The sequence below is a fragment of the Impatiens glandulifera genome, chromosome 6, assembly GCF_907164915.1.
Source record: "Impatiens glandulifera chromosome 6, dImpGla2.1, whole genome shotgun sequence".
In the NCBI taxonomy this organism is placed as follows: Eukaryota; Viridiplantae; Streptophyta; class Magnoliopsida; order Ericales; family Balsaminaceae; genus Impatiens; species Impatiens glandulifera.
The window spans coordinates 33,416,015-33,488,103 of NC_061867.1; the positions used below are offsets into that span (position 1 = coordinate 33,416,015).

General features: G+C 31.1%; 2 protein-coding genes across 2 annotated transcripts; both read right to left on the reverse strand.

Moving 5' to 3' along the window:
• Positions 1-2,609: 2,609 nt before the first annotated feature.
• Positions 2,610-3,578, reverse strand: LOC124942574 (UDP-N-acetylglucosamine transferase subunit ALG13 homolog). Its single transcript, XM_047483104.1, has 3 exons — positions 3,406-3,578; positions 3,205-3,304; positions 2,610-3,099 (listed from the first exon to the last, which is right to left on the reverse strand). The coding sequence occupies exons 1-3, from the start codon at positions 3,571-3,573 to the stop codon at positions 2,843-2,845; spliced, it is 525 nt and encodes a 174-aa protein (XP_047339060.1). The 5' UTR covers positions 3,574-3,578; the 3' UTR covers positions 2,610-2,842.
• Positions 3,579-33,626: 30,048 nt separating this feature from the next.
• On the reverse strand, positions 33,627-34,867 carry LOC124943532. The gene is made up of 2 exons (XM_047484030.1): positions 34,021-34,867; positions 33,627-33,634 (listed from the first exon to the last, which is right to left on the reverse strand). Exons 1-2 carry the CDS (start codon positions 34,865-34,867, stop codon positions 33,627-33,629), a joined length of 855 nt encoding a protein of 284 aa, XP_047339986.1.
• Positions 34,868-72,089: the final 37,222 nt, after the last annotated feature.

Below are 72,089 nucleotides of genomic sequence, written 5' to 3' on the forward strand. Positions count from 1 at the left end.
CAATAGAGGCTGACTATATGGCAGCAAAGGAAGCTTGCAAAGAACTATTGTGGTTGAAAAGATTTCTTTAGGAGCTTAGCTTCAAGCAACAGCTCTACGTGATTCTTTGTGATAATCAAATTGCAATACACCTTGCTAAGAATTCCATGTTTCATAAGAGAACGAAACATATTGATGTGTGATATCATTGGATTAGAGAATCTCTTGAAGATGGGTTGTCTGAATTTGATAAAGTTCACACTGATGATAATGGTTCCGAGATGTTGACAAAGGCATTGGCAAGGGAAAAGTTGAAAGTGTGTTGTACGATCGCCAGGATGGCGAACTCTTCCTCATAGTCAGGAAAAGGGGGAGATTTGTTGGGTTTTTGTTTCCTTAGTCCATGAGGAAAAGCCCAGCAAATAGGCCCATCTTGGGCCCCCACTTAATTCACTTATTTGGGAGCAAAATAAAAAGGGGAGAAAGCTTCTTTTGCAAGAAATAAGAGCAAGAGAATGAGAGAGAAAAATCAAGAAAGAAAAGAGGGAAAAACTTCAAGTTCCAGCAGTCTTAGTGTTTCTATGATCGCTGGAGTTTGCACCGTTGGATCGTCCTAATTTTTGGACAGCAGCTTCACAACTTCTGGGCCAACATTCTGGAAGGTGGAGATCAAATTCTGAGGTATGGAGGTCGGGGCTTTGTTGCCGGAATAGTAGTAGTTATTTTTGGTGATATTCTTCTTTTCTTGATCTTTGATTGTTTCTATATCCTTGATGTGCATGTTTCCAAGGGTATTACGAATTTTTATGCCTCTAGTATTGTCTAGAGAAGATTTTTTATATTGCTCTCTTGCTGGTGATAGTGGATTTTAAGCAGCACTAGGTGTCCCGTGGTTTTTACCCATTGAGGGGTTTTCCACGCTAAAATTTTGTGTTGTTTGTGTGTTTGCTTGCTTGGTGTGTTACTCACTGTTTTAAGGGTTGTGTTGATTGAATTTGTGCATACCTATTTGTTATCTTCCTCACGGGTTTAAACAATTTGGGAAAGTGTTGTCAAACGAAGGATAAATTCCGCATTTGTTGTTTACAGTTGTGGTGCATTTCCATCAAAGTGTCTCGGACCGGATATCACTGTTGTCAGGACATTTGGAAAGAAATCTGGCAACGACAACGACCGCATTGACTTGTGGACGAGTCACGCGAGGAGATCCAGAAACAAGAACCTCATTCGAAGCACCTCTTCCGCACATCCACGAGAGTTTCTCTCTGAAATTATTAGGATTTTTCGCAATCAAGTCGCATAGCTCAATCAAAGGCTCCATTCCGCATGAAATTCCAAATCCTACGTCAAATCTAGACGAATAAAAATGAGAGAATCAAAGGAGGCGGAGACCACAAAGATGTACAGATAATTCTAAAGATTGATAAAAACAAACATGAAGGAAAATTATGAAAAAACAATTTTCAAATGATCCATTGATCTCTCTGTTTCTTCCTCGGTCTCTCTAAATCTGTAATAAAAGCAAATATATCATAATGTTAAGAACTATATAATCTTAAAAAGGAAAAATATATGTGCTCAAGAATTAAAAAGATTACTCAATTTTGTGTTTTTATCCCAAAGAAAAGAAGTCCGAATTATCTTCGTTAACCACAACAGAAATAGATGATTTTTCGCCTTCATCAAACTGTAATATGCATCGAACTGTAATATGGCGTTGGCGAGTAATGACTGACCACTGGCATATAAGTGCTGGGTTAGTCATTATGCAGGTTATCAATATGCCAAAAGTTCAATTGAGAAAACCCTAACTAATTAACCCTAACTAATTAGATGAAACTATGATAAAGAGTTATATATACTTTTTTTTAGATCTAGACCTAGTTGATTAAAATTTAAATGTTCAAAATAAAATGGTTAGATTAACCCAAGCAAAAAATAGTTAGAACAAGTATACTGCATCTTTTTTTATTATTAAAAATAATAAATTTTGAAATATAACACTTTGATATTTTAATTTATTATCTTTAATAATTATAATTATTTAACATATACTTTCAACATCAACCCAGTTATGCATGTATATATTTTAAATTATTTATTTTATATATATAGAAAGTTTAAAAAATATATATTTAAATTGTATTTAATTTAGCATAGTTAGTTTAAAATAACACTTTTCATTATTGACTCGGTAAAGAAAGTTTCGAATTTGTTGGATAATGAAATTTTTTTTTCAAACTTCTCTCTTACTATACAATTTTTTCACTTAGAATTTTTTCTACTATTTTCATTTAGATTGTTTTATTTTATTTAAATATGTTATTATTAACTTGGAATCAATACCAGAAACTTACCAGGTCAAGGTCAGTACAGTTTATACTCTATTCTAAAATAAATATAATAATAATAAAATAAAAATAATAATTCTACTCTACAATAAAATTGATTTAGAGAAAATAGACCTAATAGAAACAGGAGAGTATTGAGACTTGAGATACATTGGAAAAATTATAGTTGGATTTTCTGTTTCATTAATGTTAGTTTCAATAGGATTACAACTATAAATAGGATCATCTTACAACAAAAAATTTGGGATAAATCTCAATTTCAAATGAGACTATTCTTAGTGATAGCAAATTTGGGATATATATGCATGAGTTACCCAACAACATGTTCTTCAATACATATTATGCATCAATATAATGTAGTTTATTTCTTGATTGTAACTAGTAAGAACCTGAATCAATGAAGAAAAACATAATTCAAAACATTTTATCAAGTATCGTCATCTATTACTGATATATCTGTAACTGTATTTAGCACATGAAGAAAAAAAGGCCATTCGCATGTTTAGGCTACATTAATCCTCTGGGAATCCGAGAAACCTGTTAATTAGCTCGGAAACTGACTTGGCATTGCCCGGATGATAAGGAATAAGAGACTGCAGATCCATACACTGAATAGTCTGCTGAAGAGTTTGTGGTCTTGCACAAAACAAATGTTTTCTTTCTGCCAACTCCTCAGCAAGCTCACTTTGATGATTGTCCATCAAATCTTCATTTACCACAACAATCAAAGGCTTAGCAAGCCGCAGACTTTCAAATATGCTTCCAGATCCTGTATTGTGCATACAAATCAGCTGAATTATAGCATTTGATATGAATATCCAAAGTATAAAATTACTCAGATAAGAAAATATGATGAAACATAAGACTGTTTTACCTGCATGACTGATTACAAGAGATGCTGATCTCAAATGATCAACTATACTGGAAGAGAAGGTAAAGTAATCTATAGTCAAGCATCCATTTCCTCCACTACACTGCAAATGGAATAGATGCATTTTCTATGATCTTGTATGAATAACCAACCAAACTACAGAATGTTCACGAATTAATACAAGAGAATGATTATATAACCTACCTTGATCGGATTGTAAGTTCCACGTCCCATTTGAATGACTAGTTTTGTGTAACCTTTCTTATATAGTTCATCTTTAACTTGTGAAGTGTCCACAGTTTTAACAAGAGAATCAAAACAAGTTGTCCCAACAGTTACAAATACAATTCTTTCACCATCATTTTCACTCATCTTGATCGTCTAAACAACAAAGTCAAATCAAAAGATTCAAATCAAATATTGTTAATCAAGTTGTTCTAGAAACAAGGGGTTTTAGATGAAAGGAACTAAAACTTTGACATTTGACGGGTCATCCGACTTCTGATTGAACCCTCTTTCCGAACCCTTCAATTTTTATAAGATATTTTCCCATTTGGAATAAGTGCAGACTCTTAAAGATTTGAAATGAATAAATTGAAAATTCAATTCGCTAGTTCTTCTGAATGTATAAGAAGAGTGAATATGGATCAATGTGAATGAAATAGAATATGAAAGATGAGGTCATATGATCAAACCTTTGTTGCCGGCCGGCCAGTCAGATCGTAGTTCGCCGGAGAATACTCGATTCGTCGCTCCAATGGCTTCTTTACAGCCCGAGTTAAGTCCAGTCAGTTCTTCTTTTATAAAATTTCGCATAATTTCAAATTTCAACCAGTAACTTCAAACATAGCTCAAATTAACCCTCAAACTAAAGGTATTTCTTTAATTGATCCATCAATTTCCACACTCAACAATAGAGTTGAAAAATTCAAATTTCTCTCCAAGATATAAAAATTACTACGTCTTTAAGGGCGGTGTGTACAATTCGGAAATTATCGATCACATGCCTTACTTTCTTCACGTGATCCCGCGGTAGGAGATGAGAGATTTTTATGATAAGTTCGACCCGTGCACTGTTTTTTTAAGAGAAAACGTTTTTTGTGTGTTAAGGCAAACTATGTTAAATAACCCCTTGACTTATCTTCCTCTGCATCCCGTAAAAAGGTAGAAAGGGATGAAGAACCGAAAATAAAGTTCTTTAGCATAGACCTTTTGAATTGGTCCGTACAAGTTTTAAATCGACACACTCGCGGATGTATCAATTTAATTGACTTTATAGTCGCCACATTAACTTATTCCCAAAGAAACTAAAGAAAAAAGAAAATCAGAAATTCATTTTTAGAGTTCGGTGTTTGGTTACGTATTAAAAAAAGGAAATACAACGCTATTTCCTATACAGTCTTACTCTTAAGTAATTGGTCAGTTGATGTTTGAAGGATTGTTAAGTCTTCGATCTGAGTTCAGAACTCTTTTACTTGTGTAAAAAATCTTAATCATTTTACAAAAGGGCTAATCATATTCATAGAGTACTTGATTAGGATAAAACAATGAAAAACATAGGGCACCATTCCTAGGGAAAAGAAGAATCATAATTCCCGAGAGAGAATAAATGAGTGTAAATGATGAGAATAAGAATTCAAATCAAAGATTAGAAGTTTATTCTTTTGAGAAAGAAGAGAAGAAAATAAACTAATCCAAAGTCCTGGGTGTTTTCCCTTTTTGAAATTTTCAGAGTTAAGGAACTCCGAATACCACACATTAAAAAGAATCATTTTCAAAAATAATTCCCAAAATTTTCGAAACTTCACATGATGGTCAAAAATATTTTTAGAAGTTTAAAGGAATCGAGTTTGGAATTTTTGGAGTTATAAAACTCCGAATATGTCACTGCAAAGATAGATATTTTTCCAAACGGATCCCAAAAATTATAAAAATTTTGTGGGCATCAAAAATATTTTTAGGAAGATACATTTTTAATTTCATGATTTTTGGGCTCGTGAAATTCAAGTTATAGCCTTTAAAAATTTCGGGTTTTGTCAAACGAGTCCTAAAAATTAAAAAAAAAAATCATTTTTGAAGAAATTTAGAAATGATTGGGATGTTTGAATAGTCATTTGTTTTGGATCTTAGAGTTTATTTTGTTTTTATTAGTTTTAAATCAAAATAAAGTCCAGGGGCTCAATTAAAAAGAAAAAGAAAAGTTTAAGGCCTATTTTAATTTCGAATTAAATATTTAATTCGAAATTAAAATACAAAATACCTATTAAAAAATTAAAAAGAACCAGGGGCCTCTTTGTAACTTCTGGAGAAGTTGATGGAAATCAAATATAACAAAATATAAAAAACCCAGACGGCTCTCCGCCCGTCTCCGGCGATGGCGATTTCCGGTGACCTCCGCACCTGAGATCGAAGGCCTCTCGAAGACAGCTCTCCCGCCAGTCCGTTCAGTTCGTCGAGGCTCCGTCTCCATCTTTCTGACGTTCGCGACTTCAGATCGGAAGAATCCCATCATCGCAGGAACGAATCGATTTCGTCCTCTTAATCTGCAGGACGAACAGATTTCTTCCGACCGCAGCTGCACTCACCGAGACGATACATCTAACCACCTGGGAGTCGCCTTCGCGGTTGAAGAACTTGCATTGCAGCAGATAGATTGAAAGAAACCAGTTCACACTTTCTTCTCTTTCGACGGAGACGGATTGCACGATTTCAGCAGAATGAACCCCTTGGATTCAAGAAGAAATGACTATTCTAATCTAGTTCTAAACTAAACTAAACTAAGCCTCAATAATCACTGAATAAACGTGTGACATTGGATAAAGAAATTACCTGATTAGCGAAAGGGAGACGAAATGAGAATGAGAAATCAAGGCGACCGGAAGTTTACTGTTCTTCTTCGCTCTACGTCTTCTTCGCTGATACCGTCTCTTTTTCTCTTATGCACGCTTCAAATACGCGACAAGCAAGGCTTGGTTTCTAAGGCGCCCGTGATCATCGAATCTCCGTAGAACGGAATCGCCTTTCAGCTTTCTTCCAATGGAACCGTTTGTTTTTCAGATCTGATAACTGCCGCTCTCCTTCAACTGGAAATCGTTCTCTTTTCCCTGTTTTTTAAGAACTGAATCATCTTCAAATGACAAGGCTTCCCTTCCTTCTGTCGTTCATATCACAAGGGCACGCTTGTCCTTTTTTCAGAGGAGAACAGAAGTTTCTTGAACAATGAGGCAATAGAGTTCCTTTCTAATATATCAATTCCACATCAGACATAACAATATTGTTTATTGATTTGATATTTGCCTAAACCCTAACATAAACCATTCGCGAGACGTAACCAAGTTTGCAATCGTAACATGAACCCTAAATCAAAACTAACACTAACCTGATTAATGAAAACGATGAATGAACGATAAGACGAGTCGGAAGAGTCGTCGATGCAGGCAACAGTGAGATGAGCACCCGCGAGACGCAACCGTGATACACAATTTCTCCGTATCAAGCTCCGCTCGTGATGAAGAGAAGAGAAATGCATTGTCTAAAATATTAAGAGTGGTCACCAACACATTTTAAATTAGGCAGTGACCAAAAATTTAAATAAATCAATCTTTAAGGTCATTAAGTCAAATTTCCTTATAGAATTGGTATTAAAATTGCTGAAAGAATTATAATTCACATCATATTATAATTTAATTTATATGTTTGAAAAAATTATAAAATTTTACTTCCAGTTTAACTTTTTGAAAAAAATATAATAAAGATAATTTTAATTTATATAATTTGTAAATACTAAAATAATTTTAAATAAATTAAAAATAATCAATATGAAGGCAAATCAAAATAATTAATTAGTTGGAAAAATTAATAATAATAATTAATTTTAATTAATTAAAATTAAGATAAGGTTAAAATAAATATTTTGTGATAAATCTTGTATTCATTTTATCCTAAATTAGTTTTAAAATGGTTCATATAAATAAAATAAATAATTTAAAATAAATTGTGTACCATTTTAATCCAAAATTAAATATTTAAAAATCCAAAATACGCAAATATTAAAATAAATATTTACGTCTATTTAAATAATTGTGTATAGTTCACAAGATAAAATAATGACAAAAGAAAGAAAAAAGATTTCAGAACAGGGGCAAATAGGGCAAATAGAGTTCCTTTCTAATATATCAATTCAACATAAGAGATAAGAGTATTGTTTATTGATTTGATATTTGCCTAAACCCTAACATAAATCATTTGCTAGATGCAACCAAATTTGCAACTGTAACATAAATCCTAAAACAAAAACTAACACTAACCTGATGAATAAAGACGAGCCGGAAGAGTCGTCGAGGCAGGCAATAGTGAGATGAGTAGAGGCTAGAGAGCTGAGCAGGAAGAAATATGAAATAAGAAATAAGAAATTCCCTTACATATAGTGCAGTACAACTCTTCGACTTCCATTGCGACACGTATCAACTGCGAGACGCAATCTCCATTCGCGAGACGCAACCTCCATTCGCGAGACGCAACCGCGATTCACAACTTCTCTATATCAAGCTTTGCTCGCGCCCGCTCCACAACAATCACGGCGCTCGGCAACAATTGCGCCCGCAAGGCGAATCAACATGAAACCCCATCAATTAAACACCTACAATCTAGACAAATCAATTAAACAAACATTCATCAATTAAAAGAGAGAAGAGAGAGGCGACGATGAAGGAAAGAGAAAGGCGATGTCGTTCGGGCTTCACAGTTCGCCGTTAACACTTGTCTTCACCGTTGTGTTCTTCGCGAAGCGGAGGCGAAAGAGAAGAGAGAGGCAGTGATGAAGAGAAGAGAAATGCGTCTTAGAGTTACGGCGGAGAAGGGGACCAGAAAGAGAGAAGAGAGAGAAGGGGAACAAACAAATGAAAAAAAGAAGAGATTTTATAGGGTTTAAGTTGTGAGACTCGCGAAAGGGAAAAAATCGTCCAAAATATTAAAAGGGATCACCAACGCATTTTAAATTAGACGGTGATCAAAAATTCAAATAAGGCAATCTTTAGAGTCATTCAGTCAAACTTCCCTGTAGAATTGATATTAAAATTACTAAAAGAATTATAATTCACACCATATTATAATTTAATTTATATTTTTAATTTAATTTATATGTTTGAAAAAATTATAAAATTGTACTTCAAGTTTAACTTTTTGAAAAAAATATAAAAGATAATTTTAATTTATATCATCTATATTTGTAAATACTAAAATTCTTATTACCTCAATTTATAAATAATTTTAAATAAATTTAAAATTATCAATATTAAGGCAAATCAAAATAATTAATTAGTTGGAATAATTATTAATAATAATTAATTATAATTAATTAAAATTAAGATAAGGCTAAAATAAATATTTTATGATAAATCTTGTACTCATTTCATCCTAAATTAGTTTTAAAATGGTTCATATAAATAAAATAAATAAATAATTTAAAATAAATGGTGTACCATTTTAATCCCAAATTAAATATTTAAAAAACCAAAATACGCAAATATTAAAATAAATATTTATGTCTATTAAAATAATTGTGTATATTTCACAAGATAAAATAATAACAAATGAGTGAAGAAAAAAATCGATTTCAAACAAGCTTCAAGACCGAAAAAGAATCATGATTTAGTGCAACCGAAATTAGAAGAAATAGTTGCAAACTACACAGTCATCCGATGCAACATTGACCTCCATCAAGTGAACGAAGACTTATCGCATCGCCCGCTACGGTGGAAGCTAGGCGCATCCGCAGCGGATCAACTAACGCTCAGGCCAAACAAAACGTGGACGGAACGCTGAGACGTCAACGCCTAAGCCCAAAATGACATCATTTTAAAGCCTTCCCAATGCTCAAACATAGAGGGATCAAACAACGTCGTTTCAACCTCGGATCATCTTCTTCCTCGCGACGAATCGATAACGACCAACCGAAATCTTTGATTTTCAAAGATAAAATTTCATCGATACTCCACTAAACAAGTTGATTCAAAGTCAATAATCACCCTAACATGATGATCATTTCTCCTACGATCATAGAAACAATTATAACCTAAATGGATGAAGTTGATCGAAAATATACAATAGTCACTAATTGCCTTTTGTCTGAAATACGATTCACTTGCATCCTCAATCGACCTTGACTGCCTATAAATATGCTTCACTGCCCAAGACGAAGTGAATGATCAAAATCTCAAGCCTCCAATCCAATTTTCACAGAATCCTCCGTTAAATTCTTCTTAAAGTTTTGAAAATTTTGGAAATTTTGGTTAAGGTTTGCAGACTTGTTTTTGGATCATCACAAATTCTCATAAGAAATTTGAGTGTGTTCTCCAACTCACTTTAAGTTTTAATTGATGTTGTAATTCAAGTTACATATTCAAATTGAAATTTTTATATTTCAGTTCGATCAGCCTTTAATATTGCTCGATTATCCGTTTTCTTTATTTGAATTCAATCATAAAATCATTTCAAAATTTTCTTCTGAAATAAATTTGAATGAATCAAGCTTAATCTAAAATACCCAAATCTAATTTTGAAATTTCTTAAAATTGAATTTATGTTCTTCAAATATAACTTAAGAATTTCAATCTTAAAAGCTTTCTAACTTTTTTTTAAATAATATTAGGAATAATTTTGGATAAATTTCAATCGGTTTGAAGTATGTTTACACAAAAACCAAAAATTCTAAAATCTTGAAAAATTCAGTTATTGAATTAGTTAAAACGAATAACAAGGGTTCATATTACGGTACAAATCAGTTCTAACATATTTAAGAAAATTATTGGTAAGCTTCTAGCATTGAATTAGAACGTTAAAACCATAAATTCAATTTTCACTCAAGAATTATTCATACCCGATTCAACCCTTTCCCGATCGAATGATGCTTTAGGGCGATGATAATCGTGTCTACATGAAGTGATAGGATCGGCTTTATCAATAGAGACGGGGTCTGGCTATTGATGACGGCTTCAGATAAACGATTTGATAGAAATCCTGTTAGGGATTAATATCACTTTCTATTCTTCACAAACTGTTAGATAAATTCATACCGGTTCAAATAAACCTAACTTAAACAAACTTCCCATGCAGGAACAAGGAACCGGACCGGATGAATAAGAAAACCAAGTCAAGGTACCGAACCGGTCAAGATACCAAACCAATCAAGAGCATTCGGTACGTGACCGCACAGAGGATGGATCGACCAAAGCCTAAAAGCCAAAGCTCAAAAGCCGATCAATCCACAAGACCGGAGGAAGCCCGGTCACTTCACCATCAAAAGATATTCGGCCAAGTCAAATGGTCAACCTAGGCCAAGTCAAGAGGCCGACCTGCACAAGAAGACACTTTGGGTATCTGTTGAGAATGATACCAAAGGAACAGACTGAATACTTCCATATCCATGCAAGTCTGAGGAAAGACTGTAGACTGCAGAAAACAGTACTACCGGATCCTTCTACTTCGGGATAAGCCAGAAAGGAAATCTTCAAAGTACAGACAACTGTCCAAGCAGACAGTGCCTACATTGAGTAAAAGACAAACCCAGCAGGTTTGCTTTACAGACCGGCAGGTCTGAAACAGGATGCCAGGTCTGAGATTGACTGTCAGGTCTGAGGAGAAGACCGGCAGGTCTGAGACACTGAATCACTGCACAGCTGACCAGCCAATCAGATTCAAGGCCTTGAAATATGACCGTTGGCATATTTCACCTATAAAAGGAGGCAGTTGCAGAAGAGTAAATGCAGTTACAAAGCGGGATACTGTGCGACATTAAGAGATATTAAGTGAGACAAGTGAAGCGTTGAAAGCATTTACTATAAGTGATAACAGTGTGGTATTCTAAGAAAGCCTAAGAGCTAAATTCTAAGTGTGTGTTACAATTTCGGTGTGAATTGTAAGAGTGTTATCGAGCAGGAAATAAGTCTCGATCGGATTGTATTTGTATTCCTTAGTGAATATCCTTCTCGCGGTTTCGAGAGGAAGGGTGACGTAGGAGTTTTATCTCCGAACATCCATAAAATCTGTTGTGTCATTTACTTTCTGTTGGCTTCATTACATAACCGACTAACCTAACTACACCGCTCCAAACCGACTAAACCATACCGAGTATCCAGATTGCCGAAACCGACCCACCATCCTTCAAATCATCATCATCCGAAACCGACTCCGCCTATCATACACGTGTACCGCTTCAACCTGAAAGCAAACCTCTTCCGCGCTTGAACCTAGTTCAAGGGTTTGTGACAGGTTGTGTAGTATTGAAACCCCGGTGTTAATCTCTAACAGGATTAACCACCACCCTACGAGTGAGAACCGCTAACCGGTCCAACCCCCGGTCCACCAGCGGCGACCTAGATCCTAACACAAACCCTTGCAAACTCTTGAACGATTCAAGTGCGGAAACGTTTTCTTAGGTTTGAAGCTAAGAACCAAAGAAGGAGAAGATGACAGAATGTAAATAACTCAGCAGATTGTTTATGGATGTTCGGAGCAAACTCTCTTACGTCACCCCTTCTTCCAACCACCGGAAGGATGCACTATAATTCTTTGAATCAAAAACAGTTCACTAATCTAGCTAAACTCTCAGTTGAACAAAACAACCTTTGTTTAAACGAAAAATGAATGAAGCAGCTCTCTCTCTCTCTGTTTCTTGTATTTTTCAGCCTGTGCTTTGTTCCGTTGTCTTAGGCAGCAATTTATTCTTGAAAGCTCTGTTGTCAGCTACCTGGAATACTCTACTGCCAGGAAGAGCATCTGCCTTCAGATGCTTATCTGATCAGTCTATTAGACGCCTGAACTAACATTAGACCCCACCCCACGTCTAACTTTCTCTTTCTAGACCCCCACGTCTAACTCCTTGCATCTAATTATTAATTCTGCACCTAGTGAGATTCGAACTCAAGTCACTTGTATGACAGACGGGCATGCTTACCACTACACCACTTAAGATGTTGATATCTAAATATATATTTATATATTTGATATGACTAACAATTATTGAACTTAGTTTTATCCAAAAAACTATTTCATCAATCCTCAAATCAAATTGTTAAGTTATTTTTAAATCAATTAAAAATTTCAACCCAATAATTTCTCCCTTTTTGATTATTTAAACTAAATTATCAAAAACAGTTTAAACATTAAAAATTTCAACCCAACAATTTCTCCCTTTTTGATTATTTAAATTAAATTATCAAAACCTGTTGAGTTCATTAAAAATTTGAACCCAACATGAAGAAATAAAGTTTCTCATGCCATTGGATTGAAGGGTGGTGGAATATGATAAAACTTCAAAACCTACACTAGTGTTCTTGGCCTCCTATTGAGAAACCCAAGCATTCGAACGAGAAATTATGCATTGACTTAGTTTTCGATCGAAAAAACCAAATGGGCTTAACATCTGATCGAGAATTTTAGTTTAGCATGATTTTCGACCAAGAAAACCAACCACACACCATTTCCGACCAAACCAATTGACCACGGGCAAATCCAGCCCAAAAAGTTTAGGGGGCTCGAATGTTCTTTGGGAAATTAAGAATTGAACATTGGTTTATATCTATTTTTGAGAATTAAAAATTTATGGGATTATTTACATTTATAGTGTAAAAAAAATATATAATATTTTTTTTGAGTTGCACCTAATATTGATACACCCTAGTTATAATAATAAATATTTAAATAATCTTATCAAATAATATCAATGAAGATATAATGGCACTTATGACGTTCTTTTCAAAAATAGTTTTTAGTTGGAAGCTAACCTATGATATATTGATATATAAGTATTATTTTTTCCATCTAATCACCTAGTCAGATTCTTTAGAGAGAAAAATATTTGCTGTAAACTACAAATATTGGGTAAAATGATTTGTCGATATTTATTACTTGATAATATTCTTATTATAAATTAAAATAATTACACTAATGATAAAAATAAAATAGTATTTTAATTAATAGTTTACATTAAATAAACTATATTTAAAAAAATAATTGACAGTATAATTTAATTAATTTTATATTATAAATCAAAATCTCATTAATTATTTCAATAATAATAATAATATAAATTTTCTATAATAAAATAATATCAATAAAAATAAATAATAATTATTATGTTATTATACTAACTATATAACTTTGAAAAAATATATTATTATTAATTTAAAAAATTTCAATTAATTCTCTATTAATTTATAAACTAAGGTTATAAGAAAACTATTTATCTTAATTGAATTTTGTTGTCGTATGCAATAATAGATCCAACAGAGTGAATTATTGTATTTTAATTGTTTTATTAGTTTTTAAACTAAGCGAATAAATATACGTAAAGGGAAGAGATGATTCGAGTTGTATTTTTCATATAAATAAATATTTTAGGTAACTTCATTATTATTATTATTATTAATTTTAAAATTATGATAAAAAATGTATAATTAAATTAAGAAATAAAATATTTTTTATTGCAATATATATATATATAGAAAATGAATCTTAATAAATGGATTTAATTAGCTGTCACATTTAAAGATTTTTTATAAATAGTCCAAATATTCAATATTTAAATCTATAAATATATTTTCTCTAATTCATTCATACACACTTCATCTCTACATTACATATTACATCTCACGTCTATAATCTGGCAAGGACAATTAAAGAGGGTAAGAAATTCACCATGTCAAAAATGCAGAATGAGAAAAACCTTCAAGACACATCTTTTAATGCAGAAGAATTGAACACTCAATTTATACACTAGCAAGCTCAACTAGATGTCCAGATACAACGTGAAAATGAAGTGATTCAGGCCTTAAAAGCTTATCAAGATCAAATGGGGTGGGAAAGTTTGATAGAACAAATGAGTTATCAACAACTCCAGCACCTTAAAAGGTCCCTGGAGAAGATAAATGCCATAGTGACACAAAAACTCACTCAATTGTCAATGTTTCTCAATATCTTTCATGGTGTTCTCTTTGTTTTTGAGTTTATTTTATTGTTTTAAATTTTTTTGTTATAATTCTTGTTTTTATGTTTTTTAGTTATAATATTATTTTCGTATTTTAATTAAAAAAAACTATTTATGAAAAAAAACAATGATCACTTAAGTTTTATTGTCAAATTATTATTAATAAATTTTATGTGTTTTATTAGAAAAACAAATAATTAATTCAAAAAAAAAAAAGAAAAAAATTACACAATACAATTATGAATACAAGTTAACAAATTAGTATAATTTTATATATTTTATTATATTATTTTTATATAATTAATTAGTAATATTTGAAGTAATTAAATAAATGATATTTTACTAATAACTAAAAAATATATTTTAATTTACTTTTTTTTATTATATTTAAAATCTCATTATTTATTTAACTACCAAATAATTAATGGATATAGAATTTGAAGTTGGGTAGGTTTAAAAAAAAGTAGTGTGGGCTTCAATGTTTTTTTGAGAAATTTATATAAGGTATTGGTACATTAAATTAGGTTTATATCTACACTTTAGAATTAAAAAAATGATAGGTTATATCACATTCTTAACGTACAAAACAAATATATATAATATTTTTTTTAAGTGTTTACCTCATTCACCTAACCTAAAGGTAGATACGCCCTACATATGTTAATATTAAGTTTCTTTAATGCAAACAATATTATCAAATAATAATAATGAGTATATAATGGTGCTTATTACGTTCTCTTCCAAGCACCTTCAAATTAGAAACGAATTTGTGACATTATAGTCTTTAAGGTCGACATTTTTTATCTAATCACTCAGTCAGATTCATTTAGAGAAAAAATATTTGATGTAAAATACTTATTTGGATAAAATGATTACATAGTATTTATTTTTTTAATAATATAAATATTTTAAATTAAAATAATTAATGATAAAAATAAAACATCATTTCAATTAATTATTTATATTAAATAAATTATATTTTAACAAATAATTTATAGTATATTTTAATTAATTTTATATTATAAATCAAAATCTTATTAATTATTTAGATTATAATAATAAAAATATAAGTTTTCTATAATAAAATAATAATAATAATAATAGAAATAAATAATTAGACTATAAAATTAATTATATAACTTTGTAAAATAGTACTTTATTATTAATTAAAAAATATCAAGTAGTTCCCTACTAATTTATAAAGAAGAGGTTATAAGAAAACGATTAATCTTAATTAAATTTTATTGTCGTATATAAGTTATCGTATACGAATTGTTGTATGTGATAATATATTGAATATAGTGACTATTATATTATAACCGCATTATTAATTTTTAACTTTAGAGAATAAATAAAAGTAATTGAAATAGATGATTCGAGTTTTATATTTCATAAAAATAATTTTTTTAGGTAATTTTATTATTTTTAATTTTAAAATTGTGGTGAGGAATATATATAAAATTAAGAAATAAAATATTTTTGATTGAAATATATATATATATATATATATATATATATATATATAACAAAAAAATATAATTAATGGATTTAAATAGTTTCACATTTAAATATTTTTTCCTAGAGCATCTAAATATTAAATATTTAAATATAAATAAATTTTCTCTAATTCATTCATACACTTAATGCATTATATATGAATGTTTATAATATGTAATTAGCTAATAATTGCGAGAAAAAACAAAAGAGTGTAAAAAATTACCAAGTCAAAAGTGCAGAATTACAGAATGAAAAAAATCTTCAAAACACATTATTTTAATGCAGAACAAGAACAACTAATTGATGCTAATCAATTTTATAAAACTAGAGAATTAAATGCTTAACTTATGTATGTGCATGATGAACTAGAGGTCGAGAAACAACATAAAAATACTTAAATTCCGAGAAAGATATAAGATGGTGGGAAAGATCGATAGAGAAGAGCAAGGGTTAGTCAAGAAGAGATCAAGAATGCTTTGTTTAAGGAGGTAAAAGTCCAGGGCCAGACGGATACAATGTGAATTTCTTCAAGGAAAATTGAGATATAGTTGGGAAAGATGTAAGTGAAGGGGTCCTGAAATTCTTTCAAAACAGGAAAATGCTTAAGCAATAGAATGTTACAGTATTGAATTTGATTCCTAAAATCTCACTTCCAGAAAAAATTCAGGACTTTCGTCCTATTTCATGCTGTAATGTAATCTATAAAATCATCTCTAAAATCCTGTCGCAAAGATTTAAAACTGTTATTTCAAAATTAATTAGTTTAGGGCAATCAAATTTTATTCTGAATCGCTCTATCTCCCATAACATACTTCTTATGCAGAGTTTATTGAAAAGCTATGGGAAGAAAGCTATATCTCCGAGAGTGGTTTTTAAAATTGACATTCGAAAAGCTTTTGACTCGATAAGATGAGAATCTATTCATTAATTCCTTTATGTTGTCGGTTTCCCTAACATTTTTATCAAGTGGTTAATGCAGTGTGTTTCGACCCCTCACTTCATTGTTAGCGTGAACATAGTGGCTTCTTTAAGGGTGAAAGGGGAGTAAGGCAAGGAGATCCTCTCTCACCTTACCTCTTCGTTCTTATTATGGATATCCTGAACTGTATCTTTAAAATGCTTTTTAAGGAACCATAAATTCAAATTTCACCCCTACTGTAAAGAACAAGCAATAACACATGTTTGTTTCGCTGATGATCTGTTCTTAGTGGCTCACGCAGATGTTGAATTTGTTAGTACAATCAAGGAAGCACTAACAATGTTTTCTAGTATTATAAGTTTATTAATTAATGAAGACAAAAGCCATGCTTTCTATGGAGGAAGAGTGAAAGAGAATTTGAAGCAGAATATATTTAATATCATGGGGATAAAAGAATGAACGCTTCAAGTCAAATATCCCCTTATATGCAAATCAACTTCAAAGCTTACATTTTCGCCCACTTATTGAAAAGGTCAGAAATTTTATCTTAGGTTGGGCTACAAAAAACTTTTCTTACGCAGGAAGAATAGAGCTTGTGAAAAGAGTGACTATGGGAATCATTGGCTACTAGGCACAACAAATAGTCATTCCCAAAAAAGTTATGGTTGAACTAGATAAGCTGATGAGAGACTTTATCTGGGGTACTCAAGGAAGAGGAGGAAAAAAGGTCAAATGGGAAACTGTATGTACCCCAAAGGAAGAAGGAAGGCTTGTCATTAAAAATTGTGTCATATGAAATCGAGCGCTCACAATCAGACATGTATGAGCCCTTGAGATGAAGACAGATTCATTATGGGTCATATGGGTTCATACGAGATTCATGAAAGGAGAAGTTAGCATATGGACATGCCAAATTAAAAATGAAATGGCATGGTCCTTGAAGAAAATCCTAAGAACCAGAGGAGAGGCATATTGGAAGATGAAGGTCAAAATCGGGAATAGAAATGGAATATTATTCAGGCAAGATCCATGGTTAGAGAATAATCCCATAATTCTTCGGGAGGAATTCCAATCTATTAAAGTCAGAATCAGAAGAAAATATCTCTTGTACTCAATTAGAGATATTCAAAAAGGAAAATGCAGCCTATTCTTAGGAGTATTCCAGAAGGAGTCAAAATTTTGAATCTGATTAATAATATACAATTCAACAGAAACATTAATATAAAGAACTAAGATACTGTTATAAATGGAAAATTCGTGGCAGGAAAAACATGGAAGATCATTAGAAAAAAGGAGGTGGTGGTAGATTGGCACAAAGTAGTCTGGTCTTCAAAGGTTATACCTCGAAACCAATTCATTCTTTGGCTGACATTCAGGAAAAGATTGGCGAAAAGAGACAGAATTAAGAAGTATATCAATATTTCAGATGTCAATTGCCCAATTTGCACAGAAAAAGAGGAAAGCATTGATCATTTGTTTGGGGAGTGCGCATTTGTATCCAAGTGATGGATCAATTTTTCTCAGAACATGAATATCACTAAATTTCCAGGTACATGGAATAAAATCATAGAGCTTGTAAAGAAAAAGGCTAAGGGAGATAGCTTTTACGCGAATGTTTTTAAATGTTTCTTTGGAGCCCTAGTCTATAATACCTAGAGAGAAAGAAATACAAGAATTTATAGCACGAATAAGACAACAGAATGAAGTTTTTGGGATGATATTATTTCTGATGGCAACGCTCTCATACATACATGGAGGGGAATTCTGATTAATGAAGATAATTAGAAGCTCAGTCAAAGATGGAATATCCCCTATAAAATCATTACAAGGAAAGAAAGGTTCAAATAGTTCTTGTTTGATGACTTGTTTGTAAATAAATTGTTTATTGTTTTGTTTGTTCTGTAATTCAGTTGTTTGAAACTCATTTGTTTTTTTTCAACAAAGCTAGGGTTTATCTAGCTTGGTTTCTTAAAACTCATTTTCCCTTTTTCGGGGTTTTAATGAAATGGCAATAAGCCGTTTTCCCCAAAGAATAAAGAATGTAAATGACATGGTGACCAACAACTAGCTAGATTTTGAATGTTTCTCAATAATCATTATTCATGGTGTTTTTTTTATTGACTCCTATTTATGATGTTATAGTTCTTGTTTTTATGATGTTTAAATGTGATTTTTTTTTGTTTTTTAATAAAAACTTATTTATGATAAAAAAACAATCATCACTTAAGTTATTATTGTAAATTTTTTATGAGTAATTTTTATATCAATTATTAGATATCAAAAACAAATATTGAATTCAGTAAAAAGAAAACAAAATAAAATAAATGAATATTTACAAGATAAAATTATTAATACAAGTTAAAAAAATAATGGATAGTATACTTTAATTAATTTTATATTATAAATCAAAATTTCATTAATTATTTTGATTTAATAATAATATAAATTTTCTATAATAAAATTAATAAAAATAAATAATAATAATTATGATATTATATTAATTATATAACTTAAAAAAATATTATTATTAATTGAAAAAATGTCAATTAGTTCTATATTAATTTATAAACTAAAGTTATAAGAAAACTATTTTTCTTAACTGAATTTGGTTGTCGTATGCGATAATAGATCGAACGAGTGAACTATTACTTTATAATCGGTTTCATTAGTTTTTAAAGTAAGCGAATAAATATACGTAATTGAAATAGATGATTCGACTTGTATCTTTCAAATAAATAAATATTTTAGGTAACTTCATTAATAATTTAAAATTGTGATGAAAAATGTATAATTAAATTAAGAAATAAAATATTTTTGATTACAATATATACCTATATAGAAAAAAAATCTTAATAAATGGATTTAATTAGCTGGCACATTTAAAGATTTCCCATAAACAGTTCAAATATTCAATATTTAAATCTATAAATAGATTTTCTCTAATCAATTCATACACACTTCATCTCTACTTTACATATTACATCTCACGTCTATAATCTATAATCTGGCGAGGACAAACAAAGAGGGTAAGAAAATCACCATGTCAAAAATGCAGAAGGAGAAGAACCTTCAAGTCACATCTTTTAATGCAGAAGAACTAAACGCTCAAATTATACACTTGCAAGCTCAACTAGAAGTTGAGAAACAACATGAAAAGGAAGTTATTCAAGCCTTAAATGCTTGTCAAGATCAAATGGGGTGGGAAAGTTCGATTGAGCAAATGAGTTATTAACTAGAGCACCTTAAAAGGGCCTTGGAGAAGGTAAATGCCATAGTTACACAAAAACTCACTAAACTTCACCGATCTACGAGAGGAGCTGATGGATGAGTAGGCTTCCCTTTCGATTCACGGAATGTGATCTGGGACACGATGGAACGCCGCTTTCTTACCAGAAAAAAGAAGGACATGGTTCGACCTCCTAATGAGAATTGAGGTCCTTGCGCGGGCGTCTCTTCTCTAAGACTTACTTGCTCTGTATAGAGTGCCCCTTCCTCGAGTGCCAGCCGCAGAGAGGAATGCCATCAACTAGGGCGCTATTGGCCATTAACCAAAAACTTCCCACACTCTTATGTTTTGGTTTGGTACTATTTTTGAATTGGACTGGCGACCCTCACGGAGAGATTTCTCGAGATTGATTAGATTGCGTGTTGTGTGCGACAAGAACCAAATGCATTTCGACCCCGTCTCCGTTCTAAATCATTTCGTGGCATTTATTCAAAGAGCCACATGTACCGCGTGCGCCGCAAGAGCCCCAACAGCGGATTTGTGATTGACATACTGCATGTCCGCCGTCTGTAACTCCTCAGCTTCAAGTTCTTAGGAAGAGCCGTACGAGGCAGCTCACGTACGGTTCGGGAGCCGAGCCCCAAACTTTGACGTCGAACCTCGTCGGGAGGACATCGCCCCGATGTAATGCAAAAAAACCTGCTGACAGGCACAACAAGTCAAGAATAATAGAACTAGAGGAGTGAAAGCCACTCGCCTTATCGAATAAAGGGAAGAGCGTCTTTTCATGGTGTTGTCTTTGTTTTTGAGTTTATTTTATTGTTTTTAATTTTTTTCGTACTTTATATGTTATAATTCTTGTTTTTATGTTTTTTAGTTGTAATATTATTTTCGTATTTTCGTATTATTTGAAAAAAAGTTCGTGTGGGCTTCAAAAATATTTGATGTAAAATACTTTATTTAGATAAAATGATTACATAGCATTTATTTTTTAATAATATAAATATTATAAATTAAAATAATTAAATTAATGATAAAAATAAAACATCATTTTAATTAATTATTTATATTAAATAAATTTTATTTTAACAAATAATTTATAGTATATTTTAATTAATTTTATATTATAAATCAAAATTTCATTAATTATTTAGATTATAATAATAATAATAATATAATTTTTATAAAATAAAATAATAATAATAGAAATAAATAACTAGACTATTATATTAATTATATAACTTTGTAAAATTGAAATTTATTATTAATTAAAAAAATATCCCTACTCATTTATAAAGAAAAGGTTATAAGAAAACGATTAATCTTAATTAAAATTTGTTGTCGTATACGAATTGTTGTATGTGATAATATATTGAATAAAGTGACTATTATATTATAATTGCTTCATTAATTTTTAACCTTAGCAAATAAGTAAAAGTAATTGAAATAGATGATTCGAGTTTTATATTTCATAAAAATAAATTTTTCATGAAATTTCATTATTTTTAATTTTAAAATTGTGACGAGGAATATATATAAAATTATGAAATAAAATATTTTTGATTGAAATATATATATATATATATATATATATATATATATATATATATAAATATATATATATATATATATATATATATATATATATATATATATATATATATATATATATATATATATATATATATATATATATATGACAAAAAAAAATATAATGAATGGATTTAATTAGCTACACATTTAAATATATTTTTCTAAAGCGTTTAAATATTTAAATATAAATAAATTTTCTTTAATTCATTCATACACACTTAATCAATGCATTATATATTAATGTTTATAATATGTAATTAGCTAATAATTGCGAGAAAAAATAAAAGAGTGTAAAAAAATTACCAAGTAAAAAATGCATAATGAAAAAAACTTCAAAACACATTATTTAATGCAGAACAAGAACAACTAATTGATACTAAACAATTTTATAAAACTAGAGAATTAAATGCTTAACTTATGTATGTGCATGATCAACTAGAGGTCGAGAAACAACATAAAAAGACTTAAATTCCGAGAAAGATATAAGATGGTGGGAAAGATCGAGAAAGAAGAGCACTCGCACCTCAAAAGGTCCTTACAAAATAAAGAATATGTCCTACAGAATAAAGAATGTAAATGACATGATGACCCAACAACTAGTTAGATTTTTAATGTTTCTCAATAATCATTATTCACTATTTATGATGTTATAGTTCTTGTTTTTATAATGTTTAGTTGTGCTATTTTTTTTTTTGTTTTTGAATAAAAACTTATTTATGATAAAAAACACAATCATCACTTAAGTTATTATTGTCAATTTTTTATGAGTAATTTTTATATCAATTATTAGATATCAAAATCAAATATTGAATTTAGTAAAAAGAAAACAAAATAAAATAAATGAATATTTACAAAATATAATTATTAATACAAGTTTAAAAAAATAATTGATAGTATACTTTAATTAATTTTATATTATAAATCAAAATTTCATTAATTATTTTGATTATAATAATAATATAATTTTTCTATAATAAAATAATATTAATAAAAATAAATAATAATAATTATGCTATTATATTAATTATATAACTTTAAAAAGATATTATTATTAATCGAAAAAATGTCAATTAGTTCTTTATTAATTTATAAACTAAAGTTATAAGAAAATTATTTTTCTTAACTGAATTTTGTTGTCGTATGCGATAATAGATCGAACAGATGTAATCAGTTTCATTAGTTTTTAAAGTAAGCGAATAAATATACGTAAATGGAATAGATGATTCGACTTGTATCTTTCAAATAAATAAATATTTTAGGTAACTTCATTAATAATTTTAAAATTGTGATAAAAAATGTATAATTAAATTAAGAAATAAATTTTTTTTTGATTGCAATATATACCTATATAGAAAAAAATCTTAATAAATGAATTTAATTAGCTGGCACATTAAAATTTTTTCCATAAACAGTCCAAATATTCAATATTAAATCTATAAATAGATTTTCTCTAATTCATACACACTTCATCTCTACCTTACATATTACATCTCACATCTATAATCTATAATCTGTCGAGGACAAACAAAGAGGGTAAGGAAATCACCATGTCAAAAATGCAAAATAGAAGAATCTCCAAGTCACATACTTTAATGCAAAAGAACTGAATGCTCAATTTATACACTTGCAAGCTCAACTATAAGTTGAGAAACAACATAAAAAGGAAGTTATTCAGGCCTTAAATGAATGTCAAGATCAAATGGGGTGGGAAAGTTCGATTGAGAAAATGAGTTATCAACAACTCGAGCACCTTAAAAGGGTCTTGGAGAAGGTAAATGCCATAGTGACACAAAAAGTCACTCAATTTTGAATGTTTCACAATAGTCTTTCATGGTGTTGTCTTTGTTTTAATTTATTGTTTTTAATTTTTTTGGTACTTATTAGGTTATAATTCTTATTTTTATGTTTGGTAGGTGCACGCCACCTAAACTGACCGGTTCGGCTGACCAATCAATGGATGAGAGAGAAATATGACCGTTGTCATATTTTCTATATAAAGGGAGCCAAGAATAGTAGAAAAGCATACAACGCGCGCGAGCAAGAATCAACTGAGCTTTTCATATAATCAAGGCCTAAAAATCATTCTGAGTTTATATAGCTATTCTGATCTCAAAGTAAAACTGTTGTAAAAGAAATCTGTGTGTTTTACCTTGTGTAAAAGTATTACATCATTGTGTAAGTGGTGTAACCGACAAGCAATAAATAAGACTCAATTGGAGTGTAGTTGTGAAATATTCCAGTTAGTGAATATCCTTCTCACTATTTGAGAAGAAGGGATGACGTAGGAGATTCTACTCTGAACATCCATAAAAACCTGTCTTGTGTTCTTTATTTTACTTTCCGACTCACTTACACTAACCGAACCGAATTACTATTTACTCAAACCGAATCGGTCTCTCTCCCCACTTTAACAGACTCCTTCTAAATACCTTTCAAACCGAATTGGGTGAGTTGCTTCAGATTGAAACGGACATTTCAGCACTTGAACCCGGTTCAAGAGTCTGTGACAATTTGTGTAGTGTTAAGAGCGGTTCTAGTCCTTAACCGGATTAGTTCCAATTGTTGTGTGTTGTGTTGTATAAGCGGTCTCCCATAGCCGGACCCCGATCCCCTATCTGCGATCCCGATCCTAATAGTTATCATGGACAATCCTAAAGTCAAAAGGATTTCTCCATTCCTTATTTCCATTTTGGTCCATGTTGGGAAGTCGATATATGTTTTTGTGAGGATAACACCGGATGTTACCTTAGATTATTCGTACTCCTCTTGCAAGAGCTTCCTTAGGGACATTAATTTCACAAATGGCTTCAAATGCAAAACATTCTTGTTGTCCATCACGAGGATAACTCGAAATTCTTTTATGGTTGGACACATATGCCTTTCTCCCATGAAGTAAGCATGTTTTATAGGGTTCCACCTTCGTTGCATTTCCATCATGAATGTGAAGTTTATCTCAAAGTTTATGAACCTCGTGATGGGAATGAGGCCATATGATCGATAGTTCCACTCGTTTGCGTGAATATTATCATTCCGTAGAACCAGCACGATATCCGCCAGCATGGACATCGTATGTGATTGGAAATTCAAAACATTTACAAACATGTATTTGTTTTGAATAGAAGGAAAATGTATGAGATGTTCACTTAAACTATACATGCATACACATAATACATATAAAGTAGTAATATAAGGGTTGTAGTGAGAAAGTTTTGGTTGTTTGGGCATGACAAACAACTAGCTTGGTGATAGTAACTAGGTTTTTTTGTTCTAAGGGGAATCATAAGAGAGTTTTATTCGTCAATAGTGGAGGGGTTAAAATCGCCGCCATAAAACATAGAATATCTACTCAATTGAGAATTTCCCACACCTCCACAATGCATGCGTCCTCTTGAACGACTCATCGCTAAAGGGTAGGGTCGATCCCGTGCATTCTAGTTTTTCCTCTCGCAACATCACTTGGTTTGTAACAAGTTGTCATTCCTCATTAACAATCTTTCAATGTAGGTGTAGAAGTATCGATCTCAACTGTGTATTTATTTGTAAGTAAGAAGAGGGTGATGTACCTTTAACATGTAAAGACTTTAAATAGGGTAAAACTTATGAGTCTTTTAGGTATTGTATCTCAAGACAAGCCTATTAATTTGAAAACTTGACACAAACGTTTCAAAAGCAAAGTTTATATTTTTCGAGTTAAACATTTAATCCCTAGTAGAGTCGCTAGAAAGCTGTAACCCCCGGAAAAACCCATAGGTTTCGATTTCCATGAAAAGCTCGAGGTTCGAGAATTTCAACATCGGTTTACAAGTTAGGATTTTTCTTTTAAAATAAAACATTATTTTTAAAAGATTTTTTAATGATTCTTGACAACTTTTGAGATTAATTAAAAATAATTAATTTCGGGTTCAATTTTAAATAATCTAGGGATTTATAGTAATTAAATTACAATTTTATTTTTTAGAAAATCCGTAAGTTTAAATTTATTAAACACAATTAATTTAAAAGATTATTTATTTTGAAATAGAGCGTCAATTAATTTTTGGAAATCAATAAAAAAATTGTATATGTGTACAAACGTATTGGCTAGAGTTTCGTTTTTGATTCGTAGTTTGGTGGTACTCGGGAAAGTGCTTTCACGCTTTATCCTCCGTAACCGTTTTAAAAATGGTCTCTACTTATAAAGTTGCATTTTGAAAATCAGTTGTATATCGTTTTATTTTTACCGATTATTCTTTGGTTCTAATCATACTTCTAGGTTTTAGCGTTATTTAAAATATTGAAACAATAATATTTAAATATTGATACATGTTGTTGATGATAACTATGAAGGATTATATCTGAAGAACATTAGTCATTTTTAAGTGTGTTAGGGTTTAGAAATAAACACCAAACAAGCCTTAGTCAAAATATATTTTGTGGAAATATCCTATAAATATTTTGAAATTATTTTCTAATTTTTTGAGATTTTTAGAAAATAGATTGGTGTTCCAAAATTACAAAACAAAATTTGGGTTTTGAAAAGTGGAACCAAACAGGTCTTATGATCGGAGTCTTAAGCCTTGGGTTCGTTTTTATCGATTAGGGTCTAAAAACCCTCGGTTTGGGTCAAGGCTCGGATCTTCGGCTAAAGTACCGAAGTCCCTTGGTAGGTGCTAAGGACTCTTGTTTCTTGGTTTGGATTACCGATTTGGGTGTGTAAACTCATCAGTCATGGGTTAGCTCTAGGCTAAGTCCCTCGGTCTAGGTGATAAGGACTCTCGGTTCTTATCTGGGATTACTGATTTAGGTGTATAAACCATCGGTCCTGGGTTAGCTCTAGGCTAAGTTTCTCGGTCCCGAGTTTAGGAATTCTCAGTCCTAAGCTTGGACCTCTCGGTCCTAGGTTCTATAATTCATGGTCCTAGATTGAACCTCTCGGTCGTGGATATAAACATCATCGGTCGGATCTCTTGGTCCTAGCTTAAGAATATCGGTCGGACCTCTCGGTCATGCTGAAATCCTTAGTCCTAATTCTCGGTCTTAGGTCTCGATCTGGACTAATGATCATTGGTCGGACCTCTCGGTCTTAGGTCTAGACCTCTCGCTCCTCAAGAACACAAAATACAGATTTTGTATTTTTGATTTAAGCTTGGATTTTTCGATCCGAGAGTTTGGGTAACTTTACAAATCTCCGAGAAACATATATTAACATTTTTTATATATTTTTTAATATTATATATAATATATTAATCATTTTTAATTCTTTCAATATTATATATAATATATTAATTATTATATCCTTAATATTGTTGACTTTTTTTCTATGTAAATCAATCATATTTTGATAGGAATTAAAAATCAATATTTTTTATATTCATCCAACCCCCCCCTCTCTCTCTCTCTCTCTCTCTCTATATATATATATATATATATATATATATATATATATATATATATATATATATATATATATATATATATATATATATATATATATATATATATATATATATATATATATAGCATAAGTTTTTCCTAATACATGAAAAAATGATATATAAGCATAAGTTTCTCCTAATATATAAAAAGAATGATGAATAAGACTTACCGATGAGTTAACCAACAAAATAGTTTTTTCATTCTTTGTTGCTGAATTTCCTTAAAACAAAAAGAAATCAAAATTATCTAAAAGCAAAAGCAATAGTTATTGTAAAAATGAAAATAAATTTTAATTACATGTACGCCTCTTGTGAATGAATAAGATGTGAAGACTGAAAAAAAATAGATAAAGAGTGAAAGAAAATTTTGAAGACTAAAGAATAAGTGATGAAGAGTGAAAAAAATTGTGAATAATGAATGAAAAAGAGATGAATAGTGAATAAAATGGTGAAGAATGAGTGAAATAAATGGTAAAAATTAAGAAGAACATATGAAGATTCACGTAGATTAGATGTTATATGAAGAGTCACGACAAATTAGATGAAGAGTCACATACATACATTAGGAATTAGAGTTTTACTTTAAGAATTGTGGGCCTTCATATGGGCTTTGAAAAGAAAGAGAGGGAAGAAAAAAATATTATTTAAATTTTCAATTTTAATATTAAATAAAAAAAATATATATATATTATATCATGAGGCTCGAAAAAACTCGACAAGATATTGAGCAAGCATTATATGAGCCGACTCGAACTCGGTCAAAATCAAGCTCAAGCCAAGATTTGACCGAGTGGCTCGCGAGCGGCTTAACTCATTTGCAGCCGTAATTGAAATGTCATTAGGTGATAAGATAACTGCAAATTCAATCTGTAAGTCCCAAAAATTCCAAATAGGAGATAATAGTGTGCTACTAATTTATCTTACGGTACTAGATATGCATGGTTTTGGTATATACTATAATATTATGATAATATCTTATAACTATATTATTTTATATATTATAAAATTTCTTATCAAACTTAAGATAGAATAGACTTAGATAACTTGAAGTTCAAGACGAGTTTGTGATATATAAATGATATAATCTTCAAGCTTGATAAACTCGTGAGTCATGAGTGTTGAGATCCATCTAATGATGTGATGTCAGTGTGTTGATTGATAAATCAACGAAGAATGTAAAATCCCATGTGCATTGAATGTTACGTGATCCAACAACTAAAAAATAACTCTAAGACTACTCACGAGTTTTAAGATTCATCTAACAACATGATGACATTGTGTTGACTAAATAAACTATCGAAGAATGTATAATCCCATGGACATATAATGTTGGGGTAAAACAACAACTAAATAACTTTGATGTTACTCGTGAGTGTTGAGATTCATCTAACGACGGGATGACAGTGTGTTGAGTAAATAACTAGCAAAAAAAATTATATAATTGTATTAAGACTAACAAAATATGGGTATTGACTGATGTGATAAAATAACAACCGAAAAAAACTCATAAGATATAGATTACCAAAAAAATTAAAACATCAACGATAAAAAATAAAAATATAAGATATTATTAAAAATATAAGAATAAATAATAAGAGTCTTCCATAAAAACGAAGCGAAAGTAATCATTAATGGAGTCAGAAGACTATGATTTTGTATGCTCAAGAATGAAATAAAAACTCTAATTCCATGTTATAATAAAGAGAAGATTGTATTAAATGTTATATTAAATTATATAGGTTATTTTTATTATATAGACATTATATTAAATTTAAAAAAATAATAATATAATATTATAATATTGTGATAATCTTACAAATATATTATAATAGTATTGATTATCGATGACTTAATAAGGTAACTATCAAGAATAAATATACGTTACCAAGAATTGATGATTTGTTCGACTAATTGAAAGAAGCACAAGTTTCTAGCAAAATTGATCTTCGATTAGACTATCATCCATTAATGAAGATTAAACCTCATGATATTGTTAAAACAACATTTCGAAAAAGGTATCGATATTATGAATACATATGAATCTTATGAATAAAATATTCGAACTATTTTTTGATGAATTCGTGATAGTATTTATTAACGACATACTAATATAATCTAAAACTAGAGATGAACACGAGAATCATCTACGAATAATACTCAAATCATCTATGAATAATACACAAGATTTGAGAGAAAATAGTTATATACAGTGCATCAGATCGTCTTAGATGTCCCCAAAGGTGTCTTGTCGAAATGACTAGGATATTAAGAGATGAAGTCGGTCCCTTTACTTTGCTAAATTCTCATAATGTGAATTGAATAGTTTAACTTACTTCTTTGATCTGGCTGACCAGATCCTTCGTAGTTGACATATATTTATTTTTAAAACTTACCAGAATGTTTTAAATTTTTTTTTAGGTTTCAGTTTAATTTAATTAATTTTTGGTAAAGTGCTGATTTGATTTTGTTAAAATAAATTGTTTTGTTTTATTAAAATAATTTAGCTCAAAATATCTAAATGTTTTGAGTATCATTAGTCAAAACTCAATAACTAATACAAATTAAATTTATAAGTAATTTGTAAAAGACTATATTAATTGGGCATCAAATTAATTGTTAAAAATATATAATAAATTAAACAAAAATATTAAAATAAAAATAACAAACGGTATATTACTAATTCATTTATTTCCTTGCAGGTGAAATTGGAAAACAAACAGGTCCTTTGGATAATTTAAATAATTCATAATCCCGCCTTTATGTTGTAATTGTTGCTTGCCGCTGCCCAGAAATATACAAAGCTTGAATATGGATCGATCCCACATCGAAATTGAAAGAACTTTGGGATCCATCTTAACTATAAACAGAGAGAAATCCTAGAGGCTTTGACACCATGGCCTCTTAATAATCTCTAATTTTGATTCTCCTTTTGAAGTTTGTTCTTAGCGGCATATGGAAAGTGGAGAAGCAACAACTTCAAGGATTTCAAGTAAGTACTTTTTCTAGTAAGTTTTATTATTGTATTAGTCCATGACCAGTGGAACATAGGTTTTTTTTCGGATGGTTTTTTTTTGAGATCTAAAGGGAGAAAAAAATAATGATGGATAATGATTTTGATGAGGGTGATGATTAATTTTGATAAAAAGACTTAAATGGTATTCATATATATAAATAAAATAATAAATTAAAATATAGGTTATTTTAGTTAATGATTTGAGTGATGTGATTGTTAAGAAGTAATTGATTGGAAAGCATGTCTAGGATTGAATTGATTCTAAATATTTAGATTTATAAAATGAATGATAGGGTTCTTTGGTTTGAAATAGAATAGATTTTATAACTGAAGTATAGGATCATCATGTTTGAAATGTGAAATGCTGAATTTTGAAAGAATGAAATTGACATTCTGAAATCCAAATTAACACTTTAAATAACAGAAAGTAAGTTAAACTATCAAACAAAACTTAAATATTTATTTTTATGAATATTCATACCCTAATATACAAAAATTATCATCTATTTCCATCTTTTTTTTAAAGTCATATAAAAATTTAATTTCTCTTATTTTTTATGACAGGTTGAAAGAATCCTTGACAATGGTGAATCAACAAGATAAGAGAATGTTGAATTAGGGTTTACAGAGAGAAAAATGAGAAACGACAATGAGGATTATTAGCTCTCCTACCTTTTAATATTAAAATGTAATAATTACAAAGCAATCCTTAAATGATTGTTTTGTTTACATTTAGGTATATGAACAACACAATGTATTAAAATATAACCTAACTTAATAAATAGAACAAACTTAACATACTATTTTACATCCCCTCCTCAAGATGGACATCTTGAAGACTAAGTTTGTTCTTTAATTCTGAAAATGGATGGCAGTCTAATGCTTTTGTAAAAATATCAGCAAGCTGAGACTTGGACGGAATATGCTGCAACGAAATAATTCCAGCTTTAAATTTGTCTCGTACAACATGACAATCAATTTTAATGTGGTTCGTTCTTTCATGAAAAACTGGATTTTCGGAGATGTGGATCTTCGCTTGATTGTCACACCAAAGTCTGACTGGAAATGTTGTTTTGACTCCCAAGTCATTTAGAAGATAACATATCCATTGGATCTCACATACCGTAGTCGCAAGACTACGATATTCGGCCTCTGCAGATGATCGTGAGACTGTTGTTTGTTTCTTGGTTTCCATGAAACTGCTGCATTACCCAATCTAATATAATATCCTGTGACTGATCGTCTTGAATCTGGACAAGAAGCCCAATCTGAATTTGAAAAACTCTCAAGAATCAAATCATTATTAGTAGAGTAGTATGTCCCAAGAGAAGGACAACCCTTTAAATACCTTACAATTTGCAAGGCTGCCTTCCAATGTGTCATGGAAGGTTTTGCATAAATTGACTTAGCTGTGGAACCGCAAAAGTAATATCAGGACGAGTCAAATTTAGATAGATTAATCTATCAATAAGTCATCTATACTTTTCCGGTTCAGCCAATGAGTGATCACCATCATGCATTTCAAGTTTAATGCCTTTGGACATGGGATTTTTTTTAGGTTTTGCTCCCATTAGCTCAGCATCATCAATAATATCCAAAACATATTTTCGTTGATTAACATACAATCCATTTTTGTTCCTTTTTTGTTCCTGTGAATCTCAAGTCCCAAAAAGAATTTAGCATCACCTAAATCTTTAATTGAGAACTTAGAATTAAGTTGTCTTTTAACACTAGAAATTTCATTCAGATTGCTACCTGCAATCAAAATATCATCAACATATAAAAGTGCAATAGTAACATCACATTCTGCCCTTTTAATATAGAGGCAGTGGTCATGAGATGATTGCAAGAAACCCATCTCTAAAAAGGTTTGATTAATTTCAATATTCCATTGTCTCGAAGCCTGTTTAAGACCATAAAGACTTTTGTTCAACTTGCAAACTTGATTAGGTTTATCATTAATATAACCAGGAGGTAATGACATATAAATCTCATCATCAAGTTTTCCATTTAGAAAAGCATTATCAATATCGATTTGATGTAAGTGCAACTGTTTAGCAGCGGTTATAGCAAATAGAATTCTGATAGTTACACATTTTGCAACCGGTGCAAAACTGTCATGGTAATCAACACCATTAATTTGACTATAGCCTTTTGCGACTAATCGAGCTATATATTTGTCAATTGAACCATCAGATTTATGTTTAACCTTGTATATCCGCCTACAATCCACCGCCTTCTTTCCTTTGGGCAAATTAGTAATGTCCCATGTGTGATTAAGTTCTAAGGCATTAAGTTCAGATTTCATAGCTTTTATCCAATTAGAATTCTGGTTAGCTTATTCAAAACTACGTTGCTCCGAAGAGTTAGAAATATTGGATAGAAAACATTTATATTCGTAATCATGAGAAGAAGATGTAAAGGGAAATGTAGATGGAGTGAATTTTGTTTGTTATTTTTCTTTTCCGGTTGATGATTGGTTAACAATATAGTCATGAAACCAATTAGGTGTTTGTCTTGTTCTAGTACTTCTTCGACTATCTGATACAGGAATATGATTTTGGTTTGATGTATCAAATTCTGTATTATTAGAAGTAGTTATAATTTCATTTAATGAATCATCATCATTTTCAAAAAAATATTGTGAAAGAGGTTCTGAAACACTTTTTTGTGGAGATTCATTAGTTAATTGTGTTTGTTGGAAAGAAAAAATATCCTCAAAAAATCTAACGTCCCTTGATGTTGAGATCCTTTTTGATTCAATTTCATAAACAATGTAACCTTTCTTATCAGATGGGTAACCCAAAAAAACACATTTTTTGCTTCTTGGGTCAAATTTAGTTTTGGATGGTAAGACATTCACAATGTAACATAAACAACCAAAAATTCTCATGTATTCATATTCAGGTTTCTCATTAGTGAGCATAAAGTATGGTGTTTTCCAATCAAGAACACTAGTAGGAAGTTTATTTATAAGATGTGTTGCTATTAGTAGAGAGAAAGGCCAAAATTCAATTGGTAAGTGAGATTGGAACATTAAGGCTCTTGCCATTTGGGTAAGATGCCTATGCTTGCGTTCTACCACTCTGTTTTGTTGGGGTGTATAAGCGCAAGAAGTTTGATGTTGAATACCAAGATATGAGAAAAATTCTCGACATTTAGTGTTAATGAATTCTGATCCATTATCACTTCTAATTATTTTAATAGACTTGTTATACTTGTTTTTAACTAGTCTAATAAAATTTTGAATAGTGTTAAAGACAATAGTTTTGTCACTAAGCATGAAAGTCCAAGTGGATCGACTATAATCATCTACTAAAGTAAGCATATATGGAGTATTAATAATGGAAAGTTCTTTGTAAGGACCCCATAAGTCAATATGAATCATATCTAAAATAGACTTTGTTTTAGAAATACTGTTTGAAAAAGGGGATCTAGTCATTTTGGAAATAGGGCAGGTTTCACAATGTTGTAGATTTCTACTAAGTAAAGGAAATGTTTTTTTAAAAACAATATTAGATGGATGACCAAGTCTTTTATGAAGAATATTACAATCAATATTTGCACAAAATGAAAGACTTTCATTGATATTTGCCAAAGGTTCAAAAGTACATTGTTGTTCATATGAAAGACTTTCATTTACATTAACAACAGGAATTAAACTGCATTGTCTACAAGATACTAGATTCTCATTTTCAAAAACTTCTCCATAAGAGTGATCATTATCAAAAAGAAATAGATTCTGCTTCCTAGTCCCTTTTCCCAAAATAACATTTCTTTTAAGGTCCTGTAAAAGACATTCATTTAAAGAAAATTTGCATTGAATTTCATTAGTTTCAATAAGCTTTGCAACAGACAACAAATTATATTTGAAGTCTGGTGCAAACATAACATCTATGTGGTGTAGATTTTTATTTAACAAAACTGCTCCCATTTCTGTAATGGTTTTCTTAGTACCATCAGGTAAATATAAACTTAGAGGTTTCTTAATAACATGGAGATTATGCATTAGATTTCTATTATTACAAATATGTATACTAGCACCAGAATCTATAATCCATGTAGTATTTAATTTGTTCAAATCATTAAGACTTAAACTGTAATTCATAACAGAGTTAATTTGTTTAAAATAAGTTGTTGGGGTACTTTCTTGAGAATATGAAAAAAGTTTACCTGAGTTGAAGTTGGAGTTATTTCCTTCATTTCCTTTTAAATCTTTCATGTTCTTCATGAAGGCTTTGAAAAGTTTGAAATCCAAATCTGATGCGTTTTCTGGACTACTATTGGCATCAAGTGGATTGGAGGCAGTTGCATTAACAAAGTTTTTCCTCCTTTGATCCTCTGGTTGCTTGTACCACTCAGGGTATCCTATTATCTTGAAAAAACTTTCTTTAACATGACCTTGCATGTTATAGTGTTGACATGTTGCATTTTTGTAGGGATTCTTACCTTTATCAGTTCCATTTTTTTGTTTAACAAAAGAAGATCTCTCTTCAGAAGCAGTAGTCTTCCGAATGTTTTGTTCTTTGTACCCATGACTGTCTTTTGTGAACATAACATTGAAGTTTTCAGTGCGCTCCATGTCTACCTCCCTTTTGATTTCCACATTTAAAAGGATCGTGAAAACTTTGTGGATGCTAGGTAATGGATCTGTAATCAGTATGTTGTCTTTGATATGTTCATAACTTTCATTTAGACCCATCAAAAACTCAAGCAGTCTGTCTTCTTCATCATCAAGAATCACTTGTTGTCCAACCTCAATAGCATTTGAGCTTGGTTGTTCTCTCTTACTAGAGGCTAAAGGTTTAAGTCCTCTAAGCTCCTGCCATAACATTTTAAATTTTGAATAGTATTTTTCTAGGGTTAGAGAACCCTGTTTGATGCTGCTAATTTCTTTCTTAACTCCATATCTTCTTGGTCCATTATTCCTTTCGTAACGCCCTTTAAGTTCAGACCAAAGATCTTGTGTAGTAGCATTTTCTTGAAAGTTTTGTTTCAGATCTTCAGATATCGCATTCATAATCCAAGATCGACCATAGCATCAACAATATTCCATTGTTGAGCTTCAAGAGGATCTTTTGGCTTAGGACATGACCCATCTAGAAACCCTAACTTTATTTTTGCAGTTAGGGCTAGCTTAATCGATTTGCACTAACAAAAGTAATTGTTACCTATTAGAATTGTCGAACAGATGATTGAGTTGGGGTTGTCGGCGCTATGAAGGAACAAAGGATCAAGATTATATTTTCTCTTCTGATTTGTTGTCAAACTGTCGCCTGTCTCCATGACTGGATTAACCACAATATGTTTGCACCAAGAGTAACTTATACCCTACGCTCTGATACCATGAAAGAATCCTTGACAATGGTGAATCAACAAGATGAGAGAATGTTGAATTAGGGTTTACAGAGAGAAAAATGAGAAACGACAATGAGGATTATTAGCTCCCTTGCCTTTTAATATTAAAATGTAATAATTACAAAACTATCCTTAAATGATTGTTTTGTTTACATTTAGGTATATGAACAACACAATGTATTAAAATATAACCTAACTTAATAAATAGAACAAACTTAACATACTATTTTACACTTTACACAGATTTTGAATTTTCATAATCCATTGTTTCCCTTCTATGTGAATTGAAATATCAGACAATATATGATGAAAAAGTAAGACACTTTTTATCGCCTTATTCTTAACTATGCGATTTCATCTTGCTATATAAAATTGATGAGTTTTTTTTTTTTTTTTGCATAGCGATAGCGATAGCGATAGCGATAGCGATAGCGATAGCGATAGCGATAGCGATAGCGATAGCGATAATGGTTGGATGGATGGATGCACATCGTATCTGTTGTAGATTTCATGTTTGAAGAACAAGTACCATACTAGATCTCCCATCTGTCCGGATCTCCGAGTAAATAAAAGAGAAATTAGAGATTAATTGCTTGTATTTTGTGTTAAAACAAATAATTTATATATTAGTTTGTATTTTGTATTGTATTTTGTAAATAATTGTATTTATTCACGGTAATTATTATTATTAGTTTTAAATTTTGAATTGTGAGGGAGCTATATTTTAATTTAATTCAATTTTGAAATTTACTTAATAACTAAATAAAATAAATATATTTATTTTTATTATTTAATAATAATTTTTTAAATATTTAATTACATCTATCAAAACCGTTAACAAATATTTCAATTGTTTTTAATTTATATATATGTTATTATTATCTTACCTAGCTAGAATCAGTGCGTGGCATGATTATCAATAAAAAAAAAATATGATACATAAATTACAAAATGCAACATAATTAAACAGTTGATATATAATTAGATATTAAAGAGAGGTTATGTTTAATTATTAAGAAATTGAAAACACCTAAATTTAAATATATAAAAATTATATTATATACAAAATATGATATAATTAAAAAGTTGCACAAATATTAATCATTTATAAAATAATAAATTTAAACTAACAATAATTAACAATAAATTCGAATTAAGTGAATATCATTTATAAAAAATCACATATTAAGAGAATAACTAGCTAATCATTCAAATAATTTGAATAAAATTGGTCAAATCTAATACAATTTTTTCTTAATAATTTTTTTTGAATTGTATACACTATCTTAGTATTAAAAAATTAATATTTATAAAGTATTACCATTCCATAGAGACTGTTTAAACACACAAAATCATTTCATTTAAATTATTTTATTATTTTAAATTATTTTATTTACAACAAACATATCAATATAATAGAAAACTTAAAATAATATAAAATCAACCAACCAAAACAAATATCACATTTGTTAAAACCATTATTTCAAAGTGGATAGCACAAAACAACAACAACAAAAAAATCAAGTTATGCAACTAATGTTTTCCCCATTTAGAACAAAACAACATAATTCTAAATAGTTCTTTTTCAATTTCTAAATAATATATATATATATATAATGCTTAATTTTTAAAGTGTCCGGATTGCCGGGTCGAGTGTTGTGGTTAATTTGAATATATATTTGAGAGTAAATGGATACTTGGGTCGGATTATGGATTGACTCGCCCATAAATTTAAAATTGTTAAAAATAAAATTAAGAATGCTATAGGTATGGTTCAAACTTGCAACCTAACAAAACAAGTACAACCTTTAACCAACTAAACTAATAACACTTTATATTTTAAATTCAACACCAAATTTGATGAACGCGGAACATTTTAACAATATAAGTTCAATTTTTTTAACTAACTAAATATATATATATATATATAGAGGAGTGATAGAGAGAGAGAATTTGGTAAGGGAATTTGGTGAGGGAATGACTTGGCATCACCTTCAATTGTTGGAAAATGTAAAAGTGGGAGGAAAGAGAAAAAAGAGAGAAATTATTTGATTTTTTCAGCGAAGAAGATTATGCCAAATCATTCCCTCACCAAATTCCTTCACCTAATCATTTCTCATATATATATATATACACACACGAAAGTAAATGGATATTTGGGTCGGATTATGAGTTGACCCGCCCATAAACTAAAACGGTTAAAAATAAAATTAATAATACTATCACATTTTTACCATAATATTTTTTCACAGTTTTTTATATTATTACTCGTGCAAATGAATGTGATAAATGCCAGTTAAATATAATATCTCTTTAATTCCCCTAGTATTATTTTGCATTATATGAATTATGGCTACTTGTTTCCTAGTATTATAAGTAATCCATGCACATTATATGAATTAGTGCTACTTGTTTCGGCCTATGATATATAGTTCTATGCCAATATTCATATTGTCAGATTAATCTTTTAAGATTAATCTTTTGAGGTGCAACATCCCCACATTAGAATGCTCATTACCTCGATTTAATTAGGGTTAAGATTGATCACCTCATATATATTATGTCAACTAATGATACATTAAGTATGTTTTATCTTAATTTGTAATTATAATGAGTTGATTAATTTGATAATTGTACTCTAATTTTAAAAACAAATAGAGGATGTACAAAATAACTTTAATATTGAACCAAATATATATAGATGTTATAGTTATTTTACAAAAATTATATTCATATTTATTATCTAGACATAAATAACATAATATAATTTAACATTTGAAAGAGATGAAAAAAAAAATCATCACATACAAAAGAATCTTAAAAAAGAGAAGTATGTGTATATTTAATCAACACTTTATAAATATTTAAAATTAATATATACATACATATAAATAAAATATGTGCTAATTGATATTTTTTCTATCTAAATTTTTACATTAAATTTTATTATAAAATATCTTTATATTATGAAACAAAAATTTAATAATACTGTAATTAAATAAAATAATAAATTTACTTTTAAAAAAACTTAATAAAAAACTTAATATATATTTTTCTTAAAAATTAATATTTATCATTTTTTCACAATAAAAAATAAGTTTACTTCTCAACCACCTTCTCATTACTAATAACATTTTACATTAATGTAAGAAATAAGATTTTACTATTCTAATTTATAAATTTTAAATAAAAATTTCAAAATAAATAAATTTAAAATAATTAAAATTAAGGTCAAAACAAAAACAAATAATTAATTGAAATATTATTGTATTAATTAAATTAAGGCCAAAATAAATTAAACAAAATAATTTGAGATAAATGTTGTATTTATATTACCCTAATTTAATTTTAAGAAGGATCAAACAAATTAAATAAATAATTTGAAATAAATGTTGTATAAATTCTATCCCAAATTAATTATTATAAAAGCCCAAAAAAATATACAAAATATAATAAAATTGGAAAAATAAATATCACGTCTATTAAAATAATTTTGTATATTTTATAGGATAAAATAAAGCCAAAGAAAAATGAAGAAAATTTTAATTTCAAACAAGCTTCAAGGTTAGAAAAGGGTCGCAATCCAATACAACTAAAGCTAAAAGAAATAAATGCAACAAAACACACAACCATATGATACAATCATGAATCATCCAACGGACAAAGACCTACCGCGTCGCCCGCTACAGCAGCAAATCAACTGGCGATGTTTGATGTGAATGGTCCAGAGTAAAAAAGAATCATAAAAGAAATACACGCAGAAGTGTGGCCACACACATGAATAAACTAGCCATAGAGAAAAAAATACTCCGATTAGGATATTATTGGTAAAACCTAGAACAAACATGTGTGAATTACGTAAGAACTACCATCAATGTCATATATGCTAACCTAAAGCATATTTAGCCATCAATGCTCTATAATATGACATATTCCTTGACCTTCTTTACTTTGGGAATTGATGTTATTAAAAAAATTTACCTTCATGCCTCTAATGAGAATGAATTCATACGCATGGTTATAGACTACTTCATCAAATGGGTAGAGACAATCTCTTATAAAATCTTGAAATTATCTCGTGACAAAATTAATCGTACTAACATCATCGCTAGGTATAGAGTCCATCATGCCAGGAAAAGTATTACAATTGCTTTAAGAATTTAAGATCGAGCACCACAAATTAATGCCCCACAAACAAACAAACTAATGGTGCAGTCGAAGCCACAAACAAAAACATGATCATCAAGAAAATGACTAACATGTATATAAATTGGCATGAAAAATTATCATACGCCCTATGGAGATATTGCACAACCGCACGAGCCTCAACCGATGAAACCCCCTATTCACTAGTCTACGACATGTGTACGTGTTTTTTACGGTATTCCCGATTTCTTTCGGACGAATTACGACTTTCGTTTGTCTTATTATCCATTGTTTAAGATCTACTTTATTAGCTGATTTTTCCATTCAAATGTCATGTGTTTAAGGGAGGTTCGTACAATCCAAAAATTGGTTGGTCCTTTGCCTTACCTATCATTTCGTGTGTTCCGCCCATGGAAGAGACGCAACGAAGGACTTCAATGATAGACACGACCTCGAGTATGCATTTTAGAAAAAAAGTTTTTCCACAAAGGTTATATTATAGAACCATAGGCTTACCTTTCTCCTAAAAAGTAGGTAGGAAGACTATCTTTTTGAAAGTTGTCATGTCTTATAGATGAAGAACCAAAATATAGTTCTATAGAATAGACATTTTTCATTTGGCCTGTACAAAACCAAACCCTAGCCCTAGCTTAGGACCGACGATTAAGCCTAGCCTCATCTTAGCCTAGGACCGACAAAACCAAACCCTAGCCCTAGCCTAGGACCGACGATTAAGCCTAAACTCATCTTAGCCTAGGACCGACAAAACCAAACCCTAGCCCTAGCCTAGGACCGACGATTAATCCTAGCCTCATCTTAGCCTAGGATCAATAAAACAAAGCCCTAACCCTAGCCTAAAATCGAACCACCTAGGTCTTAACCGAGCCCGACCGAGCCTACATCGGCCAAAACGAACCCAAACCCTGGACTTCGGTTTTAAGCCATGTTTGGTTCCACTTTTCAAAACTCAAAGTTATTTTTCGTAATTTTGGGACCCCAAAACCCATTTTCAAATAATCCCAAAATGTTAGAAAACAACATTTTCAGGATATCACCTAAACCAATGTTTTGGATAAGGGCTCGTTGGGAATTTATTCTGACATTCTCCTCTGATATTTCTAGGTTTTTGTTAAATATGAATATCAACGCAACAGGTACACACCTTCTTTAAATGACTTTGTACAATTATTTAAAGCCTATACTCATTTTTTTGGGGAAAAACGACTTAGCGTCATTTCATTAAAAATTCCCTAAAATGGGAAAAAAACCCACTAGTTTAAGAGATCATTCTAGACAGGCCTATAATGATTTTGAAGTCGTAACATTTTGAATAAAAGCTAAAAACGTAAATGAATTATCTGATTACAATGCTTTTAATTCTAATGACTTTAAAAAACAGTAAATTCCAATTCCTATAGATATTCCAGTTCTACTCCGTGCTTGGAATTCTTGTCCACGTTCCCGCGAGGGCGCTGCAATCCGATACAATATCTTTCCATAACTCTTCAATGCTCTTGCGGGTTCTGCCATATACCCTTGTATTCCATTCTTGCCAAATGTTATACACCACTGCTCTAAAACCATACTTGAACACGCTTGTTGCAAATCTATTTCCTTTGGCTTTGAGTAGTGCTGCATCTTTAATTTCATTCCATTCGCTCGGGAAACTAATTAGTTCCAGGCTTTTATTGAATCTGTCACAAAGCTCTAAAGCAATACAACAACTCCCAAATAGGTGATCTATGGTTTCTTCATTTCCTCTACATAAAAGACAGCTCGTGTCCGGGATGCTCATATACTTGTTGTTATGATCACGAGTCTTGAGTCTTTTTCTAGAAGGCGAGCCATAAGATAAACTGGTGTCTAGGGATAATCTTTGTTGACCATACAAGAGGAGCTCATTCTACTTTCTGTGTTTTATCCTGGGTTATCTCTCATATTTTCTTTGATACCAGCTTCCCATTGTCCTTAGCTTCCATTCATGAATATCTGGTCTGTCATGTAGTTATATGTTACTTATATAATCAAGTATCATCTGTCCTTCTAGATTTCTTCTTAGGAGTGAGTCTCAATTCCCGTCTTTAATGTCTCTGATTTTCGCTTCTATTCAGTCCCTTCTGATGTGGGTATTTTGAAACTCCTCCTTGTGAATGATAGGCTAGTTTTCGAACTAGGGATCGTGCTAGAATATAGTGTTTTTCCCGTCCCCTAGCCGAATGTCATAAAGATCTGCAATATCGCTTCTTAGTTTAAGAATCTTTGTTAGAGACCAGCTCATACCTTCATGAATTTTGCAGGTCTAGATGCTGGTTTCGTATTTCATAAACCTCGTATGCACCCATTTGATCCATAGTGACTCCTGATTGTGCTCCAAAGCCCACAAATGCTTGAAGGTGAGAGCCTTGTTCCACTCGATACAGTTCTTCAAGCCGATGCCTCCATCGTCCTTCGGTTTGTAGAGAGCGGTCCATTTGACTTTTTTCCTCCTTTTCCGCTACTGCCCCAGATAAAGTTCCTCATCAGTGTATCAAGCTCCTTCATTACCTTCTTCGGAATGACCATTTTCTGTGCCCAGTAGCCAACTATGCCCATGACCACGATTTTGATAAGTTCGATCCTCCCTGCATAAGAAAGTTTTTTCGCTGCCCAGCCAGATATCGTATTTTTTACCTTTTCAATCAGCGGCTTGCAGTGTGAGATCTCGATCTGCTTCGCGGTTAACGGAATTCCTAAGTACCTTACGGGAAAACTGCCTTCCTTGATGCCCATGATGTTAAACATGTCCTGCTTCGTTTCGTCATTCACGCCTTCATAAAATGCCACACTTTTGCTTTCATTAATAGTTAAACCTGTAACCTCAGAAAAGAACATTAGTGCATCCTTAATAGTTTTAATGGAATCAATGTCTGCGTGCACTAGAATGAACAAATCGTCAGCAAAACATAAATGGGTTATCTCCTCTACCCCACAGAATGGGTGAAAGATGTATGAACGATTCTTTCAAAACATCGTGAAGATGCTCTCAAAGATCGCCATGATAGCTACGAAAAGGTAAGAAGAGAGGGGGTCCTCTTGCCTTACCCCGTTTTCACCCTTGAAATAGCCTCCGTGGACTCCATTGACGCTAACAACAAAGCAGGATGATGAAACGCACTGCATAATCCAATCAATAAAAATCATAATAAAAGCAGAAACAACCAGAAAGTCTCAAATGGCTTCCCATCTAACAGAGTCGAAAGCTTTCTTGATATCTATTTTGAAAGCCACTCTCGGGGATATTTTTTTATTCCCGTAGCCTTTTAAAAGGCTCTACATGAGAAGAATATTAAGATAGATTGTCCTACCGGGGATGAATGCAAATTGGTTAAGATTTATAATTTTTCCTATGACATTTTTAAATCGTTCAGAAATGATTTTTGAAATTATTTTATAAATCACATTGCAGCAGGAAATTGGTCTGAAATCTTATACTTTCTCGGGTACCGTAGTTTTGGGGATCAAGGTTAGGACCGCTATATTCCATTGCTTTAACATCTTCCTGTTATTGAAAAACTCCAGAACCCCATCAGTAACGTCTTTACCCACAACCGACCAATTGTCTTTGAAGAACTGTGCATTAAACCCGTCAGGACCCGGGCTTTTATTCACATCAATACTAAACAGAGCTTCTTTAACCTCAACCCTCGTAACCACCCTTATCAACTCGCGACTATCTTCTGCAGAAATTTTTCTATCAATAGTCTGATACAAGGTATTCAGGTGACCTTGATGCTGCTTTCTTGTACCCATAAACTACTTATAGAAATCGATAGTCAAATCTTGTACACCCTTTTGACCCTGAACATATTCATCATCATCATTCTTCAGACTGTATACATTGTTTCTCATGTTTCTAGCCTTGCATTTTCTATAGAAGAAAGCTATGTTTTTGTCACCCAACGAGAGCCAGCTCTGTCTTGATTTCTGTCTAATAAAATTTTCTTCAAGAAGATTCAGCTTCCTCAAATTTTCAAGCGCATCCCTTTCTGTTTCATTGAGTTGTTCATCATTATCATCCCTTAATAACCTTTTTTGAACTTCTTCTAGTTCTTCTCTAGCAGCCAAAACTCTATTAGAGATATTGCTGAACTTCTTCTTGTCAAAGCTTTGGAGATGATTCTTCAGGAGTTTAAGCTTCTTAGAAACCCTGTACATGTTGGATCCCCTGACATCTGTAGACCATACTCTTTCGAGAATACCCTTGAATTTGTCGTTTTCCATCCAGTTGAAAATTTTAAAGGGCCTTTTGAACCTTTCTTCTTTTTGCCAGAACAATTTAATCGGATAGTGATCAGATATACCCGGATTCAGAACGTGAAGTTGACTTCTCGGAAAATGGTAAATCTAGTTCTAATTTACTAGACATCTGTCAATTCTACTTCTTCTAATTTGCTCATTCCCTCTCGTAGAAGACCAAGTGAAGAAATTCCCAGAATTCGTAGGCTCAATACAACCCATATCTATGATACAGTCATTAAAGTCAATCATATCCCGAGTTATTTCAGATTCCGGGCTACGATCGTTTCTGGTTACGTTGTAATCACCAAGGACAACCCAAGATTTATCACTACCGATCCAGTTTTTAATACAATTCTAAAGGAGTCTTCTTTCAGTGCTTGAGTTGTTAGCATAGACAATAACAAGATTAAACATGATTCCTGTGATTCTGTCTTTGACCTCCACTAGGATTGCTTGATCATTCAAAAAGAGAGCCCTGACCTCAACAACTTTGTTATCCCAGATAACCTAGATTTTGCCCGTTTTGTCATTTGAGTTGTGAATAATTTCCTAGCTAAGTCTATCCTCATTTAGGTTTCATGGACTACTAATTAAAGATAAGGAATGTTATAATTAGATTTATAGAAGCCATACTTTGTTTATTTTAGAAGGATTTTGAAAATCGTCCTTAGGCGGGCGAAGAGGACATAGCGCGCAAGCTCTTTTCCGAGCGTAAACAAACAACAAACCATCTTTATCAGAAACTCTAGTATAAATACGTTTGTACACGTATCATTTTATTGATTTTAATTAAATCTCTTGGCAACTCTGATTTTCAAATAAATAATCTTTATTTGATTATGTTTAATTAATTTAAATCGGGTTCTAGTTAAATTGTTATTTAGCCTCCTAGATTATTAATGTTTGAATAAAAGATTAATTATTTTTACATAATTAATTTTTTACTGCTCCAGGTATTTTCAAAATTTTTTAAAAACTAAATGTTTCATTTTAAAAGATGTCTGACACGTAAACCAATGTTGAAACGCATTGAACCTCGAGCTGTCTCGCGGTAGTCCTTCCATATTGTCACGTGTATCACAAACACGTGCTAAGCTATAGAACGAGACACAGACCAAGGATTATAAAAACTTTGGTTTACAATTATCAAATAATAACAATAAGTATATGATGGCGCTTATGATGTTCGTTTCCTAGCAGCTTCTAGTTAAAAGCGGTTTGGTATATAAGGTCAACAATTTCCACCTATCACTTTAGTCCTATTCATTTAGAGAAAAATATTTGATGTAAAATATATTGTTGGGATAAAATTATTACATGGTATTTATTATTTATTAATAAAAATTAAACTAATGATAAAAATAAAATATTACTTTCTATTAATAATTTATATTAAATAAATTATATTATAACAAATAATTGATATTATATTTTAATTAATTTTATATTATAAATCAAAATCTAATTAATTATTTAGATTATAATAATATAAGTTTTTTATAATAAAATAATATTAATATTAATAAATAATAATAATTAGACTATTATATTAATTATATAACTTACTAAGAAAAGAATATTATTATTATTAATAAAATATCAAGTAATTCATTTTATTAATTTAATAAGAAAGTTATAAGAAAACTATTAATCTTAATTAAAATTTGTTGTCATGTACGAATTGTCATATTCAATAATAGATCGAAGTGACTATTACATTATAATCGTTTTATTAATTTTTAACTTTAGAGAATAAGTCAAAGCAGAGTAAAGTAAATAAAGTAGAGTAAAGTAAAGTAAATAAATGATTGGAGGTGTATATTTCATACAAATAAAACTTTAAAGTGATTTCATTATTTTTAATTTTAAAATTACTGTGAAGAATGTATAAAAAAATTAAAAAATAAAATATTTTTGATTGTAAAATATATAAAACACATTTTTGATTGCAAAATATATATATTGCTAAAAAAACATAATTAATGGATTTAATTAGTTGTCACGTTTAAACATTTTACTTGATGACGTATGTAAATTAATTATTAAAATTATAAATAATTTTTCACTAATTCATTTATACACACTTAATCAATGCATTACATATTACATCTCATATATATAATATATAATTAGTTTTAATTGCGAGAACAAACAAATGGCGTAAAAAAATCACCAAGTTAAAAATGCATAATGTAAAAATCTTCGAATCACATTCTATCATGTAAAACAAGAACAACTAATTGAGGCTAATTAGTTATCTACGACTAGATAATTGAATAATGAACTTATGCATGTGCAATTTTAACTAGAGGTCGAGAAACAACATAAAATCCCTAAAAAGTTGAGAAAGATTTGAGGTGATGGGATAGATCGAGACAAACACCTTAAAAGGTCCTTAGAGAATGTAAATGATATTGTGAAAAAACAACTAGTTAGATTTTGAATGTTTATTAATAAATCATTCATGGTGTTGTCTTTGGATTTCTTTATTGATTTTAATTTTGTTTGTATTTGTGATATTATAGTTCTTGTTTTTATGTTTTGTTGTTGTAATCATTTTTTTTTTGATATTTTGATAAAAATTTATTTATTGAAAAAAATACTGATCACTTAAATTTTTATTGTCAAATTTTTATGAATAAGTTTTATATAAATTATTAGATACCAAAAACAAAATATAATAAATGAATATTTACAAATTATAATTATTAATGCAAGTTAAAAATTAATTTAAAGTATTATTTAATATATTTTATTATATTATATTATTTTAATATAATATAATTAATAATATTTGAAGTGATTAAATAAATAATATATTAACCATTGAAAATTATATTTTAATTAGCTGTTATATTATTTTTGAAATCACATTATTTATTTAACTTGCAATTAAAGGATGGATCTAGATTTGAATTGGATAGATTTGAAAAAGGTTTAGGGGTTGGATGTTTTTTTTTTTTTTTGAGAAATATAGGATAGAAATGAGTAGATTAACATTGGTTTATATCTATTTTTGAGAATTATAAAACCATGGGATTATATCAAATTTTTAGCGTAAAAAAAGAATATATGCCTGACTGCCTGAGCCATTTCAGCCCTAACGTAAATATACCCTAGATATAATAATATAATTTTTTTATAGAAAACATATTAATAAAGATATAATGGCGTTTATGACGGCTCTCTTCAAATTAGGTGGAAGTGAACTTATGATATTTTGATGTATTAAGTACAATTTTTTTCACCTAGTAACCATGAACCTTTAGAGAATTTTTTTTTTTATTTATTATTTTTTTTTTTTGTAAACTACATCATTATGAGTAGAATGATTACATAGTATTTATTATTAAATAATATATATATTATAAATTAATATAATTACACTAATGATAAAAATAAAATATTATTTTAATTAATAATTTACATTAAATAAATTATATTTTAACAAATAATTGATATTTTATGTTAATTAATTTTATATTATAAATCAAAAACTCATTAATTATTTGGATTATAATAATAATAATATAAGTTTTCTACAATAAAATAATATTAATAACAATATATAATAATAATTAGTCTATTAAATTAATTATATAACGTTGTAAAAATATATTATTATTAATGAAAAAAATGTCAATTAGTTCTCTATTTATTTATTTAAATTTTGTTCTCGAATATGATGTTATCCGATAATAACTATTACATTATAATCATTTTACTAATTTTTAAATTTAACGAATAAATACTTGAAAGGGAAATGAATGATTCGAGTAGTATCTTTTATATAGATAAATAATTTAGGTGATCATTATTATGATTAATTTTAAAATTGTGGTAAAAATGTATAATTAAATTAAAAAATAAAATATTTTTGATTAAAATATATATATATATATTTCTTATAATATATTATGATTAATTCTTTTTATATATATATATATATATATTAATTTAATTACCTGACACATTCCAAATATTTAACATTTAAATTATTTAATTTTCTCTAATTCATTCTTACATCATTCATCTCTACATTACATATAATTAGCTAATTATTTATTTATTTTTTAAATAAAATATAATTATCTAATAATGACTTTAACAAACAAAGAGAGTAAAAAATCACCATGTAAAAAATGCACAAGAATAACCTTCAAGTCACATCCTTCAATGCAAAATAACTTAACACTCAATTTATACATGTGCAAGTTCAACTAGAGGTTGAGAAACAGGAAAAAAAAAAGTCATTCAGGCCTTAAAAGCTGGCCAAGATCAAATGGGGTGGAAACATTCGATAGAGCAAATGAGTTATTAACAACTCGAGCACCCTCAAAAGGTCCTTGTGGAGAAGGTAAATTCTATAGTGACACAACAACTCACTCAATTTATTTTTGGAAAGCGACTTAATGCCATTTTATTAAAAAAAACTAAAATAGGTAAATGAGTTTTAAGAAACAAGGCTAGACATACTCTAAATTTATTTAAAATACCAATTGAGTTTCAAATAACTTAATTACAGAACAAACATAACAACAAATAATTGAATTACAAACAATTTATCAAACAAGAACTATTTGAACATTTCTTTCATTGTAATGATTGTATATGGGATATTCCACATTTTATAGAGCTTTCAATTGTCTTCATTAATCATAATTCCCTTCCATGTATGTATGAGAGCGTTGTCATCAGAAACAATATCATCCCAAATTTTTTTTTTCTGTTCCTTCATTTGTGCTATAAATTCTTGTATTTCTTTCTCTTCAGGTATTGTAGACCAGGGCTCTAGAGAAGCATTTGAAAATATCCGCGTGTAAGTTACCGCCCTTAGTTTTTTTCTTTACAAGCTCTATAATTTCGTTCCATGTATCTGGAAAGTTATTGATATTCATATTTTGAGCAAAATTGATCCAAAGCTTGGATACAAACGCGCACTTCCCAAACAGGTGGTTATGTTTTCATCTTTTACGGTGTAAATTGGGCAATTGATGTCTGGAATATTCATATACTTTTTAATTATGTCTTTTGTCGTCAATCTTTTTCTGAATGTCAGCCAAATGATGAATTGGTGTCAAGGTATAACCTTTGAAGACTAAACTACTTTATGTCAATCGACTACCACATCCTTTGTTATAATGATCTCCCATATGTTTCCTACTACGAACTTTCTATTCACAATAATACGTCAGCTCTGTGTATTTGTGTTTTCATTGAATTGTATATTTTTGATCAGATTCAGAATTCTGACTTCTTATAGAATACTCCTAAGAATAAAGTTGTATTTTTTTTCTTAAATATCTCTGACTGAGTACAAAAGACAATTTCTTCTGATTCCGACTCTGATAGATTGAAATTTCTCCCGAAGAATCTGCTCATTCAGTTTTGATTGTTACTAAATAGTCTTTCATGGTGTTGTCTTTGTTTTATTTTATGCTTTTTAAAAAAAAATTGATATTTGTTATGTCATAATTTTTATTTTTATATTTTAGTTGTATTTATTTTTTTAGTATTTTAATAAAAGTTATTTAAGAAAAAAAATGATCACTTAAATTTTATTCTCAAATTATTATTAATAAGTTTTATCTCTTTTATTAGAAAAAATATTTAATTCAACAAAAAAAAAAGAAAAAAAATATTTACAAAATACAATTATTAATACAAGTTAAAAACTAATTAATAGTATTATTTTATATATTTTATTATATTATTTTAATATAATTAATTTATAATATTTAATGTAAATAAATAAATGATATTTTAACTTATAATTGAAAAATATATCTTAATTAACATTTTTATTGTATTTTGAAATCACATTATTTATTTAACTTGCAATTTAGGATGGATCTAGAATTTGAAGTTGGAAAGGTTTAAAAAAAGTTCACCGGGCTTGGATGTTTTTTTTTACATATTTATGAAATTAATGGCTAAATTAACTTTGTTTAATATATATTTTTAATAATTAAAAAATGATGAGATTATGTCACATTTTTTTACGTAAAAATAATATATATATATATATATATATATATATATATATAATATTTGTTTTCATGATAAATTTAACCCACATCAATCCTAGATTTGTCAGGTTTATAATAATATTAAATTTCCTTAAAAAATTAATATTATCAAATAATAACAATAGAAATTCACGTTTGGTCTGTAATGTCCTCCTAATTACTCTAGTCAGATTCATTTAGAGAGAAAATGTATTTAATGTAAAATGCATTATTTGTACAAAATGATTACATAGCACTTATTATTTAATAATAAAAATATTATAAATTAAAATAATTAAACTAATGATAAAAATAAATATTATTTCAATTAATCATTTATATTAAATAAATTATAATTTAACAAATAATTGATAGTATATTTTAATTAATTTTATATTATAAACAAACTTTCATTAATTATTTAGATTATAATAATAATATAAGTTTTCTATAATATATTAATAGAAATAATTAATAATAAGTAGACTATTATATTAATTATATAAGTTTGTAAAAAAAATTATTATTAAATTAAGAAAATATTAAGTAGTTCTCTCAATTAATTTATAAAGAAAGTTATAAGAAAATTATTCATCTTAATTAAATTTTATTGTCGTATGTGAATGATTTGTATGCGATAATAGATCGAACAAAATGACTATTACATTATAATCGTCTTATTAATTTTTAACCTTAGCGAATAAGTAAAAGTAAAAGTAAAAGAATAGAGGATTTGAGTTGTACCTTTCCTAAAAAAAACTTTTTTTAGGTAATTTCATTATTATTAATATTAAAATTGTGGTGAAGAATATATAATAAAATTAAGAAATAAAATATTTTTTATTGTAATATATAGAGAGAAAAAAAACATAATTAATGGATTTAATTAGCTGACACATTTAAACATTTTGTTCCAAAGTGTCCAAATATTAAATATATAAATCTTGAAATAGATTTTCTTTAATTCATTTCACACACTTCATCTCTACAATACATATTACTTCTTACGATTATAATCAGTAATTAACTAATAATTGCAAGGACAAACAAAGGGTTTAAAAATTCACAATGTCTAAAATACCGAATGAGAAGAACCTTCAAGTCACATTCTCTAATCAATTGATCTAAAATTAGAGAGTTAAATGTTTAATTTGTACATGCTCATGATCAACTAGAGGACTAGAAGCAACATAAAAAAGCTTTAAAAGCTAAGAAAGATCAAATGTAATTGAAAACATCGAGAGAATAAATAAGTTATTAGCCATTCGAGCACCTTTAAATGTTCCTATAGAATGTATATGACATGGTGATACAACATTTAACTCAATTTTGAATCACGTTGTTATCTTTGTTTTTTATTTTATTTTATTTTATTATTATTAATTTTGTTCCTATTTGTGATGTTATAGTTCTTATTTTTATATTTTTGTAGTTGTATTTTCTTTTTAATAAAACTTATTTTTCAAAAAAATAAACAATAATCACATAAGTTATTACTGTCAATTTTTTATGAATATGTTTTATATCTATGATCAGATATCAAAAACAAATATTTAATTCAGCAAAAAGAAAAAAATTAAAATAAATGAATATTTACAAAATATAATTATTCATACAACTTAAAAATTAATTAATAGTATTATTAAATATATTTTAATATAATATAATTAATATTGTTTAAATTAATTAAATAAATTATATTTTAACACATAATTGAAAAATATATTTACTCAACTTGCAACTAAAGATGGATCTAGAATTTGAAAATGGATAGATTTGAAAAAAACATTTTAAGGGGCTTGAATATTCTTTGAGAAATTAATAATAGAAATAAGTAGTAATATAGGTTTATATCTTGAGAATTAAAAAATTATTGAATTGCTTACATTTATAGCGTAAAAAAAATAATAAAAAAAAATAATATTTATAATATTATATTAATTATATAACTTTTTAAAAAATTATTATTAATTTAAAAAATGCCAATTAGTTCTATATTAATTTATAAACGAAGGTTATAAGAAAACTATTTATCTTAACTGAATTTTGTTGTCGTATGCGATAATAGATCGAACAGAATGAACTACTACATTATAATTGGTTCATTAGTTTTTAAACTAAGCGAATAAATATACGTAAAAAGAATAGATGATTCAAGTTGTATCTTTCAAATAAATAAATATTTTTGGTAACTTCATTATTATTATTAATTTTAAAATTGTGATGAAAAATGTATAATTAAATTAAGAAATAAAATATTTTTGATTGCAATATATACTTATATATAAAAAAAAAAATCTTAATAAACGGAATTAATTAGCTGGCACATTTAAAGTTTTTTATAAACAGTCCAAATATTCAATATTTAAATATATAAATAAATTTTCTCTAATTCATTCATACAGACTTCATCTCTACACTACATATTACATCTCATGTTTATAATCTGTTTATAATCGGTTTATAATCTGTTTATAATCTGGCGAGGACAAACAAAGAGGGTAAGAAAATCACCATGTCAAAAATGCAGAATGAGAAGAATCTTCAAGCCACATATTTTAATGCAGAAGAATTGAACGCTCAATTTATACATGTGCAAACTCAACTAGAGGTCGAGAAACAATGTGAAAATGAAGTGATTAAGGCCTTAAAAGCTTATCAAGATCAAATGGGGTGGGAAAGTTTGATAGAACAAATGAGTTATCAACAACTCGAACACCTTAAAAAGTCCCTAGAGAAGCTAAATGCCACATTGCCACAAAAACTCACTCAATTTTGAATGTTTCTCAATAGTCTTTCATGGTGTTGTCTTTGTTTTTGAGTTTATTTTATTACTTTTAATTTTTTTCGTACTTGTTATGTTTTAATTCATGTTTTTATGTTTTGTAGTTGTAATATTATTTTCGTATTTTAATAAAAAAAAACCATTTAATAAGTTTTATGTGTTTTATTACAAAAACAAATATTTAATTCAACAAAAAGAAGAAAAAAAATTACAAAATACAATTATGAATACAAGTTAACAAATTAGTATAATTTTATATATTTTATTATATTATTTTTTATATAATTAATTAGTAATATTTGAAGTAATTAAATAAATTATATTTTTACAAGTAATTATAAAATATATTTTAATTGAATTTTTTTTATTATATTTAAAATCTTATTATTTATTTAACTTCCAAATAATGAATGGATATAGAATTTGAAGTTGGATAGGTTTGAAAAACGTTCCTATAGGCTTCAATGATTTATTGAGAAATTTATATAAAATATTTGTACATTAACAGGTTTATATTTACATTTTAGAATTAAATAATGATAGGTTATATCACATTCTTAGTGTACAAAACAAATATATATAATATTATTTTAAGTGTTTACATGATTCTCCTTAACCTAAATGTAGATACGCCCTATATATATTAATATTAAGTTTGTTTAATACAAACAATATTATCAAATAATAACAACGAGGATATAACGGTGCTTATTACGTTCGCTTCTAAGCACATTCAAATTAGAAACGAATTTGTGACATTATGGTCTCTAAGGTCGACATTTTTCACCTAATCACACCAGTCGGATTCATTTAGAGAAAAAATATTTGATGTAAAATACTTATTTGGATAAAATAATTACATAGTATTTATTTTTTAATAATATAAATATTATAAATTAAAATAATTAAATTAATGATAAAAATAAAACATCTTTTCAATTAATTATTTATATTAAATAAATTATATTTTAACAAATAATTTATAGTATATTTTAATTAATTTTATATTATAAATCAAAATCTCATTAATTATTTATAATTATTTAGATTATAATAATAATATAAGTTTTATATAATAAAATAATAATAATAGAAATAAATAATTAGACTATTATATTAATTATATAACTTTGTAAAATAGAATTTTATTATTAATTAAAAAAATATTAAGTAGTTCACTACTAATTTATAAAGAAGAGGTTATAAGAAAACGATTAATTTTAATTAAATTTTGTTGTCGTATACGAATTGTATATGATAATATATTGAATAAAGTATCTATTATATTATAATCGCTTTATTAATTTTTAAACTTAGCGAATAAGTAAAAGTAATTGAAATTGAGGATTCGAGTTTTATATTTTATACAAATAAAATTTTCAGATAATTTCATTATTTTAAATTTTAAAATTGTGTTGAGGAATATATATAAAATTAAGAAATAAAATATTTTTGATTGAAATATATATATATATATATATATATATATATATATATATATATAACAAAAAAAATATAATTAATGGATTTAATTAGCTACACATTTAAATATTTTTTCCTAAAGCGTCTAAATATTAAATATTTAAATATAAATAAATTTTCTCTAATTCATTCATACACACTTAATCAATGCATTATATATTAATGTCTATAATATGTAATTAGCTAATAATTGCGAGAAAAAACAAAGGAGTGTAAAAAAATTACTTAATAAAAAATGCAGAATCAATAAATCTTAAAAACACATTATCTAATGCAGAATAAGAAAAAAAAAAGTGCTGAAACTGAAAAGAGTATCTAATACGCAAAAATCATACCGCTCAAGTAAAGAAACCTCTAGAGATTTCACGGCACGATCGACACGAACGAAAAAACAACACGACCGACACGGTATCAAGGTCACAGTTCCGCTTGTTGTAGTCGCGATTGCTAGTCGCTTGTCAATTCAAGAACGTGCGCACAATCGACACGGTCGGCACAATCGACACGATCGACACAATCAGCACGAACGACACGATATCAACTCTAATAACTAGGTCATTTATTAATCTGCAAAACTTGGTTGTAAGGTTAGGGTTTATAGTTTACCATGTTCTGTAATAGTTATGGTTTCTAGTGTACCATATTCTGTTATTGCTCTATTTTGTTGTTGTGTTCTGCTATTCATCAAAATTGGAAGAAACAAAAGTAATAAGAATAAGGAAGTCAGAGAATTTGTGATGGAAGGTTTAAGGGAGGTAGCTGAAAAAGAAATCTATAGGATTGCTGAAGAAATTATCCATGAAAAACAGGAATACAACAAATGTAAAGAACCAATTACTGATATAAATTCTGAAGAAAATGTAGCAGGAAAACAGGGAAAAAATGAAGGAATATGTAAGGTCGGGTATAATGAAAGAGAAAACCTTTTTGGACTTAAAAATCAAATCACAAAACTACTGATGCATGCAAATAAATGAGAGATTGTGCTCAACAAAGAAAAAATACAGCAAACAATCGTCCAATTGAATATACATTATCTTCAAAATTGGAACCTACTGAAGAAGGAAGAATACGAAAAGATAGTAAACTGGTCAGTGGAAACAATGAGGGAGCTAATGAAGTCCCCCAAATCAAAGACCTATACTATCAGGAGCAATTCTAACTGGAAGGTAAATGAAGTATGTAAAAAGAATGCAGAAAAGAAAACAGAAGATCATATCCTGCAGAATACAAAGGTCAAATCTACTTGGGTGAGTTTAAAACATAAGTTGATATTCTCAACCCTCCTTTTGAATTTAAATTGCCCACTAAAGTGGAAGAGAAATGCGTAAAAGAATTGGAAAATATAGTTATTGGGAACTACATAGGAAATAATCATGTATTTTTTCCAAACACTAAGGATTCACTAATGAAACAATGGGAGCAGAAGAGACTGGAGAAGATTTCTGCAAACTTCCATGATCTCTATTTTCTACAATTCAAAAAGGGAAAGAACTTGGATGATATTATGAAAATTAGACATACTTATATTGGATCCAACTGTATGAAGTTGGAGAGATGGTCTGAATAATTGAGCATTCTTAGCAAGCCAAGGGAAACAGCCCAAATATGGTTCAAACTTAGGAACATCTCAACACACATGTATAATGCAGAAGCTCTAAGTCACTTTGCTAGTCTATTAGGGAAACCATTATATATGGACTCAATTACAGAGGACGGAGAGCACCTTACTTTTGATAGAATAAGCATTGAAGTGCATCCTCAAAGTAAATTGCCAAAGAATATGACAGTTGTTGATAGAAATGAAAATCTCATATGAATGGAGGCCAAACATGTGTTTTCTGCAATATTTTCTAACATATTAGAACTAAATGTGAAAAAGCAATTGAGGAAGAAAAGAAAATCATGAAAGCCTGGGAAGCAAAAAAGCAAGAAAATGAAACGGAAGAATCAAGAATTGGAGAGCATATTGTGGAAGTTAAAGATAGTGATAAAAATGACAAAAATGAGGAAAATGCAGAGGAAGAAAGCAAGAAGGATTCTGAGAAAAAGGAAAGGAGCGAAAGAAAGAAAGTAAATGGAATCAAGGTGAAGAGGAAAAGAAAATTTTCTTTAATGCGAAGGATCACGATGGAAAGGGAAGATGAACCTCAAGTTGTTATTGAGGAAACTCAAGAAAAAAATACCCAGAATTTCAAAGCTAAAACAGAGAATTCTAAAGCCGATAAAGAAGATTCAAAAACCAATGTGGAGTCTGAAGCCGAAGCTGAAGATAATAAAGACAAGAATATATAAATTCAAGTTAAAGATAACAAAGGTATAAGCCTTGAAATTCTCAGAAATAATTCTTTCTATCAAATCAGAACGGGCTCGTACAAAGAGAGAATTCAAAATGAGAATCAACAATACTTATCATCATCTTCCATACAATCTCCTTTTATCGTTAGAGGAAGAAGAAGAGGAAGAGGAAGGGGAAGGGGAATAATGCATCTCAATAAAAATAGATGACATGCAAAAATCCCAGGTTGAGATGGTTATGTTTGAATGTAGTATTTTCTGTTTGTAATCTCTGTTTTTTAGAATGTATGAATGCTACTAATCATGTTTTTTAGGGTCTTTTGATTGTCATCCTAAATCATAGCTAGGGTTTGTTTAACTTTGATTTCTGACCCTCCCACTTTTGGGATTTTAATGAAATGGTTAGAACCGTTTTCTAAAATAAAAGAAAAACTAATTGATGCTAATCAATTTTATAAAACTAGAGAATTAAATGTTTAACTTATGTATGTGCATGATCAACTAAAGGTCGAGAAACAACATAAAAAGGCTTAAATTTCGAGAAAGATATAAGATGGTGGAAAAGATTGAGAGAGAAGAGCACTCACACTTCAAAATGTCCCTACAGAATAAAGAATGTAAATGACATGGTGACCCAAAAACTAGCTAGATTTTGAATGTTTCTCAATCATTATTTATGGTGTTGTTTTTTTTTATTAACTCCTATTTATGATGTTTAGTTGTTATATTTTTTTAGTTTTTTAATAAAAACTTATTTATTATAAAAAAACAATCGTCACTTAAGTTTTTATTGTCAAATTTTTATGAATAATTTGTATATACATTATTAGATATATAAAAAAATAATTAATTCATCTAAAAGAAAACAAAATAAAATAAATGAATAATTACAAAATATAATTATTAATACAAGTTAAAAAAATAATTGATAGTATACTTTAATTAATTTTATATTATAAATCAAAATTTCATTAATTATTTTGATAATAATAATATAATTTTTCTATAATAAAATAATATTAATAAAAATAAAAAATAATAATTATGCTATTATATTAATTATATAACTTTAAAAAAATATCTTATTATTAATTGAAAAAATGTCAATTAGTTCTATATTAATTTATAAACTAAAGTTATACGAAAGCTATTTATCTTAACTGAATTTTGTTGTCGTATGCGATAGTATGCGATAATAGATCGAACATAATGAACTATTACATTATAATTATGTTAGATAAAATTGACCGGTTAAATAAAAAGCTTAACTTAATAAACTTATTGTGCAGGACAGTTAGGAATCTCAACCGGTCAAGTAATCAAACCGGCTAGAAGAAGCAAATGAACAAACTAGAAGCTATCCGGTTGAACAGAACAACCTGAACGGCAAAAATCTCAAACCGGCCAGAAGAGGCAAATCTAAAACCGGAAGTCGTCCGGTTGAATTGAATAACCGATTAACTTGTTGGAATGAAGTATTCAATCCAAATCCAAAGAACAAACCCAACGAGAAGACTACTTAGAGAAAGAAGTCAAAGGATATTAAATAAAGAACAGTTTACAAATTGGTGCAAACAGACACTTTGGGTATATACAGAAGATGACATCAAATGATCAGATTATGACATTGCCATTTTGATACAAGTCTGATGATATGCTACAGGCTGCAGAAGATTGCCTGAAGAAACAATTACCATTTTGGTACAAGTCAAAGGAGCAATCTCCCAAGTGCAGGCAACTGTCCAACCAACAGTTGCCATAATCAAGCAAAGACAAATCAGAGTCGGTCTGCTCTATGCCTCGGAAGTCTAAATTGCATTTAATGCTATGCTGATCTTCTGAAGATATTCGTTGAAGAAATGTGACCATTGACACATTTCACCTATAAAAGGAGAAGCTGGAAAAGCTGAAAACACATGTCTTTGAACAACAAGTTAACAAGCTCTAATAAAAAGCAAGAACAAGTTACAAAGTGCTTATCTCTCTAAGATTCAAAGCTTGAGTGTGTTCGTGTTACAATTTCTGTGAGAATTGTAAGAGTGATTATCGAGCAGTTAATAAGACTCGATCGTGTATTGTGTTTGTGTATTCCTTAGTGAATATCCTTCTCGTGGTTTGAGAAGAAGGGGCGACGTAAGAGTTTTATCTCCGAACATCCATAAAAACCTGTCTCGTGCTTTACCTTCTTCCGGTTCCATATTCTAACCGACTTTCCATATTATAACCGACTTTCCATATTCTAACCGACCCATACTATTCCAAGTGCATCACTAATTGTCAACCGACATTCTCCAAACCGCATCTCTATTCATCTTGTGTGTGTGTTGCTTCAACCTGAAACAAACCACTTCCGCACTTGAACTCGGTTCAAGAGTTTGTGACAATTTGTGTAGTATTGAAACCAGTGCTAATTCTTAACCGGATTATCCCCAACCGTTGAGTGTTGTCAGAAAGTACTATCCGGCTGGACTCCGGTCCGTCATCGTCGATCTAGATCCTAACAATTGGTATCAGAGCAGTTAGTTTCAATACTCAAGCAACACAGAGCAAGCAAACATGACTTTCGGCGAGAAACCTCCAATGCTATAAGGAGACGATTTTGCCAACTGGAAAATATGCATGCACCTGCACCTAATCACTATGGATGATGAGATGACATTCATTCTGTCTGAAGGACCGATCAAGATTGAGAAAGACAAAAAGGAATGGACAACCGAAGATAAAAGGAGAAACAATCTGGATAATCACTACAGGAATCACATCTTCAAGTCTCTGGACAGACACACTTTCAGTAAGGTCAGAGAATGTAAAACTACAAAGGAGGCATGGGAAACGGTGATTCAACTCAACGAAGGAAATGAAAGAACCAAGGAAAATAAGATAATGGTGGCTACTCAGAAGTTTGAAAACATCAAGATGAGGCCAGGTGAAACCATGAAGGAGCTCAGTGACCGCTTCACAAATGTGGTAAATGAGCTGTCGGTTCTTGGAAAGACGTATGATAACAAGGAAACAATCATCAAAGCTTTGAGATCTCTTCCTAGTGCATGGGATATAAAGACGATGGTGATGAGAGAATCAAACTGCCTAGACAAGATGAAGCTACATGATGTATTTGAAGATCTCAAGACATATGAGTTTGAAATGAAATCCAGAATTAAAAATGAACCATCATCATCAACCGCTACTAAAGCACTAGTTACATCAATAGTACCAGCAACCATCGTACCGATCAAATCAGCAGAACAATTATCTGAGGATGCAATGGCCATGCTTGCAAAGAAATTCAGCAGATTTATGAAGAAAAGCCAACCAACAAACAACTACAACTACAACTACGGTGATAAATCTAACGTTAGGTGTTATAATTGTGATGGTTTGGGACATTACAGGTGGGAATGCAGAAAGCCAAGATGGGATGACCGGAAACCGGATGATCAGAACCAACGAAACAACTACCCACAAACCGGTGAAGGAAAGGAGATTCAGAAAGCATTGATAACCGATGATGGAGGAAGTCTATGGGCTCACAGTGACAGCGATGATGATGAAATCTCGTGTCTCATGGCAAATGAGGAACAAGTATTTGACTTTTCCTGTGATGAATTTACTAAAGATGACCTAGTTACTGCACTAAATGCCATGGTAGCAGAGTATAAACATTTATCAACTATAGTACCAACCCGGCTAAATCTTGAAACCGATCCCGAAGCATCAGTCCGACCCAACCTTGAAACCGATAGCATCCAATCCGATGTGATCATAGAAATCGAGGCAACACCTAAACTATCATCTGAAAATGAACAACTTGAAGAGTCAGTCAAGAGTTGACCGAAGAAGAAGATGAGAGAACTAAGTACTTAATAGCAGTATGGAAGAGATCTAGTGAAGCAGTTAGTAAAATGACAAGCTATCAAAGACCCTATAAGTGTAAATTTGGTCTCGGCTATAATATTAACACACCCACCCAACACAAACCTTCCAACAGATTGAATCTCACTAAAGACAAGCTTCCATTCATAATCTTCGTCAAGAGCTCTTCAACCAATATCGAGTCATCTCATGACTTAAAACTAGACAAGGAGATAAATTATGTAGGTCCAACCAATACAGCCAAATTGTTTCATCCTGAGAGAAGAAAACCTACTCAACCAAACAACAAGTACCCATATTACACGACCAAATCTCACCTCAACACCACAAGGTAACACTAAGTAGACAGAAACACACCAAACCTAGCGCATGTAGAACCATCAAAACCATCTATGGGAAAATTACGCGAATAATTAAAGTATGGATTACTAAGGGACTAATCAATCACGGACCCAAGTAAATGTGGGTACCAAATAGTTGTAAATATGTATATTTTACAGGTTATGATAAAGCGGCTTGGAAACTCTGAGTGGTATCTGGACAGCGGTTGCTCCAGACATATGATTGAAAATATCAACCTTCTGACCGACATCAAAGTAGAAGCCGGTTCAATGATAGTTTTCGGTGAAAACTCAAGAGGTAGAACTGTGGGCAAGGGTAAGATTGTCCATAGAATTTAACAATTAATAATGTACTTCTTTTTGAAAACCTACACTTTAATCTTCTAAGTATCAGTCAAATGTGTGACGCCGGATATAATGTAGAATTTCATAAACATGCATGCTTAGTTAAGAATTCTCAAGGTAGCACATTAATAACTGGAAATAGGTTTGGAAATATCTACAAAGTAGACTGGAAGAATGAAATTGAACATCCTGTCTGTATGGTAGCTAGAAGTGATCAAACCTGGTTGTGGCATAAAAGATTAAATCATCAAAACTTCAAAACTATAAACTACATTCGTACTAATAGGTTAGTTGAAGGAATTCCTGATATAAGATTCAATAAAGAAAAAGTATGTTCAGCATGTCAAATGAGAAAACATATTAAGTCATCTTTTAAAAGCAAAGGATATATTCAGTCTAACCGATGTCTTGAACTCCTTCACATGGATTTATTTGGACCGATTAGGGTCACCAACTTATGCGGTATGCATCACACTTTGGTAGTTATTGATGATTACTCTAGATATACATGGGTCATCTTCTTGGTATCCAAAAGTGACATTGTTTCTAATTTAATTACACTGCTTGTACGTTTACAAAATGAGAAATCAACACGTATAAAAACCATTAGAAGTGATAGAGGAACCGAATTTACAAACAGTACCCTAAATGCATTTCTTGAGGAATCCGGCATTAGACACGAGTTGTCTAGTGCTAGAACCCCTCAACATAATGGCCTGACTGAGAGAAGAAATCGAATTCTCAAGGAAGCCGCAAGGTCTATGATAGTCGATTCAGGTGTAACTCAAAAATTTTGGGCCGAAGCTATCAGTACTGCATGTTATACACAAAACCGGTCTATGATTAACAAGCATCGCAATAAAACACCATATGAAGTATATTTTGATAGAATTCCAAACATTTGGTATTTTCGAATTTTCGGTTGTAAGTGTTACATCCACATGAATGGAAAAACCTATTTAAATGCTTTTGATGTAAAATCCGATGTTGGGATAATGCTAGGATATTCAGCAGTCAGTAAGGCATATAGAGTATATAATACCAGAATATTAACCGTAGAAGAATCTCTTCATGTTGTATTCGATGAATCGGTTGAAAGTAATACTGCATCATCCTTTGATCTTCACAACAGATTGGAAAATCATAATATCCACCTTCATAGTGAAGATGAAATTCCAGTCTTTAGACGGTTTGTCCATGACCAAATGGGTATTGTTGAAACCCAACCGGATCAAGCAGATCAAACTGCCAAACAGCAGGAAGTTGACACCTCAACTTCAACTGAGGACATCGATCTGTCTGACATTATTGTTCAGCCTACTAATATGTCTAGCCTTGATCAAATAACTGGTCATTTGGTAGACATTCCTAAACGGAATTTCAAAAGGAATAAAAATCCTCCTCTTGAGCTTGTTATAGGTAGCCCTTCACAACCCATCCGAATTAGGCAACAAATACTGGAACAATATGAAAACTCCGCTTTCATATCCCAGATTGAACCGAAAAAGGTGGATGAAGCATTGATGGATCCGGATTGGATTTTAGCAATGCAAGAAGAGTTAAACCAGTTTGAGAGTAATAAAGTATGGTACTTTGTTCCTAGACCGAAAGACTAACCGGTTATCGGAACAAGATGAGTATTCAGAAATAAACTCAATGAAGACGGTTTGGTTACGAGGAACAAAACTAGATTATTGGCACAAGGATACAAACATGAAGAAGGAATTGGTTTTGAAGAATCATTTGCTCCTGTAGCTAGAATTGAAGCCATTAGAATTTTCCTAGCATTTGTGGTTTTTTAAATTTTTAAGGTATTTCAAATGGATGTTAAAAGTGCATTTTTAAATGGTGAATTACGAGAAGAAATGTATGTTCAACAACCACCCGGTTTTAAAAATGCTGACCTGACCGGTCATGTGTATCGACTAAACAAAGCTCTTTACGGTTTGAAACAAGTTCCTAGAGCCTAGTATGACACATTAACAAATTTCCTGATCGGGCATAATTTCACTATAGGTTGAGTAGATAAAACCCTATTCAAATTCAAGAAGAAGGAACATATCCTATTTGTTCAGATATATGTAGATGATATAATTTTCGGTTCCACTGATTCTAAGATGTGTGATAAATTTTCATCACTAATGACTAACAAGTTTGAAATGAGTATGTTGAGAGAATTAAGTTTCTTCCTAGGTCTTCAGGTTCGACAACTCGAAGGAGAAACATTCATTAACTAGTCTAAGTACACAAAGGAGCTACTTAAGAAATTTGGGATGGAAACATGTTCCATTGCCTCCACTCCAATGAGTTCATCAATCAAGCTGGATAAAGATGATGACGGTCAAGGAGTAGACCTGACAGCCTATCGTGGAATCATCGGCTCACTTCTCTACCTAACAGCAAGTCGACCGGATATATTATTTGCAGTAGGAGTGTGTGGAAGATTTCAGGCTAATCCCAAACAATCTCACTACACAACCTCCAAACGAATCCTAAAATACCTAAAGGGAACCCCAGAAGTCGGACAGTGGTATCCAAAGGACTCAAGTTTTCACCTAACAAGCTACTCTGATGTAGACTATGCAGGCTGTAGAGTTGATAGAAAAAGTATCAGTGGAACATGCCAATTCTTAGGAGATCGGCTCGTTTCATGGTATAGCAAGAAGCAAACATCGGTCGATATGTCAACCGCAGAAGCTGAATACCTAGCAGCCGGAAGTTGCTGTTTCAACTTTTATGGATTCAACAGCGGCTAAGAGATTTCGGTGTCACCGCCGAAGAATCTCCAATATTCTGTGACAATACAAGTGCCATAGCAATCACATATAATACGGTTCTACATTCAAGAACCAAACATATTGATATAAGGCACCATTTCATTCGGGAACATGTTCAACAGAAGCACATCCAGTTGGAATATATATCAACCAATCAACAAGTAGCCAACATATTCACAAAGCCTTTGTAGGAAGTTAAGTTCTCTTTCTTCAGAAATATTCTTGGTCTTGCCGATATAAATCAACTTATTTCTTAAAACCGAAATTTTACTTTCTTAAAAAGAAATATCGGCTCGAACAAACAAAGCCATCAGTTCTTCTCAGAATGTCAGAAAATTTAATAACCATTGTACTTATTGAAAAACCGCATTGCTTATCATTTGTAGTAAACCGACCAGTTATTTAGTACCTTACTAAATAACTGCATCGGAACTAATAACTGAAAATCAACCGGTTTGGATATCCTCTACTTTGGAATATTTGGATTTCCAACAAAATTTTGAATAACTGATTGTGTTTAGACGTATCTGTTATGAAAAGATTCTTTTTCAAAACAAAGCAGTCATGCCTCAAAAGACGTGAAGATATGATATCTCTCACCGTCTAGGCTTATGACCTACATTCATAGGGTAGCAACCACCCCATATCTTGGAAAGATATTTTATCCAACGGTTAAAAGGATACAACGTGTACCATCAACTGCCTAATATATAAGTTAGACGCATAATCACACATCTAACATACTCAACACCTCTCTGAAATCTTTCATCCTACTCTAGCAAAATGTCTCATATTTCCTTCCAAAACGTCCTTCAAATTGAGTTTGATTCCGCCCTAGGAACAAACCATTTTGAGATCTACAAAATGATCAAATCAATTGAGAACTCCGGTCTAAGAAATTTTCTGGATGACCGACATATCATATTTCCCGATACCGTTATGGAATTCTTCCGTAACGCAAGAGTTTTCTGTGGTACTCCATTTTTCGACACTTTTATTCAGTCCAAGGTAAGAGACACCGTTTTCGTGTTCACCGAGAAAGATTTCGCTTGGTGTTATGACCTTCCAAGAGAAGGTCTCACCGATCTAACTCCATCGGCTGAACAGAAGACTGAAATGTTCCATTATTTTTCTCGATCCCCTCTTCCTGTTGATGATCACGGTGCAAGAATCTCATTGAGGGCTGAATATCAGCTGCTCAACGATATCGTAGGTAATCAATCCTTGGAAAGGATGTTACCAACACTTTATGTACCAAGTCTTTTGACATCATGACCGCCATCACCAATGAAGTTCCGGTCAACTGGTCAAGGTTGCTTTTTGACAACCTAATCTGGATGATTTCCACTCGTCACACCGGCTTCATTCCCCAAATTAGCACTCTCCTTTTTGATCTCGGTGTTCTTCTCTATTCGGGCATAGGATTAAGCCCACTTGAAATCATGACTGGAGACTCGGCCGACTCATTCTTCGACCGCTTTGAGAAAGCTTGGAAGAAGAAGCAGAGAGGCGGCTCTTCTTCCAGCCGCTAAGGAACCATCTTTTCGGACAACCGGTCGTTTTGTTGCATGCACCGGTTGTATATTTTAATTATGCTTATCTTTTGTATGTCTCTCTTTCCCTCTTGTGGGACTTCACATCGGCTTAATATATTTCCTACTTTTATTCTATCCATTTTTGGCATATTAAACTCTGATCGTATGCAAACCACAAAACATTAAATTCAGTTAGTTTCCAATCAGATTCTTTACCTCGGACAAAACAAAATCATCACTTTCCAAGAAAATTGTCTTGAAAACATAAAGATTCCTCATATCTTAAAAGCATTAACAAGACATTTCATAAATGATAATATCCTACATTCAATGTCTTTGCGTTATTCACTCGTCGACACCAGCCTCCGTAGATTCCTGGAAGAATCCGAACCCATTCTACTTCCTGAAGTGTTGGAGTTTTTCGCCAATACTTCCATGCTTGAAGATCTTATCGTTTCCATCATAAACGATACCATTAACATTCAGATCTCAGAAGAAACAATTGCTGAGATGTTCAACCTACCGACTGAGGGATTTTCGGACTTTCCTCCTCGGGTGAACAAGACTCTTGATGACTATGCTGAACTATTCTCGATGGATGCAAATCCGGTTCAAAACAACGGCCTCAAAGCCTATCTTGCCCCCCACATCCAAATACTCCATGACATTGTCACCCGATCTATTCTGTGTCAAGTTCCGAATCAAAACTACTCCAAAAAGACTTTTGATATGATGACTTACATCGTCAGCAACACTCCTATTAACTGGGCCTTGGTCATCTTTGAAAACCTGAAAACAATGGTTGAAACCAAAAAGAAGCTCGGCTACGCTCCTCAGTTGAGCCGGATCATTCAATCAACCGCCCATGAACTCGGACCGGGATCACCGGTGCACCCAACAAATGTTCTCACCAAGAAATCAGTGGAAGAGAAAATGGCTAGGATGGTTCTTAGGTTCTTTCCTAAATGGTTTATTTATAAAACAGCTTATGTTGTTTCAACCGATCTGTCATCGATTTTCACTTTATTATTTCATCGGTCTTAATATTACTATGTTAATGTTCTCTTTTTATAAATCGTTGCCGGTCAAATTTTAAACCTATCTTCAAAATCTTACCGTTCAAAGTTACCGCCAATAATTTTGGAGGGAAACTTTGGCGCCTTTTTATCGATGTGACAACTCACATCTTTCAATGCGCCGGTTCGCATTCTAAGGCGCGCCCCTAAGAGGCCTATAAATACATAATCACACATCAAAATTTCATTTCACGCTTTCTGCTTTCTCTCTCTTGCAATCACTCTAAAAAACATCCAAGTTTTCAATCAAATTCATAAATTCCAAAATGGGTCGTGACTCCGCTCTCTTCGTCCACATTATACAAGTTGATTTCGAAGAAATTCAAAACAACGGCTCGGAGGAAGCTCGATAAGTCTTAGGGCTAATCATCGCTTTAGGTCTAGAACACTTCCTGAACGGTCCGTTCGTCATCTATCAGGAGGCGGTCACGGAGTTTTTCACAAACACTATTCTACATGACGAGACCATCACTACGACGGTCGGTGGACTTACCTTTGAGGTTACAAAGGATCTAATTGCTGAAGTTTTCCACCTACCGATAGAAGGTCATGATTTCACCGAGGGTGGAGATGAAGATGAACGCCTGGCGGTTTGCCTTGACATTTCTTGCACCAACAAACCGATAGTAGTTTCCGGCAAGAAAGGAGACCTGAAACCGGAATACAGGCCGCTGTGCGACATCATCTCCAAGTCAATTCAGGCAAGGGGAGGTAATTTTGATAGTCTCACCAGTCTCAAGATTGACACAATAACCGCTATTATTAAAGGAGAAAATATCAACTGGGCTAAGGTGATCTTTTCCAACCTATGCGAGATGGTGGATCCCAAATCTACCCGGTCTCGGGGATATGTCATTCCCCTAGGCAAACTACTACTTCATTTCAATGTTCAAACCGGTCCAGGGGTTCTCCTCCCAACCAGCAAGATAGTGAAATCCATTCACTTTACTAGCAAGGCAAAGAAAGTCTCGATAGTTAAACGACCGAAGGCTCAAGCAAAGAAAACACAACCGAAGAAGAAAGCTCTGGTGGTAGAAGAAACCGGAAGTGAGAGAACAATATCGGCTCCTCGGGCATCTAGCTCTCTAAATATTCAGACAAATGTTCCAAACCCGACTATCTCCACGGCTAGAATCTCTAGCCGTTCCAAGGATAACTCCGGCCATCCGGTCAATACCTCTACATCACCTGCTCACAAAACCGAGGAAGATCGGTCAAACAATGCTGACATGGCAAGCAACAAAGGGAAGGAGGAACTATTTGATTATGAGGATGACGAGGAAGAACTTCCAGAGGTGAATGCTGAAAACGAACCGGTCCGGCCGAACCACCGGTAACAGCAGAAGACGCACTAAAAGATATGGGGGATTCTTTTATTCCCCAAGTCATAGATCACCTCAATATAAAGGCGTATGAACGAAGCGACATCTTCTATAAATGGGTCTCTATGAGAGCGGAACTCGGATTCGCCGATATGATCCCAAACTGTCCCGCACATCAGAAGTGAGAAACGCTGGCGGAACTTGACAACTCGGTTTTTGAGCTGGCAAAGACAAGGAATGTTGCGGTTGCTCTTAAGAGGGGACTGCTCGTGGAGGATATGCAAGGTTAATAGAGTTCAACTAGTTCTTTCTCCTCATACAACAATAACCACAAGAAAGGACTCTCATAGATCAGATGGTGCTAGAGGCATTACAGAAATCGGCTCAGGAAATGTAAGAAACAATGACCCGACTAGAATCAGAAACCGGTCATAAAGATGAAGGTCCTCAACCCTCTCGGACAGATCTTGATGATGAGGATAGAACGCGAAGGTCAGAGCATGACGCCGATCAACCTTCAAGAAAGGAAGCAAGTACCTCACCTCCACCAACATCCCTAGCCAGGATTTCTTCAAGTAAGTCCCCCGAACACCAACACATTAACATTGAGACGGATAATCTAGTATCCGGTCAGCATGATACTCCTCGCAACGATCCTCCGGTAGAGTCTACCATGACTAAAGAAATGATAAAGTAATGCTTTGAGGAATTCATCCGAGATGCCATTGCACCGTGGATGGAAAAAATGGAAGAACAAACGAAAACATCATCCCAACGGCTTGACTGAACAGATCAAAAGGTTGCAACACTTGAAGAAGGAAGTGCTCAACCGACTCTTCTTTAAAAGCGGTTTCGGCACAACTTGAGGAATTGATAGCGGCTAAGATTGCAGCCGATGAAGCAAGAATCAAGGAAAATGAAATCGCAACCTTAAGGATCTAGGAGGAAGAAATTGAAAGACTCAGAATTTTGAAGGAAATGGAACAATCGGATGCGGCAATGGCTCGACAGGTCAATGAAGAGGAAAATGCCAATCCAAAATTAACGGAACAGACTCCAACCCCCGTTATCCATACAACGCGCGGTGAAACGAGAAAGAGAAAGGCAACAACGAAAAAGGCGGCTCAACAACTATTGGATGATTGTGCGAATCCAATTGGTGTATCAACGATCAACTTGGATAATTTGGATTCACATGAAGATGTGGATAATGTTCCACCACTGCAGAAACGACCGCGGGTCGCTCCAATGAATGTGATGCCTCTTCGAGCAGTTCCTCCAAGCTCTTTTCCTCAACAATTTCCGGCCCATCGAGCACCTCCCTTAACACGGCGTGCACCGGCAACCGGTCGGTCAAGCACTAGGGCTTCATCCTCCAGAACGGGCTATGATCCGTGCACTCCAGGAAAAGGCTTAATGTCGGACTATATCTGGGGCATCGTACACAGGGACAACAAGAATAGGGATTAAAATTCTATCTACCTGCTTTATGTCTTCTTCGGTTTATCTTGTGTTTTTTAACTTATGATACTTTCTATATATATATAAAGTATTTTTGCAAAACCGGTGTATCTACTTAACGTATTTTTAGAAAACCGGCCTATGTCTTACATCTTGCATGGTTTTAAATATTTTAAATAAAATAATCAAAAAGGGAGAAATTGGTAGATAAAAGATAAAATTTTCAAAAACAAAATTTTTAAAATTTTTTTAACAAAATTTAAAAAAAAAAATCACAAAATTTCTCTAAAATATTTTTCAAAACAACAAACTCTTTAAATAATCACCGGACGCATGGTTTTGAATATTTTAAATAAAATAATCAAAAACGGAGAAATTGTTAGATAAAATTGACCGATTAAATAAAAAGCTTAACTTAATAAACTTATTGTGCAGGAACGGTCAGGAATCTCAACCGGTCAAGTAATCAAACCGGCTAGAAGAAGCAAATGAATAAACTGAAAGCTATCCGGTTGAACAGAACATCCTGAACTGCAAAAATCTCAAACCGGCCAGAAGAGGCAAATCCAAAACCGGAAGTCGTCCGGTTGAATTGAATAACCGGTTAACATGTTGGAATGAAGTATTCAATCCAAATCCAAAGAACAAACCCAACGAGAAGACTACTTAGAGAAAGAATTCAAAGGATATTAAATAAAGAACAGTTTACAAATTGGTGCAAACAGACACTTTGGGTATATGCAGAAGATGACATCAAACGATCAGACTATGACATTGTCATTTTGATACAAGTCTGATGATATGCTGCAGGCTGTAGAAGATTGTCTAAAGAAAAAGTTACCATTTTGGTACAAGTCAAAGGAGCAATCTCCCAGGTGCAGGCAACTGTCCAACCGACAATTGCCATAATCAAGCAAAGACAAATCAGAGCCGGTCTGCTCTATGCCTCGGAAGCCTAAATCGCATTTAATGCTATGCTGATCTTCTGAAGATATCCGTTGAAGAAATGTGACCGTAGGCACATTTCACCTATAAAAGGAGAAGCTGGAAAAGCTGAAAACACAAGTCTTTGAACAACAAGTGAACAAGCGCTAATAAAAAGTAAGAACAAGTTACAAAGTGCTTATCTCTCTAAGATTCAAAGCTTGAGTGTGTTCGTGTTACAATTTTTGTGAGAATTGTAAGAGTGATTATCGAGCAGTCAATAAGACTCAATCGTGTATTGTGTTTGTGTATTCCTTAGTGAATATCCTTATCGTGGTTTGAGAAAAAGGGGTTACGTAGGAGTTTTATCTCCGAACATCCATAAAAACCTGTCTTTTGCTTTACCTTCTTCCGGTTCCAAATTCTAACCGACTTTCCATATTCTAACCGACCCATACTATTTCAACCGCATCACTAATTCTCAACCGATATTCTCCAAACCGCATCTCTATTTATCATATGTGTGTTGCTTCAACCTGAAATAAACCACTTCCGCACTTGAACTCGGTTCAAGGGTTTGTGACAGTTTGTGTAGTATTGAAACCGGTGCTAATTATTAACCGGATAAGCCCCAACCGTTGAGTGCTGTCAGAAAGAACTATCCGTCTGGACCCCGGTCCGCCATCATCAATCTAGATCCTAACAAATAGGTTCATTAGTTTTTAAACTAAGCGAATAAATATACGTAAAGAGAATAGATGATTCAAGTTGTATCTTTAAAATAAATAAATATTTTTGGTAACTTCATTATTATTATTAATTTTAAAATTATGATGTAAAATGTATAATTAAATTAAGAAATAAAATATTTTTGATTGCAATATATATCTATAAACTAATTCATTCATACATACTTCATCTCTACACTACACATTACATCTCACGTTTATAATCTGGCGAGGACAAACAAAGAGGGTAAGAAAATCACCATGTCAAAAATGCAGAATAAGAAGAACCTTCTAGTCACATATTTTAATGCAGAAGAATTGAACGCTCAATTTATACATGTGCAAGCTCAACTAGAGGTCGAGAAACAACGTGAAAATGAAGTGATTTAGGCCTTAAAAGCTTATCAAGATCAAATGGGGTGGGAAAGTTCGATAGAACAAATGAGTTATCAACAACTCGAGCACCTTAAAAAGTCCTTGGAGAAGCTCTATATTTTCCCAACTACCAAAGTGGCTCTAATTAAACAGTGGGGAGAAAAGAGGCTTGAAAAAGTTTCTGCAAATATACATGATCTCTACTTCCTGCTGTTCAAAAAGGGCTCAAATCTGAAAGAAATCTTGGAGAAAGGGCATACTTACATAGGATCAAATTGTATGAAGCTGGAAAAGTGGTCAGAAGAGATGAATCTATAAAGCAAACCAAAAGAAATAGCCCAGATTTGGTTCAAGGTTTGGAACATTCCATCCCACATGTATAATGCTGAAGCAATTAGTCATTTTGCAGGTACAATTGGGAAACCATTATATATGGACCCAATAACTGAAGGAGGAGAGAACTTGTCATTTTTTAGAATTAGAATTGAAGTGCATCCTAGGAGTGTCCTACCAATGAAAATGGCAGTTGTTGACAGAAAAGGAAAGCACAATGTCATGGAGATCTCTTATGAATGGAAACCAAAGAGGTGTGATTTCTGTAATCCTTTCCTACATAATAAATGTGATAAAGCTAGAGAAGAAGAGTAGAAAAACCAGAAAAGTCGGGAAGCAGAAAATAAAAAGAAGGAAATAGAGGAGGCGAAACTCAAAGATCAAACAATTGTAGAAAAAGTAAGAAAGATTCTGAGAAAAAGGAAAATAGTGAAGGAAAGAAAGTAAAAGGAATCAAGGTGAAGAGGAAAAGAAAATTTTCTGTAATGCGAAGGATCAGGATGGAAAAGGAAGATGAACCTCAAGTTATTGTTGAGGAAACAAAATAGGAAGAAGAAGAAGATTCCAAAACCGATTTGAAGTCTGAAGATGAAGCCGAAGATAAGGAAGACAAAATACAAAAATTCAAGTTGAAGATAACAAAGGTAAAAGCCCCGAAATTCTCAGAAACAATTATTTCTATCAAATCAGAACGGGCTCGTACAAAGAGAGAATTCAAAATGAGAAACAACAATACTCATCATCCTCTTCAATACAATCTCCTTACATCGTCAGAGGAAGGGGAAGTGGAAGAGGAA

Coding starts and splice junctions, on each gene's coding strand:
- LOC124943532 (XM_047484030.1), bottom strand. CDS start 34,867: ATGAATGCGATATCTGAAGATCTGAAACAAAACTTTCAAGAAAATGCT.
- LOC124942574 (XM_047483104.1), bottom strand. CDS start 3,573: ATGAGTGAAAATGATGGTGAAAGAATTGTATTTGTAACTGTTGGGACA. Junction 3,305..3,405: donor GAACTTACAATCCGATCAAG/GTAGGTTATATA, acceptor TTCCATTTGCAG/TGTAGTGGAGGAAATGGATG. Junction 3,100..3,204: donor TCTTGTAATCAGTCATGCAG/GTAAAACAGTCT, acceptor TGCACAATACAG/GATCTGGAAGCATATTTGAA.